Here is a 72089-nt window from a genome sequence, read left to right as displayed (position 1 = left end):
CTCAATTTTTGTGTGAGCAACATTAGTATCACATCATGAAGGGCTTGCACCAAAAGCATGTTTGGAAGAATCAGATAGACTAATCAATCCTTAATGGAAGATATGCACTGTGCAAACATAATCATCTATTCACTCTGTTGTATTGTTACTCTCATAAATAGCCAGTTTCTGTATTTTTGAAAGTAATTAGAGTATTATGGTTTTTGTCTTCTGAAAAAACATAAATTGGTTGGGTTCAAAGAAGACAAGAAACTCAGTTTATATCTATGTAGTGTCGTAAATTGTATAACTATATAATTTCACACTAGGTTCAGACCTACTTTGGTAGATGTGCCTAATTTATGCCTGAATGTGCTCAGTTTCGGGACCGTTTCCATAAATTTGGTTCACTCTCCTATTCACGACTCTTTTCATGGTTTGTTTTGCTAGGACTTGGGCACTAGACACCGCTCTCCATGCAATTAGAGCACAACTTTCAAAGAATGAAAGTCAACTTTGCAAATAGCAGGAATTTACCTTCTAAAGTCGTCCTTCTTCAAAAAATAATTTCAAAAAGGTGTAAGTTGCATATAAATACAACTCCCTTGTAATATCTCACCCTATTCTGGATATTTACTATTGGAGTTTGTCTTTCTGATTTTTTGGTGTTTTTACAAAAAATTTGCTTGCAAGCTTGAATGCTTGGCTTCAGATTTACAAGTAATGGAATGCGTGATTTTAATTGCAAAAAAGAAAACTGAATAACATATGATTGCTGCAATCTTTCAAAATGAGCAATAAATATAAGGGAATATACTATACAGTAAAAATCATTCATATATTTCTGACCTTGAATTAGATGTAACAGTGAGCAGCAAACATCAGTTCTATGTCCTCAAATATTAATGAAGTTCTGAAGATACAATGATAGTGAACAGCAGCGAGAAGTAAACACCTTGAATCCCAATAATACTCAGAATCCCATTCCCACTTTCAGAGATTTCATAATCAAGATAATAGAGATTTCATAATTTAAATTTCTGTTGTAAGAACAAAATTATTGCATTTAACTCTGACCTGTTACAAATCACAGAATTCTGGAAATGATTCTTTCAAATGTTCGGACTACAGTTTATTACAACTGCTATATGTAATCGCCCTTCCTGAAAGTGTTGATTACAACTCCAAAAATGGTCCACGCATCATCTAGAAATATTCCTTGGTTTCCTTTTGAAAGTATCATGAAAATATGGCAATTAAACCTCCAAATCTGAAACAATATGTCTGCCACCTGCAAATAAACTTCAAACCCTAGCTGATATGACTTTTCCTCCTTTCATATCCTCCAAAGAGATTTCCAATTGAAACCTCCAACCATAGAAATGGGACTCGGACTCAGTTCGGACTCGGCAAGGCCGACCCGGACTTGGACTTGGGACTCGGAGTCAGACTCGGCTGGACTCGGCAAAGTGAAAAACTCAAGAAATTTAGAGATTTTTAAAGATTTAAAACTTGTTTCATGCACCCTTTATTGAATACACCTTAAAGACACAATAACATCATCAAACTCGTCTCATTTGATTACATACACAAGTATACATCAATCACATAAGCATAAACGCAAATTGTTGCTGAAGGAAATAACAAACATAGATATATAAATATTGTCAAATGTATACGATATTACAAAACTCATGGAATAAAAAATCCATGTCATCATATGATCGTCATTAAATGTTCCATATACCGAAGGTAAATACAACTACAAGCCTATGGCTCAGAGGAGCCTGCACCCTCCAGCCCCGGCCCCCTGTGAAGGCGTCTAAGGTAGGTCCTGGATGATTCGACAACCATAGCTGCTCCCCGTGACACCATGCCATGCTCACCAACATCAGGAACATCTGTGTCACTATGTGTCTCTGAATCACCTATCTCTACTCGTGCTCTCCGCTCCTCCTGTACCATGGCTACAGTATCAGCCTCTATATCTACCTGGTCGATCCAATCAGTGTCAAACTCTGAGGTTAAATTTTCCCTACTTCTATCGACGCAATTTCCCCCCATATTTTTTGACGGGGGTTTGGGGGCAGTGCCTCCAAGGTGGGTCAAGGGGTAGCTCGTGATACAAGGCGGGGTCAAGGGGCAGCACCCTGCAAGGCCAAAACGACTTATTATTTAATAAAGGTGTCGAGTGTTATTTTTCTATTGGCTGACATGTTGTAACCCTATTTTTTCTCATTCTCAAGCGGAGGTTGTAGTGAACAAAGACGAGATCATTCATTTAAAAAAAACTTTTTAAAATATTTTTTTTGTCATTTTATTTAACCCAGCCGGCGGCCGAGTTTCAAGCACTGGACTCGCCGAGTTTGGCATTTTTAGGCCAAACTCGCCAACTCTGCGAGTCTGTCGAGTTCACCCCCTAGACTCAAACGAGTCCGAGTCCGAGCTCGCCAGACTCGGGGGGCATAAATCGTACTTGGACTCGCCGAGTTTGGTGAGTCCTGGGCGATTTTCTGATCTATGCCTCCAACAGTCTGAAAATGAAGCACAATGGTGAATCCTGAATGAATCCACACCAAAGAGACATTTGGGTTTTCGTCCAAACCACCAAAAAACTCCAAGGGTTTTCTGCAAATGAAGCCAGCTTCTTAAGAGAAAATAAATTAACCAAATATATCTCAAATGAGCTGCCAAGTGCCTTTTTATAATGCTTTCATCCAACACTCTAATTAGGGTTTGCACATTTTAAATTAAAAGTGACTTTTAGTATTTTATAATATCTCTATCTCCCAAAACACCATTAAAAGTCACTTATTACATTACTTTACAAAGTCACTTTATTATATTAAATAATGTAAACTTTATTATTCAAACATTATTTTAATATAATATCCATAAAACTCCAGTTGTCATGATGCTATCAACTTTTGCAATAACTGGCTATCTAGAAATAGCCATGATACCCATTGATCATCATGTGACTTACAATAAATAGTAAGTATGAACAAAAGTGATCAAAAAGAGCTTTGGAAGGTACACACAAAACTTGTTGGTTGAAGATGTTGCATGTTGAAGCTGAGAGGAGACTAAACTATGACTAGCTGTTGAAAATGGCGGTTACTATAAATAGTAAATACTAAAAATAGTAAGTCAGCCCAGACTCCCAACTGACCAAATGGTATCGAAACTAACACTTACTAAAAATAGTAAGTCTTGAACCAATTGCCCAAAATCACCCCAGAAAGTGCCAAACAACTCCAAACATTCTCTGAGAAACCAAAAACCTCTAGGAATAGACCAACCCTATCAAAATTGGAAGACATTAAAATGGGGACATTACAGTTCGCCCTTCCCAAAGATTGCTTGCCCTAATCTGCATCTGCATACCAAACCTACTGCTATTTGCACTTGTATGCCGATTTGAATACCAAGATCCCATATCAATCTCAAAGATATGGCTCCACCAATCCGCTACGCCACTCTAACATAACTGTCATCAATTTGCAACAACGTGGGAAGCATTCCATCTATCATGTAAATCCCTGGACTCCAAGTCTGAGAATCAATATATATTCCGAGAGTGGCTGGATAAGTATGCCCACATAAATCCACCAAAGGGAGTATCCTCAAGCTACTAACAACTACTTGTAACATAACTACCCATGGGAGTGCTCCACCTGGATCCCATAGGCAAAATGGCCAACCAACTTCCCCGATATCTTAAAACTCTTGTTGCTCTACATTGGCTATAGGTGGTGCCAAACTACCACAACAATGCCTCCCTATTCTATATCCCAAAATAAAGACCATCTCGGAGAAGCAAATGGGAAGGTCTACAAGATTTGGTTCCTTCCTCCACAAAAAGGAAGCACCTCATACAAGTCATCCACCCCACTCTTATGTGTCATTTGAAACATCAAGTCATCGGAGGTGGGTTGAATGAAAAAGAATATGCATATCTCATGGTCTAATCACAGTGAAATGCATAAAAAAGACTTCGATGGAAGTCTTGAATCAATACTAGGATTCCATACCTCACTGCGTGAGTTAGGAATCTCACCATGTAGAGCATGGAGCGAAAAAATAGCATCATCATGCACAATCTGCTTGCTAAGCAGAGCTCAAACACACTCATCCTGCTCTACCCTTGTGTTATCATCATGCATACCCCCAGTGATAATGGAACCACTGCTACCCTCAGATATTTTATTACTTCCAGCATCATAAACTCCATCATTAATTTTTTCAATCTTTATATCCCTTGAAGTAGCTTCTTGTGCCTCTTTCCCTGCAAATGCTGTATATAGCTACCTTGCAAACACGATGGCACGGTCTCTACCTGAAAGCAATTGCAAGTAATCTGATTTTATCACTTCAAGTGCTCATCTAAGTGTTTGCAAACTCGATGTTGAGACTCCATCCCTAGGCCCATTTCGTCCCTCATCAAAGTGAACTATCCAGATGAGGTATTCAATGGATTTATCTATGATATCAAAACAAGCTAAGGTTTGTGCAGCTTCTTCCTCTGCTGAGTACTCACCTTCAAGAGCTGCTCCAAGAGGTGTAACCTGCTGAGAATCATATATATTCCCTATCAAAGCCTCTTCCTCATGGCTGCAAGTTGCACTTTCCAGTGAAACTTTTCTCCTCCACCTTTAAGAGTTCAAACTCTTGGTGTGCTTCCCCGTCATTGCTGATTTACAATCAGCATCATGCTCACCTACCATATTTGTTAAGGCAACAATCTCATGGAAATCAGAATCTTCATGTACTAACTCTCCCACATGAAGTTCATCAACCGCTCTTGTCACCTCTTCGTCCTCCAAATTTGTTGTATTTTGAGTGTTGCATCTTAGTTGATGATGCCATAGAAGATGGGATTTCTAATTGCGTTGAAGTAGAATGTAACAAAACAAATTCTAAACCGAATTCATCTACCTGATTTTTTGCTTTGCATAGTGCCACTTGGTAGTCTCTAGGGTGTCCTTAGTGTTCAAGAGCTCGAAGGTAAGGGTGACTACTTCTTCCTTCTTCCTCAAGGCCTTTGAATAAATCTCTACAAGATCGAGGAGATGATCTCAATCTGAAAGAAGATATAGATAATCTGATTTCATTGTTTTCATCCCTTTCTTAATCACCTGCGAATGTGAAAATTCTTCTTTGAGTCCCCTTTATCTCTTCTCTAATTGGACATCCTAAAGGTGCTTTTCAATCATCCCATATGTTTCATCAAACTGTGTTAGAGCTGCAACAATTTTATCTTCGGTGACTTTCAACTAACTCTCCAACTTATGTGAGCCACCAGGTGTATGAGCAAAATCAGATTTGTATAATGAAGTCGTTGGTTGTCCTTGAAGAACTTGGCTATCTTCTATGCCACCTTCTCTACACACTTGTTGATTTGGAACTAGGGCAGCATTAGTCCCAAATACAAATCATCATCATTTTGTGTCAAAGCACACATAGACTCTAATGTTTCATATTTAAATGTCACACTAGATGATGACATGTATTCCTCATGAAAAAAGGACGGGGCAGCATTAGAAGCACACGCAACATCATCCACAGAAACCTTCATTTCATTGATTTTGTCTAGCACAACCTCCACGTTTCCTGCCAAGAAACTTGCGCAATCATTACCTGAAATAACAGTTGATTCTTGCTCCTTAGAGATCACTACATCATTCTGCTGCAACCTATCTCCCTCAACAGTGTTCTCTTTTCTTGTGGTGCATGCCTAAACACATGAAGAAAAAACTTTATCCTCAGCAAACAATTGATCATTCTGCTGCAATAAAACTGTATTGGATTCATGTATTTCCTGATGAAACTCTTGAAATGATGGCAAGAGGTTTCTAGCAGTAGATAGAAAATCTTCTTGTTCCCCTCTTCAAACCATTTCACCTGTGCACAAATGATTAGGCTCCCAAGCCCTTTTGCAGGAAAAGCAGAGATTTTGCTTCCTTAAGTCATTCTTGCTCCCCTTCTGAATTTTTTCTCTGGAAGAACCCTTTTCATTTGCCTTGGGTTCTAATGTTTTATTTTTAAACTCTCCCTTATGCTTGGATTTTAACAGTCTTACGGTTACCATACCCCTTGATGTCTGGGTCATTCATAAATTCGAAGAGTCCTTCTATCAGCTCAAAAATTGACTTACCAAAAGTATTCATCTTCCCTATCTATTATACTACTCACAAACTCCACAGGATGGCAGGTTCTTAAGCTCTGATACCATTGAAATATCCCATCCTATTCTGGATATTTAATATCGGACTTTGTCTTTCTGATTTTTTTTTGTTTTTACAAACAATTTGCTTGCAAGCTTGAATGCTTAGCTTCAGATTTGCAGGTAATGGAATGTGTGACTTTAATTGCAAATAAGAAAACTGAATAACATATGATTGCTGCAATCTTTCAAAATGAGCAGTAAATATAAGGGAATATGATAAATATCATTCATATATTTCTGACCTTGAATTACTAGGTTGCCGGTTCAGGTTCGGGTTCGAAGAACCGGTACGCCAAAATTTTGAAAAGGGGTTTGGATTCGTTTGGGTTTGTTAGTACAAAAACATGTAAATTATATATATATGCAGCCTATAAGCATGAATTAAGACTAGCATGTCACATAGCATCATATAAACAACAAAACCAACATAAACTTGTAATCATAGCATCATGATCATACCATACCAGCATCATATACATCAAGTTTAATATCAAAATCATAAAATATTCAAGTATCATTGTTTCAACTTTCAACAATTTAAAGTTTGATCATCAAATGGATTCTCTAATTCGTCATCCTCATTCTCCTCCTCCTTATCATTGACATTGGCATTAGATGAATCGATGCCAATGCCAATGACACTTGCACTTGCACTTTAAGTTTGCTCGCTATCCAAGTCATCAAATGCAACAAGCTGAGAAGTGAAATCATCCAAATCAGTATGTTTTGGCTCCATATCCCACATCTTCGTTTCCCCTTGCTTGTAGTCATGTTGCTTGTGTGAAATGAGCCAAGTTAATGTTTTAAAACTCACTTTTAGGGTCATATTTTAATTTTTTATGTGGTGGAATTCAAAAAAAATTAAATTTTGCAAAAAAAAAATCCATTTTTGGGCTGTCAAACCCCTGGGTTCGACCTGGGTCCTCTTGGGTTCGACCTGGTTCGAACCAGGCCTGTGAATCACGAACCCTGTCCAAACCACAGGCGAACCGGACTCGAAACCCGAACCAAGACCGGACTGCACCAATACCAGGGGTCTAGGGGGCCGAACCCGGTAACTCAGTTGAATTACATGTAACAGTGAGCAGCAAACATCAGCTCTACGTCCTCAAATATTAATGAAGTTCTGAAGACAATGATAGTGAACAGCAGCAAGAAGTAAACATCTTGAATCCCAATAATACTCAAAATCCCATTCCCATGTTCAAAGATTCCATAATCATGATAATAGAGGTTTCATAATTTAATTTTCTGTTGTAAGAACAAAATTATTGCATTTAACTCTGACCTGTTACAAATCACAGAATTTTGGAACTAATTCTTTCAAATGTTGGGACTGCAGTTTATTACAAACTGCTATATGGAATTGCCCTTCTTGAAAGTGCTGATTGCAACTCCAAGAATGGTCCACACGCCATCTAGAAAGAGTCCTTGGTTTCCTTTTCAAAGTATTACGAAAATATGGCAACTAAACCTCCAAATCTGAAGCGATATGTCTCCCACCTACAAATAAACTTCAAATCCTTGCTGATATGATTTTTCCTCCTTTCAAATCCTCCGGAGAGATTTCCAGTTGAAACCTCAAAAAGTCTGAAAAATGAAGTGCAATGAAACTGTTATCACAAAAGCTCGCACCCTTGCTGAGCTATCAACTCAACAACCTTGTGAAACATGGAAACAACCCCGTAGTGTGGGACCTTGCGCAAGGGGTTGAATCTCCGGAGAAGGCCGACTTCCTTCTCAATCCAAGTGCAGGTATTGAACCAACTCATACTTCTAAACTACCCTAACAGCTTACAGAGGAAAAGGGAAGAGAGAAATGCTAAAAATGAAAGGAGGTGATGCACCAAGATAAGAGAATATTCCTCTCCCCACCTGAAATGACACGAGGAATCAACTGAAATACCCAAGAGATGCACAAACTTCAGTTGCATGAGTGACCCAAACGCATGTATGGAGGTTAGAATTTGCTAAGTGTCAAGAGGGGAGAACGATTCCCACAAGTCACACTTAGAAAAACAAGTTAACACAGCATATATGGAGAGAAGAGCCACAAAACATACACTTATGATGAAGGTAAGGAAACATACACAGCATGCATAAGTTGAAGGAAGGCAAGAATGTAATTTCAATTCATTCAAAGGCCAAAGGCCAAACTTGCAGTTGCAGAAATGCAAAAATAATTACAAATCTTCAAGAGAAGAGAAAGAGCATAGGAAAGCTCAAGGCAGCAGGGAGAGAACCCTTTACAATGAGGCTTAACAGCGTTATATAGAAAAATGGTTACAAGAGTGATCATGACCCCTGCATGTCAGTCTGAGAGTGCAGGGAAGTGCATGTACTTGACTTTTGTACATGCAAGCAACCTAGCCATACCCACAAAAGGCAACCCTGAGAAGATGGATTGATTGACCTTCCAAAGTCAGAGTATGCAGACATGACATAAGTCACCACAACAAGCATGGCCCCGTACTTCCGTTGATGGAAATCCTACCAAAAAACATTAAATGCACCCCTGTGGCTCCACAAAAGAAGGTGCATAAGTCAACAAAACTATCAGAGCATTTAAAGCCTTGAGTGTCGAGAACGCCATCCGGAAGTGTCGCCAGACGGAAAGAAGTCTGGGGACTTCGGAAACTCGAGTTCCCGAAGTGGGGAAGACAAGGAAAGAACTTCGGAACCTCGGGGTTACGGGGAAGAGGAAAGACACGCAGCAGGGAACTTCGGAACCTCGAGGTTCCGGAGCTCCGAGGAACGGAAGAAGGGCTAAGGAAGGAACTTCGAAACCTCGGGGTTCCGGAGTTCCAGAGAGAAGGGTAGGCTAAGGAAGGAACTTTGGAACCTCGGGGTTCCGGAGTTCCGGAGAAGGAAGAAAGAGAGGCTAGGAGGGAACTTCGAAATCTCGGGGTTCCGGAGTTCTGGAGAAGGCAAGGGAAAGGAACTTCGGAACCTCGGGGTTTCGAAGTTCCAGGAAACTGAGAAGGAGGCAAAGAAAAGGCGGAACTGTGCAAAGGAACTTCGAAACCTCGACGTTCCGGAGCTCCGAGGAACGGAAGAGAAAGGGAAAGAAAGAGAGGAACTTCGGAAACTCGGGTTCCCGAAGTTCCGGGAAAAGAAAGGAGAGGCAGCAAAGGGAAGGAACTTTGGAACCTCAAGGTTCTGGAGTTCCAGAGAAAGAAGAAAACGAAGAGGGAACTTTGGAACCTCGGGGTTCGAAGTTTCGGAGAAGGAAAAGCAAGAGAAGGCAAAGAGAAGGAACTTCAGAACCTCAGGGTTCCGGAGTTCTGGGGAAGAAGAACATGAGAAGGCAAAGGGAAAGAACCTCAGAACCTCGAGGTTCCGAAGAAGGAAGAAAAGACCAAGGGAGGAACTTCCTCCGGACAAGGCAACACTTCACACTTCATTATTCTTCTGCTTTCTCCCTGATCAACTAGGGCAGCACTGGTCCATGGATCGTATCTCTGATCGGTTCTTACTGATGGACCAAGGGTGTCATAAAATGACAACAGAAACCAAAAATGGATTTTGGTTTTCATCCAAACGACCGAGAAACTCCAAGGGTTTCCGTCCTCAAATTTCTTACAAATGAATCTAGAGCTCCCAAGTTCTCAGGGAGAAAATAAATTAACCAAGTGTATCTCAAATGTGCTCCCAAGTAAATTTTTGTAATGCTCTCATCCCAACGCCCTAATTAGGGTTTGCACATTTTAAATTATAAGTGACTTTTAAAATTTATAATATCCAATGCACCATTAAAAGTCACTTTATAAAAACTTTTATAAAGTTGCTTTAGTACATTACTTTATAAAGTCACTTTATAAAAACTTTTATAAAGTTGCTTTATTACATTACTTTATAAAGTCACTTTATCATTTTAAATTACATAAAATTAAATAACATAAAGTTAAATATTTAATTTAACTTTATTGTTCAAACATTATTTAATATAATATCCATAAATCTCCAGTTGCCATGATGCTATGAACTTCTAGAATAACTAACTATCCAGAAATAGCCATGATACCCACTGATCATCTTGTGACTTACTATAAATAGTAAGTATGAACAAAAGTGCCCAAAAGGAGCTCTAGAAGGTACACACAAACCCTGTTGACTGAAGATGTTGCATGCTAAAGCTGGAAGGAGACTGAACTATGACCAATTGCTAGAAACAGTGTTTACTTTAAATAGTAACTGCTAAAAATAGTAAGTCAACCCAAACTCCCAACTGACCAAATGATGTCGAAACTAACACTTACTAAAAATAGTAATTCTTAGACCAGTTGCCCAAAATCACCCCAAAAAGTGTCAAACAGCTCCAAAACATTCTTTGAGAAACTGGAAATCTCCAATAATAGGCCAACCCTATCAAAATTGGAAGGCGTAAAAATGGGGACATTACATCCCCCTCTCATTTTAAAAGTCTAATCTCTACTACATCTAGCAAAGTTCAAATAAGATTCCTATCATTCAATCAAGCAATTCAAGAAGAGATCTGCATTCAAGGAGTAAGGCATTCAAGCATATAAGTTTGTTACAAAAATCATGATCAACTACATTGTGTTTCTTCATGTTGAAATCATGCATTAACATGTTGCGGGCCTTCACTTCATCACATCAAGCCTTGTGTGAGATTCCATGCAAAGAGTTTCATGCTTAGGTAATATTTGTCAATTAAGCATTTCATTACTGGTTTAGCCTCTACTTTTGCAAGGACATGCACACTTTTTCATCATCATAGCTATTGTGGAGGTGGGAACACCAACACGGGTTTTGACTTAGGCAAGCCCCTATATAGTACAATAACTTTTTCCCATTTTTCATGTGTGTAGGTTCAGATTTGACAACAAAAGTGTTACAAGAGTGCAAAGCAAACAATTAAAGGTTGTGACAAACTTCAAAGAGGCGAATAACCCTAGACTAATTCACTTGGCGCCCTTGTCCTACTGCTCTGGGTTGGATTTCTCGAAGACAGTGTTTCAGAGCCTCCTGATTGCATTCCTGCTCACCTTCTTCAGTTGCAGACACCTTCAGACTAAGGCAACCAGCACCCATGTCCGACACTTTTTTCTCTAGATTTTAAATCTGGGTTCCTCTCTATATCTTTACTCCAGATCTAGCTTGTTGTTTATGCTATTATTTCTGTATCTGTTGTTTATTGCTGAAATCAATTATTTTGTCATCATTGACCCTAGATCTCATACACACACTTCACAATCTCATTTCTTTTGCAACAAAAGAACATAACCTTAGTGCTCAGCTCTCCTCTCGAGACTGGAGCTGAAGCATATTTGTGTTCCAATGATTATGTAAAGAGAATTTGAGATCTTTAGTATTCATTAATAGGCCTAGATCTCATTTCCCTAAATATCAATCTATAGCATGCTTCAAGGCACGTCTCGTGAAAAACCAAGGGAGCAAATGAAGTCCTCCCAAGATATCAACCAAACTAGTATTAAATCAATACTGTGTGGATGAAGAGAGCGGATCAGATAGACTGTTCATGTTGCCATAAAATAAACACGAGGAGAGTATGTTGAGGATGATTTAGAAGATATAAATGGTGAAGATGTCAATGATCTGGTCCCCGATCTTCATCAAGCATAGAGTAGTCTGTTCTGTAGCATTGTTCTAATGTAAACTCTTTTCATTGCCAAATTTTTAAACTATAGTTTCATATTTTATAGTACTATATCCAGTTTGTCGGATCTGTAATTAAGTCAATGTTATTTTGGAATTGGCAAATTCATAATTTAGAAATAGTTTTTAATGTTTCAAGCTGTTATGATTTATAATTTCTGAAACTATTACACCCCAAAAGGTTAGTAGACCCTGATTCTGAAAACTGCATATCCAAACCCATACCTACTCCCTGGTAAAATGAGGCCTAACAGTGTGCAAGCAAAAATTAAAAAATTGTTCACTCAAGCATTTATTTCTAGACTCAATAATAATCCTTAGAAATCTGGGACGCAAATTAAGAATGATAAAATTACAACATCAAAGTGATTCTTGAAGAATTTTAATTCTCAATTTATAAATTTAGAAATTGTAAACAGAAAATTCGCAACAAGCTCCAGAACTACAAGACATAGAGACTAATTAAAATACAGATGTTCCTGTCAACGATGAATTTCACTTTGTATATTATATAATAAAATAAATTATAAAACATAAACTTCACTGTGTAGAAGTTATAACCTTCTCATGACTTACAGATGCCTGTGCAATGCAAATTAGCAATTGCTTTTGCTATATCCATCTTCTCACAATAACTCATTATACCTATCTTCATCTGCATGATGATTACAATTCCTTAAGTTCTCTTATTGCTGAAATTCAATAAGACGTTGGTATTTTAGATTTCTCAACAAGCATTGTTGTGTCCCCTAGCTCCAACTCACCCCCTTGTGAAATTCTTTCTGACTCTTCCTTGTTGAAAATTGACACAATCTCTTCTAGAGTTTTGCCTTTTGTCTCGGGTATGTAAATATATACAAACACTGCACAGAGGAGTGAGACACCAGCAAAGAGGAAGAATGTTCCAGCTATGGTGATTGAATGGGAGAGACTTAAGAAAGTCATAGAGATTACTCCACTTGCAACTCTGTTTACTACCACACCCAGACTAGCTGCTTGTGCCCGGAATCTCAATGGGAATATCTCTGACAACAAAACCCAACATATTGGCCCTAATCCAACGGAGAAAAATGCCACATTGCAGCACACTGCCAACATAGCCAAAAAAGAAAATCCTTGGTGGTTTCCTGATGTGTTCTCTATCAAGGAAAGACCCAATGCTAACACTATTAAAGATACAGTCATCCCAAGGGCGCTTGTCAGCAACAATGGCCTCCTTCCAGCTCTATCTATCAAGAATGTAGCGACCAAAATAAATGCAGTTTTAAAAAAACCTACTGCAACAGTAGCACCAAGAAGTCCTGCTTGACTCTGAATTCCAGATTCTTTGAAAACCACTGGACTGTAATAAACTATTGCATCAATGCCTGATGCCTGCTGGAAGAACTGAATCCCCAAAGCTATGATCAGCATCCTTTGCAATGGAGGAGTGGGCCATAAAAGTTCTCTCCAAACTCCTTCCCCATGATGTTTCTTTTGGAGAATTTGCGAATTTGGTACATCTATATTTTCATCTTGTTCCCCCAATTTCTCAACATTGCCATTAGATTCATTACCTCCAACACCTGCTGCTTCCATAATTTCTGCGAGTCTTGCATCTGCCTCACCTTGATCATCTGAGGTTCTTGCCAGTACAGATGCAGCTTCCTCAATCCTATTTTGCATGACAAGCCATCTAGGGGACTCCGGCATACCAAGGACACCTAATGCAAGGAAAAGTGATGGAACCAATCCCACGCCAAGCATCAACCTCCAGCTTATATGAGCTGGTAATCCAGAGAGAAAATAATTGGAAATGTAACCAAGAAGAATTCCAAAATTGATAAAAATCTCAGGAAGGGATGTAAGTGCCCCTCGGCTTGATGCAGGGGAAACCTCTGCAGTGTATACTGGGGCAATCATTAGGCCAAATCCAACCCCAATCCCACCAAGAAACCTGCCGACCATCAAAACAAAAAAGGAGGGAGCTAAACCCATTATACCTGCACCCAACATGCATATGAGACCTGTCAAAGCCATTGTCCATCTTCTTCCAATGGCATCTGAGGTCCTGCCTGCAGCTGCAGCTCCTAGAAGTGAAACTATGCTCAAAGATCCAACAAGCACCTCTATTTGTTCCTCGTTTATGTGTAAATCCTCTTGAATAAATATAATTGCTCCACTCATAACTCCACCATCTGCACAGCATCAAAAGAAGCATCTAATTTGTCAGCTTTGGGAATTCTCAAATCACCTACCAATTGAAACAAGCAGATGGCAGAACATGGAGTATTACCTTTATGTATCCTACGAAATCAAGAAGAAGGACAAGAAAAAAGGTGATACTTCATTGTTCCTATTCCAAGTATGAACAAGATTGAAATATTCAAGCATAACCAAACGAATAACTTACATAATCTAGTAAGCTTGCTCCCTAAGTAGCTAAGTTATTCATCTTGCCTTCCAAGCAGTTAGGTATATATTAAAAAATATTCTACAACTGAGGGATATGGTTTTAGATTATTCTGAAGTTGAAAGCAATCAATATGCAAATATTATGGCTAAACAATAGTATATGCATGTCTTTTGCTCCATACTCCATAGAACCTATAGTATCTGCCAAGGGCAATAATGAGCATTTTCATTTCCATTAAGAGTTGCTCCTTCAAGGCTACAAAGTCAAATGAACATAAGCGTCCAGGCACAAGTACTCTACCAAATAAATGACAGGTTTAATTTATTTGGACTACTGTACTCTACACTGGTAATCGTTCAATTCCTCTGTTTGAGAGAGGCTCCAAAGGCAAATGCCCTAGTCACTAGAAAACTTGGGTTCAAGAAATACACTCTAACCCTACCCACATATCCTGATGAGTCAAACCCTCATTCTATGCTCCAGAACCTTATCTTTTAAATCTTCGGTCCATGTACCTGCAGGCATCTAAAATTTCTAACTAAGCTAGGCAGAAGACGAACAACATCTCTATATAAAATGATATAAACTTAGTTTCATTTTTACTCACAATCGCCTAAGAATTGCAGATCTTGATATCAAAACACTACTTCGAATAGGGATGTTCAACTAGCATTTTGCCTTTGTTTTAAAGAACTCTGCATTCTCTTTAATAGGGCAAATAAAATTATTGAGGTTAGTAATGGGTGTTGTGGCCAGTTTCAGGCAGGGCCCTCAATCCGGGCCGCTCTAATTCGAATGTGTAACTGTAATAATGACTTAAAAAGCTCGCTTTTCAATCTATGCTCGCCCATCTCCATAGAGTGCAATTTCAACATTCAAAAAGAAAAACTAATGAAGTTTCCACACTTGATACTTGTATACAATTGTGTTAATGCAGCTGGCATTTAAAGTGCAAAGAACAGCTGGGTTTTACAGATCTGAAATGAGAAATCGATAATGTGTCTAAACTTTGTAAAAGAAGTAAAATGTTCCATACATACATACCATAGCCAAGCACGATAGAATTCATGGAGGCCAAAATTGCACAGGCAAGCACATATCTGTTCATGGACTTCTTCCCGCCAGAAGATATTGAATGACTATTGACAAGTTCATATTTCCCAGTAGGAAGCTTCAAATCATTACTAGTATCACCATCTTTCTTGTTTCCCCAGCCCATCGTTATACTTTCTCCTCAGCACAACAGGTTGGTTAGATCTATCTGTAAGTGATTCTACTTTCCCCTTCTCATAGTCTCGCCATTGTCAGATATATAGTTTCAGACAATGTGGCTTCTTGACCAAATCAAAACATTAAAATTGACTGAATTCCCAAATCACAGGAAGCCACGAGGAACGTGTGAATTTTTTAGTCAAGAATAATAATATAAAACAAGCTTAACCTGTTACGCGTTAAAAAAGCAAGCTTTTAAGCCTCGTGGAATTTTATTAAAAGTACAGATTTTTTTTAACAGACTGTAAGAATATATTAGTCAACTCTTCTTGATAATTGTTTTTAAGCTCCACTTGGAGTAATATAACGCACACGAGGTAGTTTATTGAATGAGTAAGCGAATTTTAATACAAATTATGTATTATTTTTGTCCTATTATTTTTGTTCTATTCATGAGATAATGATATTAACTATGTTAAGATAGATGTATTTAAGAAACATATATTATAGTATATGATAATAAATTAAAATGTATTATTTTTATTTTTATTTTTTTGAGAGAGTCATCATATAAAGTTGTGGAAGAAAAAATCAATTATCTAATTTTAAAGTATTACAGAAGTAAAGTCTCTAACTAAATATTAATTACTATCAAACATCTTTCAAAAGAAGAGTTGAACATAATGAAACATTTTATTAGTTGTGATCTTTGAAGATAATAATATGAATCTTTAAAGAAGTAAAAAAATCATCTTTTAATCTTATAGTAAAAAACATTTGATTTTTAAACTTCATCAAATAATTTGAACAAATACAATAAGTCTCATAATTTTAACAAACTACGAAAAATAAAATAAACTCTAAATTATTCAGAAGAATTTTCTATAAAACAATTACAACTTAATGTACCCAATAATATTATTTTGAAATAAAAAATCTATATTATAATAATACATATAAAAAAATTTAAAGACACTAATCATTTAAACATGCTCTCAAAATCTTATTCAAACACCAATCTTCATTTTAGTTGTAAAATAATTATTATATGAAAAGAAAAAATATAGAGAAAAAAATGTGGGCATATTATCCTAATAGAGGAAAAGCCATGATGTACCAACCAAACTAATGCAATTTGAGAGGTCAACCACTTGCATTATGGGAGCATCAAACATCAATCTCAAGCTAATGCAATAAAAAAATAACATATTTTTATTGATGTTTTTTTTTCTTTATTATTATTATTATTGAAAAAGTTGAAATATTTTTTTAATAATTGTTTTTTTTTTATGTTTTTTAGATATTTGTTTTGATGTTTAATTTATTTATTTTTAGGTTAAATTTGTAAATATGGAAATGATTTTAGATTTTTAATTAAATTTTTTAAATAGATTAAGTCAAATGTTTTCTCTACTTCTCTCAATTCATGTGGACTTCCCTCCCTCCCTCCAATTCTCTCAATCGTCTTCCTTGGCATCCTTTTGTTAAACCCTCCTCTAATTACCCTCCAACTTACATCTTGTTTGATACCCTTCATCCAAAGGGAAGCATTAGTAGGCCAACCACACCATCGTCAACTTCATCAAAGATTGGAATCCAAACTTGTTGTCAAGCTTTCTAATCTTGCAATCTTCCTCTTGCCTCTCATTCTTTTAAAATGAGGATCAGGTTGTTCTTTTATGCCTCTCTCCATTCCTAAAGTGGATTTCTTCCTTGAAATTCAAAATATCATTCAATCTCTTTCGGACTACATTACAAATGATATCAAACACTTGACTATAGTTTTTCCCTAAGACATGCAACACCCCCCAAGTGCAATGTCCCCAAAGACAAGTTCATTGTCTTCAATACTATAAATACCCTTCTAAACCCACACATCTTATAATAAGTCAATTTTGGTTCTTCATATATCCAAGCTTTCAACACTTCCTCACTATCTATGCTTTCATCCTCGCTTTCTAAACCAATTTCTCCTTCAATATTTGGTTCCTCGCGTATATTTGAAGGATTAGAAAGAGCTTACAAACATTTTTGACTTTGTGTTGTTTACATACTTTGAATAATGCTTTGAAAGACAATAGAAAGATAGATTGGATGAAGATAGCAATAGATGAAGCTAGAGACATACAAATGTTTGTATGTAATTATTTCTCTCACTCACATTATTTTGACCTTATTTCAATAAAAAATTCCTCAAACTATTTGAGATTGGATAAGCTAGCTATTTTATTTTGTTGGAGATGATGGTAAGGTGTCGAATGGTCTACAATCCATGGTGGTTTGTAGAGAGTGGAAAAAGTAGCTCAATCAAAGAAAGAAGACGAGAAAGTGAGAGAGAGGATTCTTAATGACACTTGGTTGTCCAATATTAGGCAAGAAAAAAATATTCAATTTAATTAATAGCTATCTACTTTGTATTTATTTCTAATTTATATTATTAATAATGTTGATGCCATAATTTTTAAATTTTACTTGCAAATATATCTTCTCTTTCATATTACGTATTGCGGGGGTAATTAGGTATGTGGATATAGACTATCCTAGCCTTGAAAAGATTGATGATACTTTTGGTAGCATTCTTGATCAAGTAAAGTGAGCAACTCATGACAAGGATCGTAGATTACAATTCTATGAGGAACAAAACAGACCTATTGTCACAAAGAGGTGGAACACAATGAGAACCCCTCTTCGTATGGTTGTATATGCTCTTAATCCAAGTGGCACATAACTGAAATTGGTTGAATTATTTCTTTTGAAGATGATGAGGTGTGGAGTTTATGAAAGCCCTTTGTAAGATGTATAGTAGTTAGGAGGTAGCCATACTAAAAGAGCATTGGATTCATTTATTTTATCTTTATTATCATATATTCAACAACTAGAGGCTTGAATGGATATAGCCACTATTGCATAAAAAGCCCCATTGGGTGGTGGACATTTCATAGGAAGGGCACAATATAGTTGAAACAACTTGTTAGTCATCTAATCTCTTAAACTACTAGTTCCTCCACAATTGATCCACCTATGGCTTTATCCATTGGATCAAGAGAAACATGATCACCTCTAAGCATGCAAGAAAACTAGTTGTGGTACTTCATAGTGCCTTGAGACTTCAAGACTGATAGAATATTGAGTATCAATAAACTACATTGGGATGTTGATCCTAAAGATGTTAGGAAAATTGACAAGGACAAGGTGCAACTAAGATTGTTCAAGATTCATTGGACAAACCACAACTTCAACTAGAGATTTACACAAATAGCTCTTTTGATATTGATAGCTTAGATAAGGCATAATTGTATTTAGAAATTTGAGACTTGAATTTAAACCTTAAAATTTAGTTTTAGTCTCTAAAAGTTTTAAATTTGAGCAATCAAATATTGTTGTTATATAATATATTATTGTTATTGTAGACACCTAGAATTGTCATATTTAATTAAATAAATATCTTTATTTATTTAATTATTTTAGCCTAATTCTTCTATTAATTAAATAAATCTTTATTTATTTAATTAATTTATTAACCTTTTCTACCCATGACATATGTCATTCATCTCTTAATTCCTACACTACCTACCCTCTCATTATTTTATTATTTTCTCTACCTACCCTCTAATTGTAGCCGACCATTTATCTTTTACACCTCTCAATCTTATCCCTCCATTTCATATGGCGTCTTCTATATAAGAGGATACTTCCTTCATTATCAACCCTAATCAATCTATGCATCTTAATCAATTGATTACACTCACTATGCATTCAGCCCCGACTACGCTTTCGAACTTGCACATGCAATCAAACCTACTTGCAACCACATTTCCGTTCTTTGTTGAGCTCTTGTGCACATAAAATCTGAGAGCAAATATATCAAGCAAGATCAATGGAGATAGGAAGAATGGGGATCCAAACCCTATTGGACATGTGATGGTATAATATTTGTGATTTCATTTGATTTGCATTGTCTTAGGTAATCTTCATATGTTATGGTGGATCTTTGTTGTTGTTAGGCTAGGGTTTTGTGGTTGAATTCATTTAGTCTTTCAACATTGTTGTTTCCACTTTTCACCATATACATTTTGGCAGACCCGGTGGGACATGGATTTTTGTTAGATCTGTGTTTTTTTTGCAGATTTTTCTAACCCTATATTGTTGTTTTGTAAAACAATTTGGAGAATAACCTTGTGCAGCTAGGGTTTTGGACACAAAATCAAGATCTTGGAGATATTTGATCATATCTCACAAACGGCTTGGAAATTTTGCACCAAAGTTTTTTTTCAGGTTGAAGACAGTATCAAGAGCTTGCAAAGAAAAATTCAGATCTATTGGAGCATATTTTAATTTTCTATGATTTTTTTATGAATTTTCATAAAAAAATAATTTTGAGAGCAAATGAGCGAATTTTTCAGATTTTCTTACATTTTTGGAAATCTCTCATAATTATACACAGGATTTGTTCTTTGTGATTTTAATTTTGATGCAAAATATTTCCCTAAAAATCGGATCTTTAAAAATTAGGGTTTTTCCTTATTTTGATCAGATCTCACAAATGACTTCTAATGTTAGCATAAAAAAAAATTTATAGGTCAAGAAAATTATCAGAAGTGTTTAGTAAAAATTTCAGATTTTTTGGATCAAAGTTTCATTTTATATGAATTTGTTATGATTTTTCATAAAAAATTAATTTTGAGAGAAAATTAGTGAATTTTTTGGATTTTCTTACATTTTTGGAAATCTCTCAGAATTATACATAGGATCTGTTCTTTGTGATTTTAAATTTGATGCAAAATCATTCCTCAAAAATTAGATCTTTGAAAATTAGGGTTTTGCATTATTTTACTCATATCTCACAAACTGTTTGGATTTGTTGCAGAAATTTTTTTACGTAGGTTTGGAAGACTATCAGGACTCTCCAGTAAAAATTTCAAATTTTTTGGATCGATTTTTCATTTTATATGAATTTTTTTATGATTTTTCATAAAAAAATTAATTTTTGAAGCAAATTAGCAATTTTTTTGGATTTTCTTACATTTCTAGAAATCTCTTGAAATCTTACAGGTGGTTTTTTTTATGATAAATTATATCTTTGAATTGGTCAACAAAATGCATTGTTGAAGGCCCCTATTTCACAGAGTCTTTTGGATCTAAAATTTACCTAACTTGTGTGCTTGCAGGAAGGGGTGATCATTTGAAACAATCTAAACTACTAACAAATCTTTGTTGCAGGACCTTGGCAAGGGTTTTTGATCTTTATTGTGTGCCTTGTTCTCATAGACTAGCAAACACTTCAATTGGTGCATTAAAATTGAACCATTGTCTTTTGTGTCTTGAGCAATAGGCTCTTTTTGTTTCATCTTTAGAGGGCCTGTCTCCCCATGTGGTCATTAGGACTATTAATGAGGAGAGAACGACCCAAGTGGTAGCAAGGAAAACCCACCTCTTCCTAACCACTATAAACAACTGTATTCATGGTGAAAACTATGGATAACGTGTGTTGATTAGTTCATACCGACACTATGTCTCCCCATAAACCCGTTTGATCAAATTTATTTGATCATTTGTAGGGCGTAACCCCTACCGGTTAGGAGCCTTCTGTATTTACAAAGTTGAAAGTGCCGCATGTATGGCCACATGAGCGGATGTCCTTACTAGCACCTTTTTGTTTTAGAAGCCAAAATCCTTCTAGTTGTTGAGGCAGGAGGTCGGACCTTTGGTAGCAGCCCACACACATACAGTTCTTAGTAGAGATACAAAGTTTGCCACGAGGAGTTTTCGTGGGGACTGATGCTTGGCTGCCCCGAGAAGTGAGTGTCGAGGGTGGATCCAGTGGGGTCAAGCATCTAAGTATCCACTCTGAATAGTGTAGCCTCAAGGGAAACTCCATGTGGGATCAACAACTATTGTCTTGTCCAGCCATAAGAATTGTGCTTGACTTAGTTTGAACATTCAAACATTCAAGACCAAACATCAAAACATTGTGTCTTTTGTATCTTCAAGTGTATGCAAAACAAAATTTACATCAAACAACACACTTTTCTTTGAGTCATTTTTGAGTCTAAACACTTCCAAACATTGAGTCTTCATCATCATTGTGTCCTCTTGTCACGAAAAACAGTCAAAAAATTCAGATTTGGTCACAACAACAACTTCACAAATTGGCAAAATTTACAGTCCAACAAACAAGAGCAATCAGTTTCAGAATTCTTGAGCTTCCTAAGCTATCTCTTCAAGTTTTCATCTAGCATTCAACCTATCTTTGGGTCTCACAAAGTCCATCATTACTTTACATCTTACATTACATTCACATTTGTCTAAACTTAAGTCAAAAAGTCACTTGCTTGTCCTCGTCATACTTTGTCAACACACTACATACAACAACATTTTTCTAAGTGGTCCCTCATCAAGGTCTATCACCTTTGGGTCTCATTTGGTCTTACTTAGAGTCAAGGTCAACTTACCTCATCAAGAGAAACTATCATCTCTTTGGAAGTCACACCTACTCTACTACATACATACTTGGTCTTACACTTTGGACATTGCAAGTACACCTCGGATTCATTTACATTCCATCCAACTCTTGGTCTTCCATACTCTTTCCATTTTCATCTAGTCTCACACATCTTGGTCAAGACCTAGTTCATGGTTGAAACCCGTTTACAAAAATCTAGAAGAGAAACTAAAGAGGCTCAAGAGTCCGCAAACATGAGTTCTTATGAGTATGAGTAAGAAATATTGTCTATCCCTCTTTTTCTGCATAGTATTTTTCTGCATAAGACTTCCATGATGGTCTGCGAAGGTGAGTATCATATGCTTGACTATATGTGTATGGGACCTCTAGTTTTTGAAACAAAGATGATGGTGATTCAGGAACCATATGTGGTCCTCTATTGCCTCCACCATTAGGCCTCCTTTGATCCATGTTGGAGTGAGTTTGTTGCAAAGGTCGATTTTCCATTATTTGAGACATGTCAAAATCATGAGGTATCTTGGCTCCACTTTGTGCCATCATTTGTAAGAAATATTGTCTATCCCTCTTCATTATTTCCTCAACCAATCTATTGAAATGGGGATTCATAATGGTGTCTTCCACTTCTGCTAAATGTACGGAGAAGTTGTCCATATTGTCATTGTGTGTATCATTGTTGTTTGTAGTGTCCATGTTATCAACATTTGGAATGTTTCTATAGGCATCCATGTCAGGTAATGTAGTATGATTAGAATTGAAAAAGATATCATTGTCATACTCATAAGAACTCATGTTTGTGGACTCTTGAGCCTCTTTAATTTCTCTCCTAGATTTTTGTAAACGGGTTTCAACCATGAACTAGGTCTTGACCAAGATCTGTGAGACTAGATGAAAATGGAAAGAGTATGGAAGACCAAGAGTTGGATGGAATGTAAATGAATCTGAGGTGTACTTGCAATGTCCAAAGTGTAAGACCAAGTATGTATGTAGTAGAGTAGGTGTGACTTCTAAAGAGATGATAGTTTCTCTTGATGAGGTAAGTTGACCTTGACTCTAAGTAAGACCAAATGAGACCCAAAGGTGATAGACCTTGATGAGGGACCACTTAGAAAAATGTTGTTGTATGTAGTGTGTTGACAAAATATGATGAGGACAAGCAAGTGACCTTTTGACTCAAGTTTAGACAAATGTGAATGTAATGTAAGGTGTAAAGTAATGATGGACTTTGTGAGACCCAAAGATAGGTTGAATGCTAGATGAAAACCTGAAGAGATAGCTTAGGAAGCTCAAGAATTCTAAAATTGATTGCTCTTGTTTGTTGGACTGTAAATTTTGTCAATTTGTGAAGTTGTTGTTGTGACCAAACTCCTAGATTTTTGGAAATGGGTTTCAACCATGAACTAGGTATTGACCGAGATGTTTGAGACTAGATGAAAATGGAAAGAGTATGGAAGACCAAGAGTTGGATGGAATGTAAATGAATCTGAGGTGTACTTGCAATGTCCAAAGTGTAAGACTAAGTATGTATGTAGTAGAGTAGGCGTGGCTTCCAAAGAGATGATAGTTTCTCTTGATGAGGTAAGTTGACCTTGACTCTAAGTAAGACCAAATGAGACCCAAAGGTGATAGACCTTGATGAGGGAACACTTAGCAAAATGTTGTTGTATGTAGTGTGTTGACAAAGTATGATGAGGACAAGCAAGTGACGTTTTGACTCAAGTTTAGACAAATGTGAATGTAATGCAGGGTGTAAAGCAATGATGGACTTTGTGAGACCCAAAGACAGGTTGAATTCTAGATGAAAACCTGAAAAGATAGCTTAGGAAGCTCAAGAATTATGAAACTGATTGCTCTTGTTTGTTGGACTGCAAATTTTTCCAATTTGTGAAGTTGTTTTGTTGTGACCCAATCTAAAATTTTGACTGTATTTCCGTGACAAGAGGACACAATGTTGATGAAGACTCAATGTTTGCAAGTGTCTAGACTCAAAATGACTCCAAGAAAAATGTGTTGTTTGATGTAAAATTGTTTTGCATACACTTGAAGACACAAAAGACACAATGTTTTGTTGTTTGGTCTTGAATGTTTGATTGTTCAAAATAAGACAAGCACAATTCTTATGGTTGGCTAGGACAATAGTTGTTGATCCCACATGGAGTTTCCCCCGAGGCTATGCTATTCAGAGCGAATACTTAGATGCTTGACCCCATTGGCTCCACCCTCGCCACTCACTTTTCTTATGAGGAAATAATGAAGAGGGATAGACAATATTTCTTACAAATGATGGCACAAAGTGGAGGCAAGATACCTCATGATTTTGACATGTCTCAAATAATGGAAAATCGACCTTTGCAAAAAACTCACTCCAACATGGATCAAAGGAGGCCTAATAGTGGAGGCAATAGAGGACCACATATGGTTCCTGAATCACCATCATCTCTGTTTCAAAAACCAGAGGTCCTGCACACACATGGTCAAGCATATGATACTCACATTCGCAGACCATTATGGAAGTCTTATGCAAAAAAATATGCTCAATCACATACCAATGCTAAGGATCAACCACCAAAGCAATTGGATATTCAAAGGCATGCTCAAAATTTGGACACAAGGAAACCCCGCGTCAAATTTGGGGGCAACACACTAGAACAAACTCATGACATTCCTATAGAGTATGGTATACATGGACAAAGCAGATATGTCATTCCTCAACATGACTCTATACCAAGTCGTCCATATACGCAGCATCATTATAGACCTCCTCCATATGAATATGTGTATGATCAATATCATCTGTATATGCGACATGCTCCTCCACCTGGTGGTTCAGGCATGGGGTATGGTCCAAGAAGTCGATCTCCACCTAAGAATAATTTGGAGCAACAAATCAGGGACTTACAAAAGAAAATGGAGGACATAAGTACACCGAAGCCAACATACACAATGAGAGACATATGTCCTTATCCATTTGACAAGAGCATTCCAATGCCTCCTTTTCCTACACATTTCATGACACCTAAGTTTGATAAGTATATAGGAAAAGGGGATCCTAAGGCACACATAAGACAGTTTTTCACAGCTTGCATTGAGGTAGCAGCAGAAGAGACATATTTGATGAGATTATTCCCACAAAGCTTAGGTGATCAAGCTATGGAATGGTTCTCCCAACTTCCACCTGGAATCAAGTCTTGGAGTGACTTGGCAGAGGCATTTATTCAACATTTCTCATACAACATAGAGACAGACATATCAGTCACTACTTTGTGCAACACCAAACAAAAGGATGGAGAATCTTTTTCATTATTTTTACAAAGATGTAGAAATCTAGCCAGTAGATGCTCTTGTGAAATTCCACAAAAATAAATGGTAGAAATGTTCACCCAAAATGTTAACAAGGACATTGGTTATGACCTAAGAAAATCTTGTTTGTCCACCTTCAAGGACGTCATTGAAAAAAGATTAGCAACAAAGAAGGTCCTAATTGAACAAGGAGTCATTAAGATATTCAAGGAAAACAAAGATGACTATAAAGGAAAAGATAAGCCAAGATTTTGGAACAAAAACAAGAACACAGTCAATGATGGTGTTGTTGATGCCAATACAGTGCGACCCAAAATCATTTTTTCGGGATCAAGCTCTACAAACAATCAAGTGAATACTCAAACAACTTCAAAGTCACGAAGGAAGTACACTCCATTGGGAGAACCACTTGAGTTAGTTTTCAAGAAGCTAGTGGCAAACAAAGTAATCACTATTCCAAATTTTCCTCCATATGAACCAAAGGTTAAACCAGATTGGTGGAATGATGATGAGTATTGTGAATTTCATAAGAGCAAGGGCCACAAGACAGGAAACTGGCATCGACTGAAGAACATCATACAAGATCTCATTGATAGAGGTGACATTGATATTGAAGGGCATTCATCCAATCAAGAACATGAAATGTTTAAGGAACCATTCCCAAAGCATGACAAGGGAAAAGCTAAAGCCACAGATGATCAAACCAACTATACCAGAGCATGCTATAACTATGATTCAACTATCAATCACATTTCGATGGATAATTATGTCTCTACCATTATCATCAAGGACAAAATGCCTGAGAATTCTACCCAAAGACCCAAGATTGTCCTAAAAGGCATTGGATCTTCTTCCGAACCTACCTCTGAATGCAATGTTACCACTCGTCGAGGTAAATTCACTTTGCAAGGTGCTCCAACTAAAAACACCGCTTCCTCATCAACTAAGCCTAAGTATGACCTTGTAGAACAGTTGGGGAAGACACCTGCACTCATCTCCATCCTTGAGCTCCTACGCATATCCCCCGCACATAAAGCCATTCTTGATAAAATCTTGAGAGAAACTATTGTTCCTACTGATCTGAACGTGGACTAGTTTCAAACCATGGTGGGATACCTTTCCATTCCACACTCCCTTACATTCACAGAAGTTGATGACGCCTCTGTAAGTCAGCCACATAATGCACCGTTACACATTGAAGCCTTCCTACACAAACATCGAATAAAACGAGTCCTGATAGACGGAGGAGCAGGTCTAAACATTTGTACAATGAGCACTATTAAACAATTGGGATATTCTGAAAAGGATATGAATTCTACAAACAAAATTACCATTAAGGCATATGATGATGAAGAACGCTCATCCAAGGGAATAATCACCTTACCTCTTAGAGTTGGGCCAGTTACAAAGGATGTGGTTTGTCAAGTCCTAGACCTGGATCTCACATACAATATATTATTAGGACGTCCTTGGATTCATGAGATGAATGCAGTACCATCTACATATCATCGATGTATCAAGTTCCCACACAATGGAGTTGAAGTGACCGTCAAAGCTAACCCAAATCCATTCATATATTGCAATAATCTGCGACCTAGATTAGAAATAACAATCCCAGTCAATCAAGAAGTTGTTCCATCTTTAGCATATGTGGATCCAAAATCCTTGAAAGATTCTGCATCAAAACAAGTAGAGCACAAAGAAAATTTCAAGTTTAAAGACATGGGATGTGGTGAGTTTATCTTTCATGTTGATCAACTCCCACTATCTCTTAAGACATTCAGTCAATAGGAACAGTCTATAAGCAGTATGCAAGACCAAGGAATTGGGTGTGAACCACCTAGCATTGTGGCTACTAAGTTTGAATGCAAATCTCCTCTAGTGGTGCAAGCATCTCTTGATATCAATAGTCCTAAGAGTGGTTCCAACAAAGAATCTATTGAGCATATCACCAAACCTCTTGAGAAATCACATATCTCTACCATTTCATCCACTCATTCCATTTCCACTCCACTTCCAGACTTGGATCAACAAGAATTACAAAAGCCCTTACTCATCGGGGATCAAAAATCAAGCTTTCAAAAGAAAAATCTAAAAGTCAAAAATAAAGAAAAGTCCTTTAGTCCAAATCAAAATCAAAAGCTATTGGACTCTGCAAAAATCAAAGTCAAGGATAAAAATCCTATGAACCAAAAAGAGCAAGAGTTGATCTCCCCTAATATCAAAATAACTGGGGGCAAAAGTTCTAAAATTTCAAGTAAAAAAGAATACTTGTTGATCCTAAGTCTCCATCATGCTATCCTACTTTCACTTATTTTTGTAATCATAAGCCTTCATCACTCATTCACTTGTTCCGCACATCCTTTCCCTTCTGGTGATACATCATGGACCTTTAATGGAGCTTCCTTGAAGGACTTTGTTATCAGTGATGCCCAAACTTCTTTAGGTGACACGCATACGGGCAAACATAGTCCACACACTAGTAATTCTATCTCAATTCCTTTATCAAGGAAGACAGTTGCTCAAGCTACACATCATTCAGTCAAGGAACGATGCAGCTACAATCATAAGGTTAAGCCTCACACATTTGAGGTATGTGACTTGGTTCTCAGAGAAAATCCTAAAAATCAGCAAGACAGAGAGAAGAAGGGCAAGTTCGAACCAAACTAGCTTGGTCCTTACATCATCACAACAACATATGGATCTGGTGCATATCAACTCTCAACCACAGAGGGTGAACATTTGGATGATCCTATCAACAACATGCACCTTCGCAAGTTTTACGCATAACTCTTCAGAGTGTCCCAATTCAAAAATACAAAAAAAATTAAAAAAAATCAAAAAATACAAAAAAAAATCGTTACTTGGTGAAAACCTGGCAAACAGGTGCCTCGTGACACCAAAAAAAATAAAAATTCGTCCAATGGTGAAAACCACTTCGGTGGCGCCCTGCGCAAGTACCATGGTGAAAACTGGGTCACCAGCGCCATGCGTAGAGACATTGCTCCTCCCTCCTTCAGGATTCTATTTCATCCTTCACTTTGCACACACTCATAACCTATCCATGCATAATAAACTTATCCATTCCCATCATGGCTTGTTATTGATCTACCCAAGATTGGTTAGCCATTCATAATAACCTCCCTTTTCACCCCTTTCCATTCATAATAAATCAGATCCTATCTATGGCTAAGGCAAATCCTACGTCTAGTGATGGGTGTGGAACTAAGAACATCACATGTTCTGAGGAGTACAGTTTCTTCCAACTTTCTTCAATCTATCCACACACAATCCATAATAAAGCAACATCTGCATCGTCGATCCGCAATAAAGTTTCGTCTTCTCCACAATAAAGTATCAGTTGCATGGATTCAGTCAGTTTCAGATGAGACACAACAGTAATAATGAACTTTCAATAGACTCAGAAAACATATGATTCAGTGCTATCTATCCTTTTTTGTGAAAGTAAACATTGTGACCACAATCAAATAAGACTTATACAAGTGAAAAGAGACACTAAACTTGAGGACTACAATGGATGTTGGCGTTGAGTCTTGGTTTTCTTTTGATTTTATCTTTTTGGTGACATGTCTTTTAGCTTTTCTGGGATGTCTCTGACTAGAGATTCTATCTCCAAGATGTCTTTGACTAGAAAGGCGAGGATGGGGTATCATCACCTATTTTTCTTTGTTGTATGTGGATTGTCTCTTAGTAATGCTATGACTTGTCCAAGGATATGAGGACACTGTGAATCTAGTATGAACCAGGGCATTCCTTGTTTGTAATTGTCTTATCTCCATGCAAACGGGTACAATGACTTTCTGGGTCGAACATATGCCTTGATTGTCATAACCTACTTGCCATAATAAAGCTCAATGATGATAACGCACAAGAAGCTCTCTCACTTCCATATCTTCTATCTTCTATTCCCCTTTCTTGATTGACTTACATCGTCCTTCTTGAGTCCGTGTAGCCCGCTATCACATAACTGAGTATAATGACACGCCAAAAATATTTGCATTTCATGTAGTTGCACCTGCATTACCACACATTAAGCATTTCATACATACATATAGATATCACAATTGCATCACATCCTGCACACAACACATATTAGCACATTTTACATTTTCATCATGTAAATAATCATTTGCATTATCATATTCATTTGCATTTCATACATTCACATTTGCATTAGCATAACATATTAAAAACATAAAAGAACAAAAAAAATATTGCATTTCATCATGTACATATTTGCATCCATATCATAACCATCACATAGAAACATACATCATGAAACATCTCATCACATAGAAACATACAACATAAAACATATAGAAGCATCACATAGGTACACATGCATATAGCTACCGCAAAGATGAATCGTCTCATATAATATATATATATATATATATAATCAAAAGTGTCATGATACAATGATGTCAAAATACATATGGCTACAAAATCACCCGAAAGTGTCTACATCATCATACAAAATGGTACAAAACTGATACATAAGAACCCACTGATCACTCCTCCTAGCACTGCTGGTAGTGCCAGTCCAGTCTGTGTCATCGTGTCCCATGCCACATGACTAGCCCTCATCTCCAGTCCCGGATCCTGAAACACTCGTTTCAATGCCTCCCTGTCTCCGTCTCGATCGTAAGGAATCAGCTCCCCATCGATCGGTATCCGTAGAATCCTGTATACATCCTCTAAGCTGACTGTCATCTCACCCGTTGGCAAATGAAAACTACAAGTCTCTGAGTGCCATCTCTCAGCCAATGCAGTCAGCAGCCCCATGTTCGTCCGAAACTCAGGCACATACAAGATGTATCTCAAACCCATAGCCTCAATAGCAGCTTGGTCCTCGAATGTCAACTCTGGTCGTAACCTCTGCGTCGACGAGAATCTCTCTCGTGACTCCAGCATAGGCAAATACTCCTGCAGTCAAGCAAATCAATCATGTCAGTCAAAGTGACACTCACTGTTCATCACAAAGTGTTGCTATCTATCCTAGTGACACTCACTGTTTATCACAAAGTGTTGCTTCTATCCTAGTGGTACTCACTATTCATCACAAAGTACTACGTGTTTTAGCACTCCTTGTTCATCACAAAGTGCTGCTCATATTTGTATTCTTTGTTCATCACAATGTGTTGCTCTTTTTTTAGTACTCCATGTTCATCGCAAAGTACTTTGTCTTGGTACTCCTTGTTCATCACAAAGTGCCTCGATCTATCCTATCGTAGGGCCTCTGCTTGAGTGTATCCTCTTGAGTAGTTTCCTAATTGGCAACGTATGTTCTATCACAGAATTGCCAATCTTGGCCCTATTTTTTATTTTAGTCTTCCCTAGAGGACCTGCTTGAGTGTATCCTTTCAGCAGCTTATCCAATCGACAGCGTATGTTCATCACAGAACTGCCGATTTGGCCTTGAAGACATACACGCACTTTCATTACATAAATGCGCTTACATATTGCATAGACGCACCTGACACCAACATAGACGTGCCTACACGTTTTTGGACATTTTTTGACATTATCCTAAAGCACATTTATTGCACTACCTAACATGCATTTATGACAACATTTATTGCGACAAAGTACAAGGAAGTTTTGTGGTACTTACCGGCTCTCCTGCCTCTGCTGGCCTCTGAAATTGGCGAACGTGATCGAATCTATGAACCAATGCTATCACTGCTGACTGCTACTGCTCTATTCTCTCTCTCTGCACTCTAATCGCTTGGATGTGTGGATGACAACGAGGCTATATTCCCCTCGTGATCTATCTTATAGACTACCCTAGCCCTAGCCCTAGTTCTCTTTTCCCGAGTCAATCTTCAATATCTCGTGACTCTGTCACTCCATCCTATCCGGCCAGTCCATTCTATCCTTTCTTTCTTATCAAGAGATTGTCTGTGATCTTTTCAGACATTTTCATCCAATCTCTCGAGGGGGCATATCATTCCCATCTTGGGGCAACTTTGTATCAGTTCATCTTATCTTCTTTGAAACAATGCGACAAGTTGCATTGTCTCAAAGAGGGGCAAAATGTAGACACCTAAAATTGTCATGTTTAATTAAATAAATATCTTTATTTATTTAATTATTTTAGCCTAATTCTTCTATTAATTAAATAAATCTTTATTTATTTAATTAATTCATTTATCCTCTTCTAGCCTTATTTCTCATTTAAATAAATACATTTATTTATTTAAATTACCCCTTTTCTAAATTAAATAAATACTTTTATTTATTTAATTTGATCCCACTTCTTCTATTAATTAAATAAATCTTTATTTATTTAATTAATTCATTAACCTTTTCTAACCATGACACATGTCATTCATCTCTTAATTCCTACACTACCTACCCTCTCATTATTTTATTATTTTCTCTACCTACCCTCTAATCGTAGCCGGCCATTTATTTTTTACACCTCTCAATCTTATCCCTCCATTTCATATGGCGTTTTCTATATATGAGGATACTTCCTTCATTATCAACCCTAATCAATCTATGCATCCTAATCAATTGATTACACTCACTATGCATTCAGCCCCGACTACGCTTTCAAACTTGCACATGCAATCAAGCCTACTTGCAACCACATTTCTGTTCTTTGTTGAGCTCTTGTGCACATAAAATCTAAGAGCAAATATATCAAGCAAGATCAATGGAGATAGGAAGATTGAAGATCCAAACCCTATTCGACATGTGATGGTATAATCTTTGTGATTTCATTTGATTTACATTGTCTTAGGTAATCTTCATATGTTATGGTGGATCTTTGTTGTTGTTAGGCTAGGGTTTTGTGGTTGAATTCATTTAGTCTTTCAACATTGTTGTTTCCACTTTTCACCATATACAATTATATTTTCATCATGATTAAATTATGGTTATATTGTTGAAAGACTACTAGTATACTACTATCATGATTAAATTTTATTATTTTTATATCATTTTCATGATTAAATTTAAGTATCACCTTCTAGGTCTCTACTATTATAACATTGTTATTGCTCTTATACTACTAGTATAAACATAAGGTGGCTTTTATACCTCTCTCTCTCTCTCTCTCTCTCTCTCTCTCTCTCTCTCTCTCTCTCTCTCTCTCTCGTCATGGAACACATAAAAAAATGTTTAAGGACTACTTCTACAAGGTTTTTGTATACGGTGAAAATGGAATGATAAACTATTGTAAAACCAGCAAAGATCCAACCACATTAAAACCCTAGTTCTACAATTAAGAATCCACCATACACCAATTAAGAATCCACCATATACCATTCGCATGCTTAGTTGGGTTTGATGTCCATTGTTTCTTATCTTGAATGATCTTGCTTGATATGGTTGCTCTCAGATTTTGTATTGTGCACAAAAATTCAACAAAGAACTGATTGTGATTGTGTAGATGCTTGATCACCTGATTGCATAAAAGTCTTAGTTGCTTGAATGATTAGGGTTGTGAAAAGATGAAAGAATCCCCTTATATAGAAGACACCTTAGGAAATGGAGGGATATGATTAAGAGGTGAAAGGATAAATGGTCAGCTAGGATTAAAGGGTAGGTAGAGAAAATAATAAAATATGAAGGGGGTAGTTAAAGGAAAATTAAGATATAAATGACAAGTGCCATAGAGGGACAAAAACTAATGAATTAAATAAATAAATAAAGATTTATTTAATTAATAGAGGAAGTGGGACCAATTAAATAAATAAAATATTTATTTAATTTAGGAAAAGGATAATTTAAATGAATAAAAATATTTATTTAAATAAAGAAAGGTTAGAAGAGGATAAATGAGTTAATTAAATAAATAAAAAATCTATTTAATTAATAAAAGGTTTAGGATAAAATAATTAAATAAATAACAAAAATATTAATTTAATTTAGGGAAAGAATAATTTAAATTAATAAAAATATTTATTTAAATAGGGAAAGGCTAGAAAAGGATAAATGAATTAATTAAATAAATAAAAATCTTTTTAATTAATAGAAGACTTAGGATAAAATAATTAAATAAACAAAATATTTATTTAACTATGACAGGACAATTTCAGGGGTCTACAGTTTCTTCATAACATTTGAGTTGATATGGACCCATGAAATTTTAAGGGGTTTTGTAATTCACTAAGAAAGACATCCAAGCCTAGGGTTTTGACATTCTTACTTTCTCAAGATACAATCTAACTCGACAAGAGATAGGAAGTCAAATGCCATTCATTAAGTCTGTAAGAGATTGTACTAGACAACACCATAACAAGTCTACAAGATTCATTCACACTTGTCAATGAAATATTGGGTTTGAACGACCAAATTATAATGTTTGTATTTTTTGACAAAGGCATTAACATAATTGACCTTGTTGTCTTGTATATTATTGTATTCACGTATATGCAAATGGAACAATCTCTCACGTTAATAGAAAAATGATGTTGATGTTGAGGTTAATTTCAAACAATAAGATTAACAAAGAAAAGATAAATTGATCCTTATTGACGTCTAAGCCAATATGAACCTTATATCTAAGAGGATGTAAGCCATCACATATAAGAAAGTTACCATGTTTTCAATGTTAGAGGCCCTAATACATGTGAGATAAGACTAGGACAAGCTAAAGACACATCTTCATATTGTTTTTGATGTACTAAACTAAGAGGTATTATGCTCAAAAGGATATAAAAAGGAGATATCCTCTCCACACCATAGACATAATAAGGATTATTTTAATTGTAGTGGAAGCAAATAACACAAGGAGGGAAGCATCTATCACATAGAGGTGGTTTTCTCAATTTTCACATGGGTAAAATTAGTATGACACAACGAAGGGTTTGCACCAAAAGCATGTTTGGAAGAATCAATAGAATTAGTCAATCTTTAATAGAAGATATGAATTGTGCAAACATAATCATCTGTTGTATGGTTACTCTCAAAACTAACGAGTTTATGTAGTTTTCAAAGTAATTGGAGTTTCAATTTATATTTATAGAATGCTTCAAGCCTCCTGAAAAACCAAGAGAACAAATGGAATTCTTTCAAGATATCAACCAAATAGTAATACATCCATTCATACCGTGTTGCATTGCAATAAACACTAGAAGAGAAAAAAAAAAAACCTGTTCTGTATAATTGTTTTGTTTTAATATCTTTGTAATCCAGTATTTTATCCAGTTTGTAGGTTCTGTAAATAAGTCAATGTTAGGTTAGAATTGGCAAATTCATAATTTTGAAATATTTTTTTAATGTTTCAAGCTGTTATGATTTATAGTTTCTGAAATTATTACACCCCGAAAGATTAGTAGTCTCTTATTTTGAGAACTGCATATCCAAACCCATACCTACACCCTAGTAATTTGCGGCCTCTCGATGTGCGGGCAAAATAAAAAATTGCTCATTCTCAAGTATCTGTTTCTAGGCTGAATAATAATCCTTAGAAATCTGAGAGGAAACTGAGGAATGATGAAATTACCCTCAAAGTGATTCTTGAAATTTTTTATTTTTCAGTTATATTTTAGAAATTGCAAACTGGAGATCCGCAGCAACCTTCTGAACTAGAAAACATGGGGATTCGTTAAAAAACTGATGTTCTTGTAAATGATGAATTTCACTTCCTGTATTAAATAGAGAAATATATAATATAGCATGTACTTCATTGACCATGTGTAGAAGTTATATCTTTCTCATGACTTATTAATGTACCTTAGCAATTGTTTTGGCTGTGCGTCTTCTGACATTAACTCATTTTACCTTTTTTCATATGCATGATGATTACAATTCCTTCACTTCCTTTAAAGCTCAAATTCAGTAAGACTTCAATATTTTAGATTTCTCAACTAGCATTGTTGTGTCCCCTAGCTCCAACTCACCCCCTTGTGAAATTCTCTCTGACTCTTCCTTGTTGAAAAATGACACAATCTCTTCTAGAGTTTTGCCTTTTGTCTCGGGTATATAGATATATACAAACCCTGCACAGAGGAGTGAGACACCAGCAAAGAGGAAGAATGTTCCAGCTATGGTTATTGAATGGGAGAGACTTAAGAAAGTCATGGTGATTATTCCACTTGCAAATCTGTTTACTGCCACACCCAGACTAGCTGCTTGTGCCCGGAATCTCAATGGGAATATCTCTGACGATAAAACCCAACATATTGGCCCTAATCCAATGGAGAAAAATGCCACATAGGACCACACTGCCAACATAGCCCAAAAAGCAAATCCTTGGTGGCTTCCCGATGTGTTTTCTATCAAGAAAAGACCCGATGCTAACGCTACAAAAGATACAGTCATCCCAAGGGCGCTTGTCAGCAACAATGGCCTCCTTCCAGCTCTATCTATCAAGAATGCAGAGACCAAGACAAATCCAGTTTTGAAAAAACCTACTGCAACAGTAGCACCAAGAAGACCTGCTTGACTCTGAATTCCAGATTCTTTGAAAATTACTGGACTGTAAATAACTATTGCATCAATGCCTGAAGCTTGCTGGAAGAACTGAATCCCCAAAACTATGATCAGCATCCTCTGCAATGGAGGAGTGGGCCATAAAAGTTCTCTCCAAACTCCTTCCCCATGATGTTTCTTTTGGAGAATTTGCGAATTTGGTACACCTATTATTTCATCTTGTTCCCCCAATTTCTCAACATTGTTGTTAGATTCATTACCTCCAACACCTGCTGCTTCCATAATTTCTGCCAGTCTCGCATCTGCCTCATCTTGATCATCTGAGGTTCTTGCCAGTACATATGCAGCTTCCTCAATCCTATTTTGCATGACAAGCCATCTAGGGGACTCTGGCATAGCAAGAACACCTAGTGCAAGGAAAACTGATGGAACCAATCCCACACCAAGCATCAACCTCCAGCTTATATGAGCTGGTAAACCAGAGAGACAGTAATTGGAAATATAACCAAGAAGACATCCAACATTGATAAAAATCTCAGGAAGGGATGTTAGTGCCCCTCGGCTTGATGCAGGGGAAACCTCTGCAGTGTATACTGGGGCAATCAGTAGGCCAAATCCAACCCCAATCCCACCAAGAAACCTGCCTACCATTAAAACGAAAAAGGATTGAGCTAAACCCATTATACCTGCACCCAACATGCATATGAGACCTGTCAAAGCCATTGTCCATCTTCTTCCAATGGCATCTGAGGTCCTGCCTGCAGCTGCAGCTCCTAGAAGTGAAACTATGCTCAAAGATCCAATAAGCACCTCTATTTGTTCCTCGTTTATGTGCAAATCCTCTTGAATAAACATAATTGCTCCACTCATAACTCCACCATCTGCACAGCATCAGAAGAGGCATCTAATTTGTCAGCTTTCAGAATTCTCAAATCACCTACCAATTGAAACAAGCAGATGGCAGAACATGGAGTATCAATTACCTTTATGTATGCTGCGTAATCAAGAAGGAGAGCAAGAAAAAAGATGATATTTAATCGTTCCTATTCCAAGAATGTACAAGATTGGAACCCTCAAGCATAACCAAACGAACAACTTACACAATCTAGAGAGCTTGCTTCCCAAGCAGCTAAGTTATTCATATTGCCTTCCAGGCAATTAAATAAATATTAAAAATATTCTACAACTGAGGAATATGATTTTAGACTATTCTGAGGTTGAAAGCAATTAATATGCAAATATTGTGGCTAAACAATAGTATGCATGCTTGTCTGTTGCTCCATACTCTATAGAACCTACAGCGCCTGCCAAGGGCAATATTGAGCATTTTCATTTCCATTAAGAGTGGCTCCTTCAAGGCTACAAAGTGAAATAAACATAAGCGTCCAGGCACAAGTACTCTACCAAATAAATGACACGTTTATTTCTTTGGAGAAGTGTACTCTACACTGGTACTCTTTAAATTCCTCTATTTGAGAGAGGCTACAAAGGCAAATGGCCCAGTCACTAGAAAACTTGACTTCAAGAAATACACTCTAACCCTACCCACATATCCTGATGAGTCATGCCCTTATTCTATGCTCCAGAGCCTTATTTCAAAATCTCCAGTCCATTTATCTATAGGCATCTAAACTTTCTAAGTGACTAAGCTCGATAGAAGACGAACAACATCTATAAATAAAATGATATAAACTTTGTTTCATTTTTACTCACAATCCCCTGGGCAGTGCAGATCTTGATATCATAACACTACTTCGAAAAGGGATGTTCAACCAGCATTTTGTCTTTCTTTCATTCTCTTCAATAGGGTCAAATAAACTTATTATTAATATTGAGTGCTCACAGGAACGCATCTATTCTGGCTCCAAAACGGGCCGCTCTAATTCGAATGTGTAACTGTAATGATAAAAAGCCCATCTCCATAGGGTGCAATTTCAATATTCATAAAGAAAAACTGATGAAGTTTTCACACTTGGTATTTGTCTACTATTGTGTTAATGCAGCTGGTATTCACAGTGCAAAGGACAACTATCTCACTTAAAAAGGGTTTTACAGATCTGAAATGAGAAATTGATAGTGTGTCTAAACTCTGAAAAAAAATTAAAATGGTCCATACATACATACCATAGCCAAGCACGATAGAATTCATGGATGCCAAAATTGCACAGGCAAGCACATATCTGTTCATGGGCTTTTTCCCACCAGAAGATACTGAATGATTATTGACTAGTTCATATTTCCCAGTAGGAAGCATCAAATCATTACTAGTATCACCATCTTTCCTGTTTCCCCAACCCATCATTATAATTTCTCCTCAGCAAAACAGTCTGGTTATATGTATTTGGAAGTGATTCTACTTTTCCTTTCACAGTTTCGCCATTGTTAGATCTACAGCAAGTCACTTGAGGAGATCAAAGCGCACTAGGCAGAAGTGTTCTACCCACTCGGTCAAAATAATCTGTATATTAAGAAGGAAAAATGCTCCTTCACTCAGTCTGAGGTGCAGTTTCTGAGATTATAATTATTATAGAAGTTCGTCCCTTCCTACTCCAAGATTACTGGCCCAAATCAAAATATTTAAATTGACTGCTTTCCCAATTCACAGGGAGCCTCGAGGAACGTGTGAATTTTTAGTCAAGAGTAATAATGTAAAACAAGCTTAACCTTAAGCCTCGTGGAATTTTATTAAAAGAATAGATTTTTTTAACAGACTGGAGGAATATAGTAGTCAATTCTGGTTGATAATTTTTTAAGCTCAACCTGCAGTAATATAGGCTAGGTAACGCAGACGAAGCAGAATATAGAACGAGTAAGCGGGTTTTTTAATTCAAATTATGTATTATTTTTGTCTTTTTCATAAGAGACATACATACATGATAATAACTAAGCCCAACTAAATATGGATTAAACTCAAATATCTGTCAAAAGAAGAGTTGAACATAATGAAATCTTATTTTTAAGAAAATAATATAATTTAAAAAAAAAGTAAAATAATCATTTTTTAATTTCATAATAAAAAACATATAAAAATAAAATAATTATTAAATTTAAATTTTATCAAATAATTTGATCAAATACAACTCATCTCAAGATTATGCCAAACTACTAAAATTATTCAAAAGAATCTTCATACTCCAAAACAATTATAACTTAATGTATTCAATAATAGTATTTTGAAATAAAAATTATATATATATAATGGATTTCAAACATTCCAATCATGATATTGCTATCGGGATTCAATTGTGTAGTTTTCGAGTCAAACTCATTGACCCATGTTTCATGAGTAGTGGTTCACTAGAACCCATCTCTCATGAGAATGAATAGTCCACTTAACACTCATTGCATCCAGGTGATGCTCACAAAGGTGAAGCATTGGGCCTTCTCGAGAGGTCATTTTCCACAACAAGTCAAATTATGATATTGCTATCAGGATTCAGCTTTGTAGTTTTTGAGTCAAACTCATTGACCCATATTTCATGAGTAGTGGTTCATAAGAACCCATCATATTTCATAACTAGTGGTTCATAAGAGCCCATCTCTCATGAGAATGAATAGTCCACTTAGCACTCATTGAATCTAGGTGATGTTCACATGAGTGAAGCATTAGGCCTATTCAAAAAGTCACACATCTCGATACCAACCAAACTAATACAATTTGAGAGGTCAACCACTTGCATTATATTATATAAATAAATTAATGGGAGCATCAAACATCAATCTCAAGCTAATGCATTTCACATTTTCTTGGCTTAAATATGACTTTTTTCCTTAAGAAAATGGTTTATTTTTGGCAAGGAAAGATTGTGAGGAAATGCTTGGTTGTTTAATGATTTTTTTGATATTATTCATTTGTAAAAAAAATAGCATATCTTTATTGATTTTTTTCAAGTATTCAAAAAGTTGAAATATTCTATCAACAATGGTTGCTTTTTAATATTTTTAGAGATTGATTTTGATGTTTTATGTATGTATTTTTAAGTTAAATTTGTAAGTATGGAAATGATTTTGGATTTCAATTAAATTTTTCATATGGGTTTCAGTTAGCTTTTTTTTCTTTTTTCGAGAGGATGGAGAAGGTACAAGATGCCCTACATCAATGGTGGTTTGTGGAGAGTCAAAAAATTGATTCAATCAATCAAAGAAGAAGAGGGGAAAGTGAGAGAAAGGGTTCTTAATGACACTTGGTGGTCCAATATTAAGTAAAAAAAAAAAATTGTCTACTTTGTATTTATTTCTAATTTATATTATTAATAGTGTTGATGTCATAATTTTTAAATTTTGCTTGCAGATATATTTTCTCTTACATATCACGTATTGTGGGGTAATTAGGTATGTGGATATAGATTGTCTCAAGCCTTGGAGAGATTCATGAGACTTTTGATAGGATGTTTGATCAAATAAAGTGATCAATTTGTGACAAGGATCCTAGATAACAATTCTATGAGGAGCATATCAAACCTATTATCATAAAGAGGTGGAACACAATGTACACCCATCTTCATATGGTTGCATATGCTCTTAATGTCAAGTGGTGCACAACTAGAATTGGTTGAATTCTTCCTTTTGAAGATGGTGAGGTGAGGAATTTATGAAAGCCATTTGTAAGATGTATAGCAATTAGGAAAAAGTACTAAAAGAGTATTAGCTTAAAAAAAATTTATATTTAGGGTCATATATTCGACAACTAGAGGCTTTATTAGATAGAGCCACTATTGCATAGAAAAACCCACCGAGTGGTGGAAATTTCATAGGAAGGGCACAATAAAGTTGAACCAACTTGTTATTCATCACTATAGAGAGGAATCAATCCACCTATGGCTTTATTCACTCAATCAAGGGAAACATGATTACCTCTAAGCATACAAAACAACTAGTTGTGGTGCATACCTTGAGACTTCAAGACTGGTAGAGTATTGAGTATTGATGGACTTTGATATCACATTGTGATTTTGATCTTGAAGATGTTAGGAAATTGATGAGGAGGTGCAATTGAGATTGGTCAAGGTTACATTATACAAAGCACAACTTCAACTAGAGAGTGACACAAATAGCTCTATTGATATTGATAGCCTAGATATAAGGCATAATTGTATTTAGAAATTTGAGACTCAAGTTTAAACCTTACATTTTAATTTGAATCTCTAAACTTTAAAATTTGAACAATCAAATATTGTTGTTCTACTATTGTCATGGTTAAATTATGGTTTTGTTGTTGAACTAGTACTAGTATACTATTATCATGATTAAATTATATTGTTGTCATGTTTAAATTTAAGTATCGCCCTCTATCTCTACTATTATAATGTTGTTATTTCTATTATACTACTAGTTAAACATAAGGTGGTTGTTATACTTGTAGAAATGTCATTGAACGTAGATAAAAAGATGTTTAATTGACTAATACTACAAGTTTTCTTCATAACATTTTAGTTGACATGGGCCCATGAAATCCTAAGGGGTTTTGTAATTCACAAAGAAAGTCATCCAAGCCTAGGGCTTTGTCATTCAACCTTTCATTCAAGGTACAATCTAACTCATAAAGAGATAGGAAGTCAAATATCATTCATTAAGTCTTTAAGAGATTGTACTAGACAACACCATAACAAGTCTACAAGATTCATTCACACTTGTCAATGGAATCTTGGGTTTGAAAGACTAGATTGTAATGTTTGTATTTCTTGACAAAGGTATTAACATAACTGACCTTGTTGTCTTGTATATTATTGTGTTCAAGTATATGCAAATGGAATAATATATAACATCAATGAAAAAATGGTGTTGAGGTTGAGGTTAATTTCAAACAATAAGATTAACAAAGGAAACATGAATTGCTTATTGTTGACATTTAGGACAATAAAAACCCTATATCTAAGAGGATACGAGCCTTCACATATAAGAATGTTGACTCGTGTTCAATGTTAGAGGCCCTAATACATGTGAGATAGATGGAGTCACATGGAGAGGGGCTTCCTAAAAAAAAATCAGTGGGTGCTACTGAGATTTTTTAGGATTATTTTAAAGTATATGGTCCCGTGAATTTTGTAGTTAAGTTTAATTTTAGAATCTTATGCTCCAAAAATTACAGAAGGAACTGCATTATTTAGCATGTACAAGGTAATAACTAACAAATTTTTTAAAAAAAATTGGTGAAAATTGAAAAACTTGAGATTGATGAGGAGGTGCGATTGAGATTGGTCAAGATTCCTTTGGACAAAGCACAACTTCAACTAGAGAGTGACACAAATAGCTCTATTGATATTGATAGCCTAGATATAAGGAATAATTCATATTTAGAAATTTGAGACTCAAGTTTAAACCTTAAATTTTAGTTTTATTTTCTAAACTTCAAAATTTGAACAATCAAATATTGTTGTTATACCATCATCATGGTTAAATTAAGGTTTTGTTGCCAAAATAGTACTAGTATACTCTTATCATGATTAAATTATATTGTTGTCATGATTAAATTTAAGTTTCGTCCTCTATCTCTACTATTATAATGTTTAACTATTGCTATTAAATAGTACTAGATAAACATAAGGTTGTTGTTATACTTGTAGAAATGTCATGGAACATAGATAAAAAGATGTTTAATGACTAATTCTACAATGTTTCTTCATAACCTTTAAGTTGATATGGGCACATGAAATCCTAAGAGGTTTTGTGATTCACTAAGAAATCCATCCAAGCCTAGGGCTTTGTCACACATCCTTTCACTCAAGGTACAATCTAACTCATCAAGAGATAGGAAGTCAAATGCCATTTATTAAGTCTTTAAGAGATTGTACTAGACAATACCATAACAAGTCTACAAGATTCATTCACACTTGTCAATGGAATCTTGGGTTTGAAATACCATATTGTAATGTTTGTATTTCTTGACAAAGGCATTAACATAATTGACCTTGTTGTCTTGTATATTATTGTGTTCAAGTATATGCAAATAGAACAATCTATTACATCAATTAAAAAATGGTGTTGAGCTTGAGGTTAATTTCAAACAATAAGATTAACTAAGGAAACATAAATTTCTTATTGTTGACATTTAGGACAATAAGAACCCTATATCTAAGAGGATATGAGCCTTCACATATAAGAATGTGTTAGGGTTTCAAGCAGATCTGAAGCAAATATGAACTAACAGTTATATGCAGATTTAAATACAAAAGATAAAGAAATAAAACAGGACACAGATAACACAGAGATTTAACGTGGTTCACCCAGAATGGGTTACGTCCACCATACACAGTCGTCCAATCTTTCTTATTATCCAGCAAAAATAGTACATCAACCTTACAATGCCTTAAGCATCCCAGCTGCTTATAACATGCGTTTTTTAGGGCAAAAACAAAGTCGGCCTTTTTAGGGTTTTATTACAATGTCGGTTTTCATCAACGAAAAAAACGGCAAAAAAATTTTCTCGGGGGCTGCCGCCCTCGAACCCCTGCTTTTCTCGGGAGCTGCTGCCCCCTAACCCCTACCTGGGGCCCAGCCCAGCCCTGGACCTCGACGAGGATACGTGCTAAGTGTACAGTACTTTGCTGATCAGTCGCCACATTTCAACAATCTCCCACTTGGAGATTGATCAGGCTCCACACCGAACAATCTCCCACTTGGAGACTGATACTACACGACACCACTGTACATGCAACATCCGCTGGATAAAACACTAGGACTTGACTGGTATAAATTCCACAATTATCAATCAAGAAGACCAACAGAAACTGATGAATAAATCATCTTCTCCTATGGAACTGCCTTCGTGAACATATCGACAGGATTCTCACTTGTGTGAATCCTCTCAAGCCGTAACTGACCCTCCTCCAAAACAGTCCGGATGAAGTGGTACCTGAGCTGAATGTGTTTTGTCCTTGAATGAAAAGCAGAGTTCTTCACAAGATGAATGGCACTCTGGCTATCAGTATACAATGGGCGATCCTCCTGTGTCTGACCCAATTCCTCCAGAAAACATTGTAACCAAATCATCTCCTTGCTGGCTTCTGTAGCAGCAACATACTCAACTTCAGTGGTTGAAAGTGCAACAACCTTTTGCAGCCTAGAAACCCAACTGACTGCAGTTCCCCTTATAGTAAAAACATACCCTATAGTACTCCTCCGTGAATCAATATCACCCGCCAGATCAGAGTCAACAAATCCACTTAGAGCAGCATTAGATCCTTAGAAACATAATGCCTTCATAGTAGTTCCTTTCAAATACCAAAGAATCCATTTCACAACATTCCAATGTTCCATACCCGGATTACTCATAAACCTGCTCACAACTCCCACTGCATGTGCAATATCTGGCCTTGTGCATACCATTGCATACATCAGACTGCCAACAACTGATGAATACGGGATGTTAGACATTTTATTAACCTCTTCCTGTGCCTTTGGGCACATCTCCTTAGTAAATTTGAAATGATTAGCCAAAGGTGTACTAACTGCTTTTGCATCCTGCATGTTAAATCTTTTCAACACCTTCTTTATATACTCACTTTAGGACAAATTCAAGGTTCTATTTTTCCTGTCCCATGTAATCCTCATATCGAGAATTTGCTTAGCTGCACCCAAATCCTTCATAGCAAATGACCTGGCTAATTTCTGTTTAAGATCATTTATATGTTGCATGTTAGACCCGGCAACAAGCATGTCATCAACATAAAGCAACAGGATAATATAACTGCCATTATCAAATCTCTTAAAATATACACAATGATCAGAATGACATCTATGATAACCATGTTCAGCCATGAAACTATCGAATTTTAAATACCATTGTCGGGGTGCTTGCTTTAGGCCATACAGACTTTTCTTCAACCTGCACGCCAAGTTCTCCTTACCTTTGACCTCATATCCCTGTGGTTGCAACATGTAAATTTCCTCCTCCAAATCTCCATGGAGAAAAGCTGTTTTGACATCTAATTGTTCAAGATGTAAGTCATCTGCAGCCACAAGACTAAGTACAGTTCTAATTGAAGTCATTTTTACAACTGGAGAAAATATTTCATCATAATCTATACCCTTTTTCTGTGCAAAACCTTTTACCACAAGTCTGGCCTTATATCTTTTCTGACCTCCTTCCTCCTCCTTCAGCCGATAAACCCATTTGCTAGGCAAGGCTCTTTTTTCTGCAGGTAAAGGGACTAAGTCCCAAGTCTTATTTTTCATCAAGGAGTCCATCTTCTCTTTCATGCCTAGCTCCCACTATTGTTTGGCATCTACCTGCATTGCTTCTTCATATTCTTCTGGTTCACCAGAATCAGTTAATAAAATAGAATACAAAGAAGGAGAAAATCTTTCAGGGGGTCTACTTGTCCTCGTAGAACGTCTAACACTTGCAGGAGTTTGTGGGACAATCTGTTGTTACTGAGCATCAGGTACCTGTGGCATTTCATTTTCAGGAATCTCATCCAACACCACATATTCTTGTTTGTCCTGTTCATGCTTCTTTTCCTGAATCTGTTCTTTATACATAACCTTCTCATTGAATATAACATCTCTACTTCTAATTATTTTCTTATTTTCAAAATCCCATAATTGATAGCCATATTCATCTATCCCATATCCAATGAAGGTACATTTCTGAGATTTAGCATCAAGCTTGGTTTTGTTTTCTTTATCAACATGGAAAAAAGCTTCGCAACCAAAAGTTTTTAAAAAAGAATAATTTACCTTTTTACCAGTCCATGCCTCCTCTGGAATACCACCATCCAAAGGGGTTGAAGGTCCTCTATTTATCAAATAGATAGCAGTATGTACAACATCTGCCCAAAAATGTAAGGGCAATCAGCATGCAATCTCATGCTCCTCACACGTTCTATGATAGTCCTAATCATTCTCTCTAACACACCATTTTCCTGTGGAGTTCCTGGAACTGTCTTCTGCTTTCGAATCCCATTTAAGGAACAATAATCTTCAAATGCTTTGCTGCAATACTCACCTCCATTATCTAATCTGAGACACTTCAACTTTTTTCATATCTCATTCTCAACCAAAGCTTTCCATTTCTTAAAAGTTTCAAAAACATCCGATTTTTGTTTTAGGAAATATACCCATGTTTTTCTGGTTGAGTCATCAATAAAAATAACATAATAACAAGAGCCACCAAGAGATGATACCTGAGCCGGTCCCCATACATCTGAATGTACAAGCTCTAACTTCTCACTCTTCTTCTCTTTCCCAACCTTGAGAAATCTGACTCTTTTCTGTTTACCATAAACACAGTTTTCACAGAACTTTAAATCAATCTTCTTTAGTCCTGGCAATAGATTTTTGGAGTGAAGGATTTTCATCCCTTTCTCACTCATGTGCCCAAGCCTATGGTGCCACATTATCGAATCTGTTCTTGCAACATTTATTGTTGTTGTCGCTACAGTAACTTTATCTGTAGTAGCTAAGGTAAATTAAGTGTTACCAGTACACAGATATAATGTGCCTACCTTCGCACCTTTAGCTACTACTAATGATCATTTAGTGACCTTCCACATACTATCTGAGAAGGTAACTATGCAACCTTCACTACCTAGTTGCCCTGCAGAAATTAAATTTCTTCTTAAATTAGGAACATGTCTTACCTCCTGCAGAAACCAGTCATTACCATTCTGCAACTTGATCTTTATCTTTCATTTTCCAACAATTTGATAGGGCTCATCATCACCCAAATATACCTGTCCAAAATCACCTTGAACATAATCTAGAAAATATTTTCTATGGGGTGTAGCATGAAATGAAGCCCCATAATCTATTACCCAAGAATCATTAACATTATCCAAACATAAGATTAAAGCATCTTGTAAAGTATTACTTGCAATATTAGCTTCCTTACTATCATTTTCTCTTTGTTTTTTCGAGACCAACAGTCTTTCTTTAGATGACCAGGCTTTCCGTAGTACCAGCAATCTTTCTTTCCTCTAGATTGAGAGTGTCCTTTCTTTGACTTCCCTCATGACTTCTCATTCCCAGGGCCTTTTCCTCTTTCCTTTGATCTTCCTCTGTTCTCCACATTCAAAACACTACCCGATGATGTTGGAGTCTCACCTGTTTTTTTCCTTCGCATTTCCTCGCTTAGGATAACACCAACAATATCCTCAAATACCAAAGTATTTTTACCAGAGACAGAGTTACTTATAGCCATAACCAAGCTATTCCAGCTTTCTGGCAAAGAACATAAAATCAAGAGAGCCCTAACCTCTTCTGCAAAGGTAATTTTTACCGAAGACAATTGACTGGTAATTGTATTAAATTCATTTAAGTGCTCCGCTACAGATTCTCCCTCACTCATTTTCAAATTAAACAAACGCTTCATAAGAAATACCTTATTCGAAGCCGAGGGTTTCTCATACAATTTAGCCAATGTTGCCATCAAATCTATAGTCGTTTTTGCTTCTATTATATTGAATGCTACAGACGACGCAAGGCACAATCGATTGGATCCCAGTGCCTTTCTATCTAAAATGTCCCACTCATCATCTGATATTGTGGTCGGTTTCTTTGCCTTTCCTTCCAATGGCCGCCACAAATCCTTTTGATACAAATAATCCTCCATCTGCATTTTCCATAACTGATAATTCTGGCCGTTAAACTTTTCGACCTTGAATTTGGAATCCTCCATTGCTTCCACTCAAATCTAAAAGTCCTGCCAATTTACAGAAAACCTCGCTCTGATACCAATTGTTAGGGTTTCAAGCAGATCCGAAGCAAATATGAACTAACAGTTATATGCAGATTTAAATACAAAAGATAAAGAAATAAAATAGGACACAGATAACACAGAGATTTAACGTGGTTCACCCAGAATGGGTTACGTCCACCATACACAGTCGTCCAATCTTTCTTATTATCCAGCAAAAATAGTACATCAACCTTACAATGCCTTAAGCATCCCAGCCGCTTATAACATGTGTTTTTTAGGGCAAAAACAAAGTCGGCCTTTTTAGGGTTTTATTACAATGTCGGTTTTCATCAACGAAAAAAATGGCAAAAAAATTTTCGTGGGGGCTGCTGCCCCCGAACCCCTGCCCGGGGCCCAGCCCGGCCCTGGACCCTGACGAGGATACGTGCTAAGTGTACAATACTTTGCTAATCAGTCGCCACATTTCAACAGAATGTTGATCCATGTTCAATGTTAGAGGCCCTAATACATGTGAGATGGATGGGGTCACATGGAGGGGGGCTTCCTCAAAAAATTTCAGTGGGTGTTGCTGAGATTTTTTAGGATTATTTTAAAGTAGATGGTCTCATGAATTTTGTAGTTAAGTTTAGCTTAGAAGCTTATGCTCCAAAACTTACAAAAGGAACTGCATTATTTAGCATGTATAGGGTAATAACTATAAAATAATTTAAAAAATTTGTGAAAATTGTAAAACTTGAGATGATTGACAAGTGGTAGAAAAAAAGCGTAAGTTGGTGGGGCAATTTCTAGTCCCCTATCTTTTCCACCCGCTTAATCTTGTAGCAATTGTTTTTTCTCTCCATGGGACCTTCTAATCCTTAAAAATAGATCCTAAAGCCCCTCCACGAGACCCCATGGAGAGGGGCTTCCTAAAAAAAATCAATGGGTGTTGTTAATTTTTTTTATGATTATTTTAAAGTAGAGAGTCTCATGAATTTTATAGTGTAGTTTAAAGGCTTTAAAGTTTAAGCTCTAAAATTTAAGGAAGTTGGTGGTCTCATTCATTTTGTTATTCTACATATTCAATTCAAATGAGGAAACAAATATTAAAAATTAAAAAATTAATTGATAAAATTTTAAAAACAACAAATGCTTGACAAGTGGCAAAAAAAAACCTAAGTTGGTGGGGTAATTTCCTTTTCCACCCCCTCAAATCTATAGCCCTCAACAGTAAGGGATGCTAGTTTTTAGAGAAGATTCAAATTAATCCTATAGCAATTTTTTTTGACTTCATGGGACCTCCCACCCCTTAAAAGTAGATCCTCAAGCCCCCCTCAAGCAACCCCACCCTAAGTACACCTCTTCATGTTATTTTTAATGTCCTAGATAAGAGGTATTCTTCTAAATGTAAATAAAAAGGAGATTTCCTCTCCATAGCATAGACTATCAGACATAATGAGGATAATTTTAATTATAGTGAAAGCAAATAACACAAGGAGGCAAGCATCTATCACTTGGAGGTGGTTTGTTCAATTTTCATGTGGGCGACATTAGCATGGCACAACAAAGGGTTTGCACCAAAAACATGTTTGAATGAATCATATAGAATTCCTCAATCCTTAATGGAAGATATGCACTATGCAAACATAATCATATGTTGTATGGTTACTCTCATAACTAACCAGTTTATGTAGTTTTTAAAGTAATTGGAGTATTGTGGTTTTTGTTTTTTAAACAAAGATAAATTGGTTCGGCTCAAAGGAGATGAGAAACTCAATTTGTATCTATATCATGCTTCAAGGCATGCCTCATGAAAAGCGAAGAGAGCAAATGAAGTCCTTCTAAGATATCAACCAAATTAGCAATACATCCATATTATGTGAATAAAGAGAGTGGATCTGTTTTTCATGTTGCATTGTAATAAACATGCAATGTCCCCTTTCTAATTTGCCCTAGAATTTGCCTTAAGATCACAATTGTAACAATTTAGAGTTAAGGTTATGTCTTACCAAATAAATATCTCCTTAATGATGCAATCTTGGATTTGAATCCTACAATCACAACATGAACAACATATGTTAATATATACATATATATATCTTTAATTATTAAGGCTAGGCAATTACACCATATTCATCGATTGTCAATAATACAAGCATATTAGGGTTTGGGAGAAGGGACATGATGGTTCCACCTGAAGCCATTTCTACACCAAGCCCAAGAGTAGATGTCTAACACAACTCTCTTGCTTGGTAGCTTGTATCTTCTTTCCCCATCAATGTCTCATCCCCTAAAAGACACTTGCCATCTCGTTAAATTGAATGAGGGTCATAAGTGGGTTACTTGGCTCTCTATGTAAGTGCCCTCTAGTCCTAGGAGCCATTACGGTCAACTCTAGAATGGCCTACTTACTTAGCCTTGTATACCCCTTTTGCTTGCACCCCAGGCCCTTCCTACAAGATGGATTTCAAACAATTAAGCATATCTTATATTCTATCATATAATCATACACTTAAGCATTGTCTATTATGCAGAAGCAATGTGTATGCAAATACCACCAACGATTGTGAAAGTATAGAGTGTTGAGAATGACAAATTTGAAAATAATATCAAACTATTTGATGCTCTACAAAAAGGGAAGGTTAGTCAATGATATCAAGACACAAACAAGAAGAAAAGGGAAACCGTTAGTGTCAGAAATCACAAACAAAATACTTTCCTACACAAGCATATCAAAAGAGATATCAAAAGCATGATAAAATATCTAACTAAGAAGGTAAATATGATGAGGCATCTCCAAATGCCTCCTAACATGCTCTTGGTTTCTTCTCCCTTGTTCCTCTCCTCTCCAAGTTCCAAAATAGTGTAGCTCTCAGCAACTTTTTGCACTATGGATGCTTATGGAGGTTCGAGATTGAAGTATTTGCTCTAAATATGAATAAAAAGTTAATACTATGCTATTGATACTAAAATGATTTATTTTAACCAAAATGACAATATTATTAGTTGATTATGCTAAAATGCTCTCTCAAAATGCCTATAGCTTAAATGCATACAAGTTTTTAGGATCTGGATTATGAAGAAATGAGCTCTATTTATAAGAAAAATGGAGCAATGGATGGCTGAGATTGAGTAATCTCAACAAGGGTCAGGATTGAATGATTTGAGATCCATGTGAGGGCTTTCAACCCAATCCCAGGATGACAAGTGTCAATGTGAGATAGGTTGAGAGGAGAGGGAATAAGCATTAAATGTTTGATATGACCTTGGGAGTTAAGGTCAAGGTTAGTTGAATGAATAAACTCTTTATTCAAAGAATAAAGCTTTTATCCAATGGATAAACTCTTGTGCAAAAGCACAAGGGATAAACATGGTCAAAGCAATAAATGCTTGAGGAGACACATGAGTGCAAGTTGAAATAACCATACATGGCTATGTAAGAGCCATTAATGGTCATATAAAAACCATTAGTGGTTTTGAAAGACTTTGGAGGTTAAATTGTTGAACACACAAAGCATTAAATGATTTTCAAAGACTTTGGACTCTTTGAGAAGTGACTTAAAGTTGCTTAAGAATGTGACAATAATTAGGGAATGGATTAGGCTTATTAGGAAGGGTTTAGAAGAATCTAGAAGGGGTTTAGGAATGCAAGTGAGTTTGGTGGGTGAGGGAAAATAGGATTTTATTAAAATAAAAATTCATTTATTTTAATAAATGTGTGCAAGTTGCATTTGTAAGAAAATGCAAGTGGAGGGGGGGGGGGGGAATAAATTATTTAAATAAATGTTTTATTTAATTTATTTAAAAGAGGAAAAAAGGGGATTTTATTAAATAAATAGATTTTATTCATTTAATTGATTTGAATTTGGTTTAATGAATTAATTAAAATAAATTGAATAATTTATTTAATTAATAGGAGAATGTTTGAAGATGAATTAATTAAATATTAATTTAATTAATTGATGGCCAGTGGATTTTTAATCAAATAAATAGTAATTATTTATTTAATTAAGCTGGACAGATTTGTGTGACTACACTATTAATTTAAGCTTGATCTGAAGATTAATTCTTTTGATGTATTTGTTGTTGGATGACCAAAGGTTTGATATGACATTCCTTTATTTCCTTTATAAGAATAATTTCTTCTTCAATCTACTAAATGTCTTCTTTGGTGTGATTTTTGCTTATGTGTTTTCTTCCTCCCTTCATTCCATATCCTTTTATACTATCATATTTTATTGAGCAAACACATCTTTTGGAAAAGAGACATCCATTTAAATTAGGGTCATGCCTCCTCATTGTTATCTTGTCAGATCTGCATTTCTTATTTAAATCATATATGCACTTTTGATTCCCTTCAATATTCCTCTCTCAAATGAGGTTCTCTTCTTCCTTTTATATCTCATGTTTGAGAGAGTCACAACTTTTCATTTCATGTCTTTTGACCATTCATTAACTTAATTAAATTTTAATTATATTTAATCATATTCTTTTATATTTAAATTTTATTTTAAATTTTTATTCTTTTACGTTTTAATTTTATTATTATTATTTATTATTAAATTCTATTACAAAAGTGGAGAAATTACAAAACACTAAGAGAGCATATCATTAGGATAGTTTAGAAGATATAAATTGTGAAGATGTCAATGATTTGTCTCCCGATATTCATCCAAGATAGAGTAGTCTGTTCTGTAGAATTGTTCTGATGTTAAATCTTTTCATTCTCAAATTCTTGAGTTATAGTTTCATATATTATACTATTTTATCCAGTTTGTAGGTTCTGTAATTATGTCATTATTATTTTGGAATTGCCAAATTCAAAATTTTGAAACATTTTTAATGTTTCAAGCTGTTATGATTTATAGTGTCTGAAATTATTACACCTCGAAAGATTAGTAATCTCTTATCTTGAAAACTGCATATCCAAATCCATACCTACACCCTAGTAAATTGGGGCCTCTCGATGTGCAGGCAAAATAAAATTGCTCATTCTCAAGTATTTGTTTCTAGACTGAATAATAATCCTTAGAAATCTGGGAGGAAACTGAGGAATGATGAAATTACAACCTCAAAGTGGTTGTTGGAAGAATCTTAATTTTCCAGTTATAATGTTACAAATTGTAAACTGAAGATCCACGACAAGCTTCAGAACTACAAGGCATAGGGAGTAGTTAAAAAACTGCTTTCTTGTCAATGATGAATTTCACTTCCTGTATTAACTAATAAAATAATAAAGCATATGCTTCACTTGACCATGTGTAGAAATCATGTCCTTCTCATGAGTTACAGATATGCCTGTGCAATGCAAATTAGAAATTGTTTTGGCTATACATCTTCTATAAATAACCATTAGAACCGATTGTACCATTCTTCATCTGTATGATGGTTACCTTTCTGAACTAGAGTGGTTGTGTCCCCTAACTCCAACTCACCCCCTTGTGAAACTCTTTCTGACTCTCCATTTGAAAAATGACACAATCTCTTTAGAGTTTTGCCTTTTGTCTCGGGTATGTACATATTGTTGGAAGTGGAGACACTCTAAGAGCGCGGGGGGGGTGAATCAGAGTGTAACAATTTTGATAAGAACTCCTTAAAACTTGACAACCTTGTTTAACAATAAGCACAGATGAATGACAGTGAAAATGCGAGTTGTAAATCTGAACAAATGAGACTTAACATCTTAAAACAACACTATTATCGAAGCAAGTAAAACAGATCATTCAAAAATAAGAACAGATGAAAAATCTTGATTTATGCTTTTCAGAAAACAAGATGTTTTTGATTCTTTTACAAAACATAAAACAGCTAAAAGTGTATTGCAAAGATTACATCACATAAATTCAAACAGAGCTGAGTATGAAGTAAAAAGAGCAAAAGACATGAAGTATCAAAGCGTTGACTAGTAAGACAAACTGAGACAAGATTGGGCACATAACACCATAATTTTCATGAGTGGAAAACCCTCCTGGGGTAGAAAAACCACTCGGTAAAAGATTCCTTATATTATTTCAAAGAGCACCAACTCAGTACACAAAATTTAGAAGCCATAAAGCCTCAAGGAGCACCAACCCCTCTGTCTTATCCAATATATAAAAAAAATCCAACTCAAGCTACAGTCACTGGTAGCTTTATGATTGCACTTAGTTCTGCAGTCACAAAACTATCAATGATTGGAGCGAGTATAATATATCAATCTGTGCAAATGGTTCTCACTAAATAATTTTGCAACAATATTCTTCATGTCTCTGTATAGCAGACAAAGAATGATAACATTCTTTAAAGATTAAACACTATCAGAGAGAAAACTCAATCTCTGAACAACAAAGATAATTCCAACCACTGTAGCCACATGTACTCTGCAACAAAACAGAGTAATAATCTAGAACCCTCGACAATCAAAATGTTTGATAATATTTTGTTCTATTGTGTTTTATTTTACACATAACACTCTGTTTTCTTTTTCAAACCTCTCTGTTTTCTCCCTCTTTCACACTCACGAAAAACTATGTATTTCAATATGTTCTTTTTAAACTGTCTTCAAGAATAACCCTCGTATAGGGTTACCAAACCCTCACTAGGATTTGTTTTGCAAACTGAAAATAACCACTTAATTGTGCAACAGAAAAATCTAAAAGACAATATTATTGTCTCTGTTTTGACCTTTTCAAAAATGAAGTAAATAACGTAAAATTCTTGAATTTCCCAAATCTGAAAAAACAAGATAGAAAACAACTAAACCCTTTTCATTATTTCCATTTCTCATGGTTGAAACCCCAGATTTGAAATACCAGATTCTTTATGTGCAGTTGAACAAAAATATTACCTGTAATACGCAACCTCATTGATAACTGAAAGAGAAAAACTGACCAGAAAAACATTGAGCTCATTGTTTAGTCCACCCTTGCATCATCCTTCCCGACAAAAGAAACTAACTCGTGCTCCTTTGCTGCAGCGGCTACATTTCTCATGGCGGCTAGGGTTAGTAACGGACTTCTTCCGAAAAATAAACTTTGTTCAAACAAACGAAACAAAGAGATGCTCCAAAAGCTTTTGATTTATGTCGGTCGCATAAGTGAACAATATATTCCAAGAATATGTTGCTAGTCCATAAGAGCATTAACCACCATATTAACAAAAGTTATCATTCATTATAAATGCCAAGTCAACTTTATTCAATGTATCCGTGTCACCAATCTAGCCCGTGAGAAAGACTTTCACAATAAAATATAACCACATGCTTATATCAACGAACTTGCCTTTATAAAAATTAGATTATAAAACATCTCAAGGTATGATACTCAGGCAACAAGACTATTGAGATACACGTTGTATTTGAAAGTGAATATATCCAAGTGTGTGACAACAACTCACCAGGTGTCAAACTAAACCAGGAAAGAATAAACCTGTCCAATGAATCATGTCAGTATTCTTGATTAAGATGTAGATTCCTTTTTGTCATCGAGGACAAATATCAAAGAGCAACAAACTCCCCCTTTGTCCTTGATGGCAAAAAAAAAAAAAAGGAAAAACAACCAAGCCATCATTGACCATGAAGTATGTTGTCAAGAGTCAGGCTGAGTGATCAGAACCAAATTCCAAGAATCATAATAACATCACTAATGAAATAGATAATAACTGTCAAGAAACAAACTGCCTGCCCATGTATAAATATCACTGAAGGGACCAAAACAATGTAAAGAATGCCACTGTCAATAAATACAACACATACAATCATCACTGAAACTTGCCATATGCAATCCTGTAATAAATACAGAACACTCTGAAACCTGTAATATGCAATTCTGTAATAAAAAGAGTGAATACCGTCAGAATGTTGTTGAAGAAGAAATGAACTCCCAAAAATGAATACCAAACTATTCATGTGTATCAATAATACCAATCTGATCTGTATCAAACAAGAATGCCAAACTGTAATACCAAACTGTTCATGTGTATCAATAATACCAATCTGATCTGTATCAAACAAGAACACCAAACTATCCATATACCAATAATACAAATCTGATCTGTATCGAACAATATAACCAAACTGTCAAGGAAAAGTAGTCATCAATAAAAGGAAATGAAATGCCACTAAATGCCGCTGCCACTGTAATACCAAACTGTTAAAATGTTAAACTATCTCCCCCCTTTTTTTGTCACAAGGACAAAGGGGAAAGCAACAAATTGCTGCTTGTGAAGAGCAAAGCTCCCCCTCAAATCATGCATTAGGTGGAGACAAGAGCAGAATGAGAAAGCACTCCCAATCTATCCCTTAATCGCTCAAAAACTTCCTTAGACAAAGCTTTTGTAAAAATATCAGCCACTTGTGCCTGGGAAGGTACATATAAAACTTGAAATTCATTAGCCAACACTTGTTCTCGCAGAAACAGTAATTTAATAGCAACATGTTTAGTGCGAGAGTGCATCACAGGATTCTTGGAAAGACTGATGGCACTAGTATTATCACAGAAGATAGAGATGGGCTTGTCAATTATAATACCCATATCAGCAAGTTGATGAGACATCCAGATTAACTGCGTACAACAAGTTGTTGCTGCAATATATTCAGATTCTATAGTGCATAAAGTGACACATTCTTGCTTTTTGTTGTGCCAGGCAACAAGGCGATCGCCTAAGAAGAAAGCTGCACCATTGGTGCTTTTTCTATCATCTATACAACCAGCCCAGTCAGCATCCGTAAAACCAACAAGAGTGAAATCATTATTTCACGAATACCACAAGCCATAGTCTAAAGTACCTTGAATATACTTGAAAATCCTTTTCATAGCAATCAAATGAGATTGTTTGGGGGCAGACTGAAAACGTGAAACCAAACAAACTGCATGCATCAAATCAGGCCTAGATGCAGTCAAATAAAGTAGGCTGTTGACCATTGATCTATACTCAGATTGATTTACCTCAGGTGAGTCATCTGACTTGGTCAATTTACAGCCAGTCTCCATTGGAGTACTAACAGGTTTGCAATCTATCATATTGAACTTTTTAAGCATCTCTTTTGCATATTTGGTTTGTGAGAGAAAAATGCCTTGTTCAAGCTGCATTACTTGAAGACCAAGAAAGAAGGTTAATTCACCCAACATGGGCATTTCAAATTCAGATTCCATGAGTTTTGAAAACTTTTTGGAGACGACATCATTATTGCAGCCAAAAATAATATCATCCACATATACTTCAACAACTAAAATATTATTACCTTCAACTTTGACATACAGGTTACTGTCAACTCCACCTCTAGTATATCCATTTGCTGTAAGATGGGCATCTAGCCTGGAGTACCAAGCTCTTGGAGCTTGTTTAAGGCCATAAAGAGCCTTTTTCAACCTGTATACATAATCAGGTTTATCTGCAGAGACAAACCCTTCTGGCTGTTCCATATATACCTCTTCATCAAGATAACCATTAAGGAATGCTGTTTTAACATCCATTTGATAAACTTTAAAGTTTTTATAACATGAGTATGCCAGAAATATTCGTATTGACTCTAGCCTAGCAACAGGTGCAAATGTTTCACCAAAATCTACACCTTCTTGCTGTGCATAGCCTTTACACACAAAGTGTGCTTTATTCCTAACAACTTTACCAGATTCATCAAGTTTATTTTTGAAAATCCATTTACCCCCTATAACATTTTTATCATCTGGTCTAGGCACAAGTTCCCAGGTTTTATTCTTTTCTATTTGACTGATTTCATCTTGCATTGCATTCAACCAACAATCATCAACAAGAGATTCAGAAACAGACTTAGGTTCAAAATCAGTTACCAGACAGTAATGCTTAACCATTTGAGCTTGTTCACCAGTTTTTGCTCTTCTCCTAGTCAAGATTCCTGCATCCATTTCACCAATAATTTGACTTTGAGGATGTCTTTTAGTAATGATTCTAGAGGGTGTATGTAAAGGAATTTCTGTTTTAGGACTTGGTGGAGGACTCTTTTCATTTGTAATTTCTGCTTCAGTAGATTTAGGAACTTGTTCCAGTCTTATTGAAATATCCTCTTCAACATCTTGCATACCATCACTTAGAAGAAATTGCTCATCAAATCTTACATTAACAGTTTCAACAATCTTGTTCAATCTATTATTGAAACATCTATAAGCTTTGCTATGAGTAGAGTATCCAAGAAAGATACCCTCATCACTCTTAGCATCAAAGTTGCCTAGATTTTGTTCATCTCTTTTTATATAACATTTGCAACCAAAAATCTTGAAGTATTTAATTGAAGCAGCTTTACCATACCAGAGTTCATAAGGAGTAAAGGTGGATTTTACCCTGATTTGCACACGATTCAGAATGTAAACTGCTGTGTGAACAACTTCTTTCCAATATCTGTCTGGCAGATTTGCTTCATTCAGCATTGTGCGAGCCATCTCTTTGACTGTTCTATTTTTTCTTTCAACCACCCCATTCTGTTGAGGTGTTCGGGTAGCAGCATAGTGTCTTTTAATGCCATGTTTCTCACAATAATCTATAAACTCTTGTGATGTAAACTCACCACCTTTGTCTGATCTTAAACATTTGAGCTTTAAATCAGTTTCACATTCAACCATTTTCCTGAAAATTTTAAACCTGTCAAATGCTTCAGATTTATGTTTGAGAAAAATGATCCATACCATTCTTGTATAATCATCCACAAAAAGCATGAAGTATTTTTCACAGTTGATGGATTGTGTCCTAGTTGGACCACATAAATCTGTGTGAACAAGTTGTAACGGTCTAATAGAAGAGTGTTCTTTAGATTTAAAAGATGTTTTTGTTTGTTTACCTTTAAGACACTCTTTGCACATAGAGTTTGTTGGTTTACTCGAGATGGGTAAGCCTCTGACATTCTGATTCTTGCTGATTCGAACCAGATTATCAAAGTTTACATGTTTTGTGCCACAGCCAGTTTTCCTCAACTTGACCCATAAGACACATGCCTTCATTGATTTCACAGTTTGTGGACTCAAGCAGGTTGTAAACATTGCCAATTGTTCTCAAACCAGCAGCTACAATTTTACCAGACTTAGTTTTTATAGTACAACCATGAGAAGTAAAGGACACATTATAACCACTATCACAAATCTGACTAACACTTAGCAGGTTGTGTTTCAATCCTTCAACAAAATACACATCATGTATTGGAGTATCATCATTCAATAATAATGTACCCTTACCTCTGGCAAAGGCTCCTGAATTATCACCAAATCTTACAAAACCTCCATCAAAGTCTTCAAAATGAATAAATTTATTTTTGTCTCCTGTCATATGGTGTGAACAGCCACTGTCCAACACCCACAATGACTTCTTACTTGAAAGGAATGCAGTTTGCACTATCATAGACTGTTCAGTACTAGGGACAAACTTTGGTTTCCACACCTTATGAATGTTTGCCTTTGATTTGCATTGAGAAGAAATATGTCCGAAACACTTAATGCACTTCACAGTGTTTGGAAAGCCATAGGCTTGATTGTGTCCAAACATAGGAGTTCTATGTTGTAAAAATCTACAAGTGTTAACCTTATGGCCAAACTTGTTGCAGTAAAAACAGTAACCATGAAAGAATCCAAACCTAAAAGGTGTCATTATGTTGTAAGCCTGAAATTGGTTTCTATTTGTAGGTTTAGTAATTTGTTTTGATGATTTAGCACTCTCAAAACCTACACCTGTCATATTCTTGCATTGTTTTTGTTTTCTTAAGATTTCATTCAAATGCAAGGTACTTTCATACTCCTCAATCTGCTTATGCAAAGAATTAGTTTACTGTTCTAAAGTGTTAACTTTCAACTCACTATCAGCAAGTAAGACTTTTAGATCTTCTACTGTTTGCTTTGAATCTTTTAATTCAATTTGCAAAATCTGATTTTCACTTTCATGAGAAGCTACAAGCTTCTTTAGTCTTTTAATTTCTTTGAGAGCACAAAGCAACTCTCCTTCAAGATCAATTTCACCTTGATCTAAGTCATCAGATTTATCTTCTGACATGTTAATTATATCTTTCTTTGAGGAAGTTTCTATTTCAGCCATAAACAAAAGTTTCATCACCTTCACAAGGTGAGTCATCTGAATCATTTTCAGAATCTTCTTTTATAAAAAGACTCTTCTTTTTCTGAAAAGGATTGAATTTCTTTTTAGAGTTCCATTTTTTCTTTTTGAAAACTTTTTCTGGTTTTTCTTCTTCATTGTTTTGATCACTCAGGGGACATTGAGCAACAAAGTGTCCAGCTTTGCCGCAATTAAAGCATTTGAAGGGTAATTTTCTCTTATATTTTTTTTTTTAACTTTCTAACTAGCAGGGCTTCTATAGCATCTGAAAGTTCAGACTCACTATCTGGTTCCTCCTCCTTTTCTACTTTAAAAGCAGTTTCTTTAGAATTAGAAGGATTACTACCTGTTGTGACCATTTCACACATCGCCCCATTGCAAATGGGGACCCCTGCTTTTTTGCTTTTTAGGGTTTTGTCCGTTAGCCTTTGCATTTTGAGTGTCACCAAGGGGATCACATGGATAGCAAGTTCGGCTTGAGTGATGTCCTGATCCTGAAATTTGGCTAAGTCTAGAATGTCCTGATCCTGAAATTTGACTAGTCTGGAAACTAAAAAACATCCAAAAACTAGATTTTGCAATATAGCTCCTGGAGGTCTGAAACCACTCTCAAACATCCTGAAGGTATATATGGAATATCACTTAAAGTATAAGAAAGAAGAAAGATAGAGGGAAATGTCACTTATACTTAAATGTTACATTCCATAAAATTATCCTGTCAGAGAGTTCAAAAAGTCAAATTTCGCTCTTGACCCTCTCAGGAGGTCTAAAGCGAATCTCGCCCCTGACCCTTCCAGAGGGTCCAAGGCGAAAATCAATCTAGGAATCATTTCTTGCCTTATTTGACCAAATGTTGACTTGCAAGGCATTTTGAAAGGAAAATTGGAAATATTTATAAACTTTGAAATGATGAATTTTTTTCCAAGATTAGAAATTTCGCTCCTGACCCTTGCTGAGGGTCCAGAGCGAAATTCATTGTAGATTTCGTTTGCCAACTCGCTTGAATTTGAAACCTTGTTCCTGGCCTTGAAAATGATCTTACCTTGCCATGTGAAGTGGTTTGAAACTAAAAGATTGAGCAATTTAGCCTAGATTGTAAATTTCGCTCCTGACCCTTGCTAAAGGTCCAGGGCGAAAATGTTGTTCAAGTTTATTTCTCGCTAATTTTGGCTAACTTGTTTTGTGCAGGGTTTCCCAAAGAGAAGATTAGACGTTACTGGATGCATTTGAAAGTTTGAAAGTTTGAAAAATGGTGAATTTTGGGCAACAAAGAGAAAATCGCTCCTGACCCTCTCTGAAGGTCCAGAGCGAAATTCTCAAAAGTACATTTTTCTTGCAAAGTCAAAGCAATTTTTATGGTTGGAATGGATGCATAGAGGTATGTTTTACCCATTGACGAAAATTTGGAGGGCCAACAAGAGATAGATAAGCTTGAAATTGAAAAATCGCTCCTGACCCTCTCTGAGGGTCCAGGGCGAAATTCTCCATGAAGGTCATTTTTAGCATTGTTGTGATCAAGATGAGGTATTAAAGGCAAGATGAGTGGTGGAATGAGCATGATGAAGCCCCCAAACTCGTTTAAAGATCAAGAGATGATGTTTTATACCTTAGAAGCGATTGGGAGTTTAAAGAATAAGAAAATATACCAAGAAGCAAAAAAGGCGCTCCTGACCCTCACTGAAGGTCCAGAGCGATTTTCTTGAAAGACACATTATTTTATCACTTGTTGGGCTTAAAGATTTATTCATAGCATGAAAAAGGAAAGTTCTTCCTTATCAAGGTGATTTCAAAGGGAAAGGTGAGAGAAAATAGCTTAAATTTGCAAAAGCGCTCATTATTTTATCACTTGTTGGGCTTAAAGATTTATTCATAGCATGAAAAAGGAAAGTTCTTCCTTATCAAGGTGATTTCAAAGGGAAAGGTGAGAGAAAATAGCTTAAATTTGCAAAAGCGCTCCTGACCCTCACTGAAGGTCCGGAGCTAGATTCTAAAAGTACAATTTTCTTGCAAGGACAAAACAAGTTTTGTGATTAAAATAAATGGAAGAGGGTGTGTTCTATCCATTGAAGATAATTTGGAGAAACAACAAGGCATGGACAAGCTTAAATTTGCAAAAGCGCTCTTGACCCTCACTGAAGGCCCAGAGCGATTTTTGCAAAAAACTACAACTTTTCTTCAAAATTGTGCTAAGGCAAGGATGAGATAAGGCAAAAGGACCCCAAGAAACTTGATGAATATTATATTGCCTTTGAAAATGGAGGATTTTAGTCACAAAATAAAAAATCGCTCCTGACCTTTGCTAAGGGTCCAGGGCGAGAAACTTCAAAATCATACTTTTTCCTCAAAATTTGATAAAACCAAGTTTGCGAGTCAATGAGAAGACCTAGTTGGAATGTCTTGAAGAGGTTTTGGACGTTGAAAAATGCTAATCTTGAGCAAAAATTGAAAAATCGCTTCTGGCCTTCACCAAGGGCCCAGGGCGAAATTTGTGATATCCTTCATTTTCTACATTGCTTGGGCGTTGAAATTCTTAACAAATTCACCAAATTTGCTAATTTTGAGCCCTTTGGAGATTTTGAATCAAATTCACATTAAATTAAGGCATTCTGAATTTAATAAATTAATTTTTAAGCCTTGAAATTAATAAAAAATTCCCTTGGAGGCATCTAAAATTAATTTTGGAATTAAAAAAATTAAAAGTTGAGCGCACAAGGCATTATTTTACCTTTATTTGACAAGTCGGCCTACTCCTTTTGAGGTTTTATTTATTATTTCACCTTTTATTTGCTAGGTCAGCCTCATGGGTAAGTGGAAGGTGATCGCTCTATATATTGGAGGAGTGTTGCTTCACATTTCAAATCATTCAATCATTCTTTTAAGTGCGAAATTGGAGAGCAAATTGGAGGTGCGAAATATAGCTTGTTTGGAGCGAATTTCTACTAAGTGTTGAAGACTAAGGAGGGCGAAATTCTTTTGAAGACTAATGGAGGTGTAATTCATCCAAAGGAGGACTATAAACTAAGCCTTGTCCATCAAAATCCGGTCTTCTCTCATCATTTTTTTCAAGGTTTTGTAGTTAAGCACTCAAAGGAGGAGGTATGAAGAATCATTTTTGAAGTTCTTATTCAAGACTTATTGTGATCCCATTGCAATTTTGTAAAGTCTAAGTCTTGAAGATCCAAATTCCATTCATTATTAATTTGAAAATGTGTAATTCTTGATTTATCATGACTTTTTTCAAATTAATATCTTAAGTTTTACCTTTGAAAGGTCTTAAATTTCATGCTTTAAGGTTTGATGCTCAAAAGACTAACTTTAATATTTTGTGTAGGCATCAAATGGAGATCCTAGAGTTGGAAAATCATGCCAGATCAAGGATGGTCTCCTCCAAGAAGATCAAGCAAGGACAAGGGCGACCTCCTCCAGTCTAACATCGACAAGGATGGCTTTCTTCGATCAAACATCAACAAGGGCGACCTCTTCCAATCCAGCATTACAAGGCGAGGTGCATCATCATCCTGCACATCAGAGACAAAAGAAGTCAGAGCAAAGGGTTCGTTGAAGAAGCAGATAGTTCCAGATGAATTAATTAAAGCTAGCTTCTCAACAACATCCAGTTGAATATCTACCAAGTTACAAGTGTCAGACGAGGTGGCATCCTAGTCATCACTTCTCCAGTCAGTGTGGTCCACCTCAGCATGTCCAGATTCAATGTACCTAACTCATGGAAGGTGGCACAAACTTCGATGTACCTACCCCAGCTATCCATTGGTCGAATTTTCCAGAGAGGACATGTGTCCAATTAATACAATTTTATCAGTGGTCAAGCATTAAATGTTATGTAATGGTTGTAACAAACCCTAATTAGGGTTTTCTTTGTTGAATTTTGGCCATTGATCTCAAATTGATCTGAGCCATCGAATTGTATTATGGGCACTATATAAGTCCCGACTCTTCATTTGTAAAGGATATATAGAAAGCAGTTAGAAAGGAATAGAAGATAGAGAGTCAGTAGTTAGAATAGCGAATTAGTCTAGCAATTAGAGTAGAGTAGAGAGAGAAGGCAAAGATTGTTGCCAAGGTGTTGTTGTAAAAGACTTGTAAAACTTCATTGAAGAAATGGTGAAATTTATGGGTCGATTCGACAATTTGCATGGTCTCTATACTTCTCATATTTGATTTCATGTTATTTGATGAGTGGAAAAAATGTGCTGGATTGATGGTGAAGTTCGTATATCCATACTACTAGCAGTTTGTTGATTGCAGACTTGCCTTGTGTAGTCAACTGGAATCATTTAGCTTAAGCTTAACTTCAATTGTCGCTTCTTCATTGATATGCATCAGCCTGATGGTGTCTATGCCTGTAGTGATGATTTGAACATTATAAAGCTTTCCTTCGAAGATCGCACTAACCTTGTGGAGATGGTCATGGGATGTCAAAACAAGACTTAGTTAGAATTTCATCAAAGATCATTCATTGCTCCTACATTCTTAGTATCAGAATTAGCTCCTTTCCTCACCCTCATCTTTTTTCCTTTTTTTCAATTCAAAGCTAGTAAAATCCTATGTTCCAACAATATTCAAAGCAAATCAGAAGTTCAGTCATCAAGTGTAAGTCCCCTTGTGATTCCAACAAAATCACATCATACCACAAAGAGCTTATCCACACGTAGAGATCCTACAACGAAGAACCTTGAAGTCACCCTGATTGATCCTTTTCGCGATATCTTCAGCATTCAGAGGCTTTACTCAAGAGAGGATAAGGTACCCTTGGGTATTTTATTCTGTGTTTGATTGTGTACAAAAAATACGTCAACACTACCTATCCTCATTTCATAGGCTGTGAGTATGCTTTGAAGGCTGTCAAGAGACATAGTAGAAAAACTTTTCTTTTCTTCTAAAGTTGACACCTTAGTTTCAAATTTAGGTAGTAAAGTTCTAATAACCTTTCTGACAACATCTTTTTCATCAACATTTTCACCAAGACCCCTTCTTGAATTCACAATTTCATCAATTCTAAGAAAATAATTTGCAATAGTCTCATCTTCTTTCATTCTCAATGACTCAAACTGATTCTTGAGTGTGAGAATTTTAGATTCTTTGACCTTTGCATCACCTTGATAAATAGTTTCAAGCTTACTCCATATTTCATTAGCAGATGCACAATGCATAACTTTAACAAACACATCCTTGGTGAGACCACACAAGAGAGCATGCTTAGCTCTAGCATTTAACTCATATTGAGTTTTAGCATCAGGATCTGAAGGAATAGAAGTAGGAACAATATATTTTGTGGTAACAATGTTCCACACATTTACATCAACAGAGATCAAGTATGTTTCCATCCTGATCTTCCAAAACACATAATCTGTGCCATCAAAGAGGGGAGCTCTTGATAGAGAAGCACCTTCTTGAGAATGAGCCATAAAAAAAACTTCCAAAAGACCAGGAACAATCCCTAGGACAGACCTATATGACGGACCCAATGCTCTGATACCACTTGTTGGAAGTGGAGACACTCTGAGAGGTGGGGGGGGGGGTGAATCAGAGTGTAACAATTTTGATAAGAACTCCTTAAAACTTGACAACCTTGTTTAACAATAAGCACAAATGAATGACAGTGAAAATGTGAGTTGTAAATCTGAACAAATGAGACTTAACATCTTAAAACAACACTGTTATCGAAGCAAGTAAAACAGATCATTCAAAAATAAGAACAGATGAAAAATCTTGATTTATGCTTTTCAGAAAACAAGATGTTTTTGATTCTTTTACAAAACATAAAACAGCTAAAAGTGTATTACAAAGATTACATCACATAAATTCAAACAGAGCTGAGTATGAAGTAAAAAGAGCAAAAGACATGAAGTATCAAAGCGTTGACTAGTAAGACAAACTGAGACAAGATTGGGCACATAACACCATAATTTTCATGAGTGGAAAACCCTCCTAGGGTAGAAAAACCACTCGGTAAAAGATTCCTTATATTATTTCAAAGAGCACCAACTCAGTACACAAAATTTAGAAGCCATAAAGCCTCAAGGAGCACCAACCCCTCTGTCTTATCCAATATATAAAAAAAATCCAACTCAAGCTACAGTCACTAGTAGCTTTATGATTGCACTTAGTTCTGCAGTCACAAAACTATCAATGATTGGAGTGAGTATAATATATCAATCTGTGCAAATGGTTCTCACTAAATAATTTTGCAACAATATTCTTCATGTCTCTTTATAGCAGATAGAGAATGGTAACAATCTTTAAAGATTAAACACTATCGGAGAGAAAACTCAATCTCTGAACAACAAAGATAATTCCAACCACTGTAGCCACATGTACTCTGCAACAAAACAGAGTAATAATCTAGAACCCTCGACAATCAAAATGTTTGATAATATTTTGTTCTATTGTGTTTTATTTTACACATAACACTCTGTTTTCTTTTTCAAACCTCTCTGTTTTCTCCCTCTTTCACACTCACGAAAAACTGTGTATTTCAATATGTTCTTTTTAAACTGTCTTCAAGAATAACCCTCGTATAGGGTTACCAAACCCTCACTAGGATTTGTTTTGCAAACTGAAAATAACCACTTAACTGTGCAACAGAAAAATCTGAAAGACAATATTATTGTCTCTGTTTTGACCTTTTCAAAAATGAAGTAAATAACGTAAAATTCTTGAATTTCCCAATTCTGAAAAACAAGATAGAAAACAACTAAACCCTTTTCATTATTTCCATTTCTCATGGCTGAAACCCCAGATTTGAAATACCAGATTCTTTATGTGCAGTTGAACAAAAATATTACCTGTAATACGCAACCTCATTGATAACTGAAAGAGAAAAACTGACCAGAAAATCATTGAGCTCATTGTTTAGTCCACCCTTGCATCATCCTTCCCAACAAAAGAAACTAACTCGTGCTCCTTTGCTGCAGCAGCTACATTTCTCATGGCGGCTAGGGTTAGTAATGGACTTCATCCGAAAAATAAACTTTGTTCAAACAAACGAAACAAAGAGATGCTCCAAAAGCTTTTGATTTATGTCGGTCGCATAAGTGAACAATATATTCCAAGAATATGCTGCTAGTCCGTAAGAGCATTAACCACCATATTAACCAAAGTTATCATTCATTTTAAATGCCAAGTCAACTTTATTCAATGTATCCGTGTCACCAATCTGGCCCGTGAGAAAGACTTTCACAATAAAATATAACCACATGCTTATATCAACGAACTTGCCTTTATAAAAATTAGATTATAAAACATCTCAAGGTATGATACTCAGGCAACAAGACTATTGAGATACACGTTGTATTTGAAAGTGAATATATCCAAGTGTGTGACAACAACTCACCAGGTGTCAAACTAAACCAGGAAAAACTAAACCAGGAAAGAATAAACCTGTCCAACGAATCATGTCAGTATTCTTGATTAAGATGCAGATTCCTTTTTGTCATCGAGGACAAATATCAAAGAGCAACACATATATACAAACCCTGCACAGAGGAGTGAGACACCAGCAAAGAGGAAGAATGTTCCAGCTATGGTGATTGAATTAGAGAGACTTAGTAAAGTCATAGAGATTATTCCACTTGCAACTCTGTTTCCCACTACAGCGAGACTAGCTGCTTGTGACCGAATATCTCTGACAACAAAACCCAACATATTGGCCCTAATCCAATGGAGAAAAAAGCCACATTGCAGCACACTGCCAACATAGCCAAAAAAGCAAATTCTTGGTGGCTTTCTGATGTGTTTTCTATTAAGGAAAAAGCCGATGCTAAGGCTATTAAAGATAATAGTCATCCCAAGGGTGCTTGTCAGCAACAATGACCTCCTTCCAACTCTATCTATCAAGGATATAGCTACCAAGATAAATCCAATTTTCAAAAAAACCTACTGCAACAGTGGCACGAAGAAGTCCTGCTTGACTCTGAATTCCAGATTTTTTGAAAACCACTGGACTGTAATAAACTATTGCATCAATGCCTGATGCTTGCTGGAAGAATTGAATCCCTAAAGCGATGATCAGCATCCTCCGCAATGGGGGAGTAGGCCATAAAAGTTCTCTCCAAACTCCTTCCCCATGATGTTTCTTTTGGAGAATTTGAGAATTTGGTACGTCTATATTTTCATTTGTTCCCCCAATTTTTCAACGTTGTCATTAGAATCATTACCTCCAACACCTGCTGCTTCTATAATTTCTGCCAATCTTGCATCTGCCTCACCTTGAGCATCTGAGATCCTTGCTAGTACAGATGCAGCCTCCTCAATCCTATTTTGCATAACAAGTCATCTAGGGGACTCTGGCATAGCAAGGACACCCAATGCAAGGAAAAGTGATGGAACCAATCCCATACCAAGCATCAACCTCCAGCTTATATGGGCTGGTAATGCAGAGAGAAAATAATTGGAAATATAACCAAGAAGAATTCCGACATTGATAAAAATCTCAGAAATGGATGTAAGTGCCCCTCGGCTTGATGCAGGGGAAACCTCTGCAGTGTATACTGGGGCAATTGTTAGGGCAAATCCAGCCCCAATCCCAACCAGAAACCTGCCGACCATCAAAATTAAAAAGGAGGGAGCTAAACCCATTATACCTGCACTCACCATGCATATGAGACCTGTCAAAGCCATTGTCCATTATCTTCCTATGGCATCTGAGGTCCTACCTGCAGCTGCAGATCCTAGAAGAGAAACTATGGTCAAAAACCCAACAAGCACCTCTGTTTGTTCGTCATTTATGTGCTAATCCTCTTGAATATACATAATTGCTCCACTCATAACTCCAGCATCTGCACAGTATCAAAAGAGGCGTCTAATTTTTCAGCTCTGGGAACTCTCAATTCACCTAACAATTGAAACACGTAGATGGCAGAACGGAGCATCAGTTACCTTTATATATAATTGTAATCAAGAAGTAAAGGACAAGAATATAGATAATGCTTCATTGTTCTCATTCCAAGCATGAACAAGATTGAAACACTCAAGCAGAACCAAATGAACAAGTTACACAATCTAGTGAGTTTGCTTCCTAAGCAGCTAAATTGTCCATCTTGCCTTCCAATCAGTTAGGTATATATTAAAAATATTCTACAACTGAGGAATCTGATGTAAACCATTCTGAAGTTGAAAGCAATTAATATGCAAATATCATGGCTGAAGAATAGTATAAGTATGTATGTTGCTCCATACTCCATAGAACCTACAGCATTTGCAAAGGCAATAACGAGCATTTCCATTTCCATTAAAAGCAGCTCCTTCAAGGCTAATACCTTTGCTCGAGAAAGGATACAAAGTGAAATAAACATTAGCGTCCAGACCCAAATACCCCACCAAATAAATGTCAGGTTTGATTTCTTTAGAGTAGTGTACTCTACACTGATACACGTTAAATTCCTCTGTTTGAAAGAGGCTACAAAGACAAATACCCTAGTCACCAGAAAACCTGTGTTCAAGAACTACACTCTAACCCTACCCACATCTCCTGATGAGTCAGCCTTATTCTAAGCTCCAGAACCTTATTTCAAAATCTTCAGTCCCTGTCTCTGCAAGCATCTAAAATTCCTAAGAGACTAAGCTACTTAGAAGGAGATCAACATCTATAAGTAAAATGATCTAAGCTTAGTTTCATTTTTGCCTCACAATCCCCCGGGCAGTGTAGATCTTGATATCAAAACACTGCTTCGAAAAGTGATGTTCAACTGGCACTCTTGTCTTTGTTTTAAAAAACTCTGTAATTTCTTCAATTGGGTCCAAGAAAATTAACCGAGGTTTGGATTGGGTGTTGTGGCCAGTTTCAGGCAGGGCCCTCAGTCTATACTAGCCCATCTCTTCAGAGTTCAATTTCAATATTCAAATAGAAAAACTAAAGAAATTTTCACACTCGTTATTTGTCTACTACTTGCGTAAAGAACAACTGTCTAGGGTTTTGCAGGTCTGAAATAAGAATCAATAATTTGTGTAAGCTCCACATATACATACCATAGCCAAGCACGATAAAATTCATGGATGCCAAAATTGCACAGGCAAGCACAAATCTGTTCATGGGCTTCTTCCCATCAGAAGAATTTGAATTATTACTGAGTAGGGGAAAGAATCCAGTAATTGAGCATGTACCAATTGTTGTGAGGGTTGTTGATATCTTTTGTTTCAAAAATTGAACAAATAAAACCTATTGTTTGAAACAAAAAATATCAATTTTTGTTAGGAAATGTACCAACAGTTGTTAAGAAATGTACCAATAGTTTTATTAAGAAATGTACTAATATTGTAAAAAGTAATCAATTGGGTGATGCCATGTCAGTTGCACAACTATTGGGGTCTCTTTTGCATGCCTATTGGTCTCACTTTTTTTGAGGCTGTTTTGGACACCTTGGCAAAAAGCATGCTGATGTGGCATTATATTTGATGATGTGGCCTTAAAACCTTAGTTATAAGTAGGGGACTTGCCAAGTAAGCTGCTGTAAAAAAATCGGAGTGATTTGAAATTTCCAAGTAGGATTTTGAGAAGCGTGAAGTTAGGGTGCACAACTACTGGGTCATTTCCCCTAGTTCATATTTCCCATTAGGAAATTTCAAATCATTATTAATATCAGTATCTTTCTTCTTTCTCCAGCCCATCGTTATTGTTTCTCCTCAGCACGATATTTTCGTTACATCTATCTGTAAGCGATTCTACTTTTCCCTTCTCATAATTTCGCCATTATGACAATGCGGCTTCTTGATCAAATCAAAATATTTAAAATGCTTGAGAGTTACATAGATTGTCATTTTACGAATTTTATAAATTTGTTGCTTATTTAATATATATATTTTTTCTTTATGTCATTTTACGAATTTTATAACTTTATTGCTTATTCAATATATATAATTTTTCTTTATGTTTATAAAAAAACAGAGAGTAAGCCAGCTTTTTATAGAAATTATGTATTAGGGAAGAGCACCATTAATTGAGCATGTATGAGTTGTTGATACTTTTTCCTTCAATAATAGTACAAATAAAAATTATTGTTTGAAACATAAAATATCAATTTTTGTGTGTTTATGCACCAATAGTTGTGACTTTAAAGTTGTTATTGTTAGAAAACGTACCAATAGTTGTGAAAAGTAACCAATCATGTGATGCCACATCAGCTGCACAAGTATTGGGGCCTCTTTTGCACGCAAATCGGTCTCACTTTTTTTTTTGCTTGTTTTGGACACCTTGGCAAAAAGCATGTTGATGTGGCCCTAAAACCTTAGTTATAAGCTGGGGACTTGCCAAGTAAGCTACTATAAAAAAAATTGGGAGTGATTTGAAATTTCCACATAGGATTTTGAGATGCACGAAGTTAGGGTGCACAACTACTGAGTCCTCTCCCCTATTTTAGTCTTATTCAGAATAAACCAACTTCCTATAGAAATTATGTTTTACATTTGATTTCATGCTATTTTTTATCCTTCTTAGCCTTGTGTTATTGGTGTTGTGGACTTTCTTTGCCACTCTTGTTCTACTCCAATCTTTAGTGGTGGATTTGTCTCTTGGTCAACATCCTACTCTTTGTGCTAGTCTCATTAAGAGGATTACTCTTGCTCCCCTTGTGTTGGTGTTTCAAAGGATACTGTTGCCGTGGGGAAAGATCCTTCTTCTTCTTCTTCCAAAACTCTTCCCACCCTTGATGCGAGTTACTAGCTGCTTGTTAGTGTGCTATAAATGGATTTTTTGGTCTTTTTTGTACCAATTATTTGTAACCTATTTGACTTGTCTTTGTGTAGCGTCAACACCCTTGTTTTGCTTTACAAATCAAATTAAGATAAAAGACCTCTATTTATTTTGTTGCTTTATTAATAAAAACATAATAACATTAAAATAAAAAACCTCTATTTGTTTTGTTGCTTTATTAATAAAAACATAATAACAATAAAATAAAAGGCCTCTATTTGTTTGGTTAATGACATTTTTCCAAATCATTATATACAAATTTTCAATTTTTTTAAACAATAGACATTTTTCTTTATACAAGTGACATTACAACAGCGCCACCACCACTTAACCAACACACTATGGGATGAACCCCTAAACAATAAGCATATTGATTTTATTTATAAAATATTATTTTAATATTTTTTATTCAAATTTATATGATAAATAATTTTAAAATTTTCAAGAATTTTTAATTTTGTTTTAAAATTATTTGAGATTATTATTTTCTTTTTATTTTATTATATAACTTTTAATTACTTTTTAAAAAGTTGAATAATCTTTTTATTTTGAATATCTAAAAATAGGAATTATAAAAGCTATTTTATTTACTTAGAATTAGTTTTGTTTACTTTAGAATTATGTCACATTGTTTTATTATTTTTTTATTTTCAAAATTATTTTTATTAAGACTTATTTTATTTAACTTGAGTAATTATTTTATTTTTATTTACTATAAAACTATTTTAATTATCAAAGATTTTTAAATTTTTTAAATGTTCTTAGATTTTTTACCATTTTTTGTTAAAACACTCACATCATTACAGTCCACCTTTTGTTGTCATTGTAGTTATCACATTACAATATTAATATTTATGAAAAGTAATAAATATAATAAAAATTAGAAATTTAAAAAAGGTAAAATAAATTCAAATATTTTCTTTTAAACACTCTAAGAGTCTTAAATATATTTAATTAAAAAATACCGAGAGATGTCTATATTTAATTTGTGTATATTATTATTTTTATTTATTTAGGATTGATAAGCATATGGAGATTATATATGCATGAATGTATGTATATGAAATAAATCTAAATCAATTATATTTTTTGATA

The 72089-nt window shown here is 35.8% G+C and overlaps 2 protein-coding genes and 1 pseudogene across 2 annotated transcripts; all 3 read right to left on the bottom strand.

The window, feature by feature from the left end:
- Positions 1-12217: 12217 nt before the first annotated feature.
- LOC131064220 (probable polyol transporter 4) lies at positions 12218-15676 on the bottom strand. Its single transcript, XM_057998302.2, has 2 exons — positions 15288-15676; positions 12218-14025 (listed from the first exon to the last, which is right to left on the bottom strand). The coding sequence occupies exons 1-2, from the start codon at positions 15460-15462 to the stop codon at positions 12548-12550; spliced, it is 1653 nt and encodes a 550-aa protein (XP_057854285.2). The 5' UTR covers positions 15463-15676; the 3' UTR covers positions 12218-12547.
- A 19157-nt stretch (positions 15677-34833) lies between these two features.
- On the bottom strand, positions 34834-37982 carry LOC131064222 (probable polyol transporter 4). The gene is made up of 2 exons (XM_057998303.2): positions 37747-37982; positions 34834-36503 (listed from the first exon to the last, which is right to left on the bottom strand). Exons 1-2 carry the CDS (start codon positions 37922-37924, stop codon positions 35026-35028), a joined length of 1656 nt encoding a protein of 551 aa, XP_057854286.2. The 5' UTR covers positions 37925-37982; the 3' UTR covers positions 34834-35025.
- A 28028-nt stretch (positions 37983-66010) lies between these two features.
- LOC131876490 (polyol transporter 5-like) lies at positions 66011-69398 on the bottom strand (annotated as a pseudogene).
- Positions 69399-72089: the final 2691 nt, after the last annotated feature.

The sequence above is a fragment of the Cryptomeria japonica genome, chromosome 6 (genome assembly GCF_030272615.1).
Source record: "Cryptomeria japonica chromosome 6, Sugi_1.0, whole genome shotgun sequence".
Taxonomy (NCBI): Eukaryota; Viridiplantae; Streptophyta; class Pinopsida; order Cupressales; family Cupressaceae; genus Cryptomeria; species Cryptomeria japonica.
This window is presented reverse-complemented; position numbering and strand designations above follow the sequence as displayed.

Excerpts from the sequence above, each read along its gene's own strand:
- LOC131064220 (XM_057998302.2), bottom strand. The coding sequence starts at position 15,462 with ATGGGCTGGGGAAACAAGAAAGATGGTGATACTAGTAATGATTTGAAG. Across the intron at positions 14,026-15,287 it reads TTCTATCGTGCTTGGCTATG|ATGGTGGAGTTATGAGTGGA; the intron begins GTATGTATGTAT and ends GATGCTGTGCAG.
- LOC131064222 (XM_057998303.2), bottom strand. The coding sequence starts at position 37,924 with ATGATGGGTTGGGGAAACAGGAAAGATGGTGATACTAGTAATGATTTG. Across the intron at positions 36,504-37,746 it reads TTCTATCGTGCTTGGCTATG|ATGGTGGAGTTATGAGTGGA; the intron begins GTATGTATGTAT and ends GATGCTGTGCAG.